At 46.5% G+C, this 71,523-nt stretch overlaps 4 protein-coding genes and 1 pseudogene across 4 annotated transcripts; 2 read left to right on the forward strand and 3 right to left on the reverse strand.

The window, feature by feature from the left end:
- The first annotated feature begins 3,299 nt into the window (after positions 1–3,299).
- On the forward strand, positions 3,300–7,115 carry LOC136537331 (uncharacterized; annotated as a pseudogene).
- A 20,702-nt stretch (positions 7,116–27,817) lies between these two features.
- Positions 27,818–28,930, reverse strand: LOC136540302 (ubiquitin-fold modifier-conjugating enzyme 1-like). The gene is made up of 2 exons (XM_066532303.1): positions 28,399–28,930; positions 27,818–28,293 (listed from the first exon to the last, which is right to left on the reverse strand). Exons 1-2 carry the CDS (start codon positions 28,729–28,731, stop codon positions 28,078–28,080), a joined length of 549 nt encoding a protein of 182 aa, XP_066388400.1. The 5' UTR covers positions 28,732–28,930; the 3' UTR covers positions 27,818–28,077.
- A 1,071-nt stretch (positions 28,931–30,001) lies between these two features.
- LOC136534600 (uncharacterized) lies at positions 30,002–32,595 on the reverse strand. Its single transcript, XM_066527012.1, has 2 exons — positions 31,211–32,595; positions 30,002–30,295 (listed from the first exon to the last, which is right to left on the reverse strand). The coding sequence occupies exon 1, from the start codon at positions 32,346–32,348 to the stop codon at positions 31,335–31,337; it is 1,014 nt and encodes a 337-aa protein (XP_066383109.1). The 5' UTR covers positions 32,349–32,595; the 3' UTR covers positions 30,002–30,295; positions 31,211–31,334.
- A 9,366-nt stretch (positions 32,596–41,961) lies between these two features.
- On the reverse strand, positions 41,962–50,128 carry LOC136534609 (probable mitochondrial import inner membrane translocase subunit TIM21). Its single transcript, XM_066527017.1, has 8 exons — positions 49,945–50,128; positions 49,471–49,489; positions 48,368–48,519; positions 45,978–46,156; positions 44,898–44,946; positions 44,703–44,822; positions 44,070–44,280; positions 41,962–42,340 (listed from the first exon to the last, which is right to left on the reverse strand). Exons 1-7 carry the CDS (start codon positions 50,053–50,055, stop codon positions 44,116–44,118), a joined length of 795 nt encoding a protein of 264 aa, XP_066383114.1. The 5' UTR covers positions 50,056–50,128; the 3' UTR covers positions 41,962–42,340; positions 44,070–44,115.
- A 364-nt stretch (positions 50,129–50,492) lies between these two features.
- On the forward strand, positions 50,493–51,298 carry LOC136537332 (uncharacterized). Its single transcript, XM_066529336.1, has one exon. The coding sequence runs from the start codon at positions 50,493–50,495 to the stop codon at positions 51,264–51,266; it is 774 nt and encodes a 257-aa protein (XP_066385433.1). The 3' UTR covers positions 51,267–51,298.
- Positions 51,299–71,523: the final 20,225 nt, after the last annotated feature.

Genomic DNA, 71,523 nt, shown 5'->3' on the forward strand with positions numbered 1-71,523 from the left:
TGGTCTTGTTGCCCATGCCATCGGATACAAGATGGTTTGTCGGCGCCCACAATACTATTGATGCCTAGGTGCTTGTGGTAGGCTCCATCGTGTTCTTCTGGTATGGCAAATGTCGGTGCCTACTATATTGTAGGACAAATGTCAGCGCCCACAACATTGTTTATGTTCTGACATGTCTGGAAGGTTATAAAGTACCCTTCTGACATGACCTGACAGTGTTGTCCTATAGGTGTGCAGGGTACAGTCCTTGGTATTGTGGTTGACTTGAGCACCTTACCTTATCTGCTCTGCCTGATTTCTTGGGTCCTCACCGAGCGGGTATCCCCGGCCGGTCGTTCCTAGTTGGCTCCGACCACACCGATTGGAGAAGAACCATAAGCAGAGGTTTAGTGAATTCTCGATCGAAGAAGCGGGTCAGAGTCGGAAGCGAGCGTCATCCCCACCTTGGCCAGGCCTTCCAATCGGAGAAGCGGGTCAGAGTTAGAAGTGAGTGTTGTCCCTTCCTTGGCCTGGCCTTCCGGTCGGAGAAGCAGGTTGGAGTCAGAAGCGAGTGTCATCCCCTCCTTGACCAGGCCTTCCGATCGGAAAAGCATATCGGAGTTGGAAGCAAGCGTCATCTCCTCCTTGGCTGGGCCTTCCAGTCAAAGATAGGATCGCTCTTCTGGTCTATCATTAGGTATCTGGGCCAGCCTAGGAGTTGCACGTCGTTTGTAATGTCGTCTGCTGGGTCAAGCTTTTGCTAGGAAGCGGGCCCATTAGGGACTGTGGGTTTATGAACCCGATAGAGAGTATATAATTCTTTTTTAGAAAACAAAGTAGAAAAAAGACAATACAATTTTATATACCTATATATCATTTCAATTCTGAATTAAGGGCATCCATGTTTGATATACCTTAATTATTTCAAAAAAATAATATGTTTGTCTTTTAGGTCTCGATGGATAGTTTAGATGCAAAGGTTTCGAAGGAAAATGGAGACACCTTCAAAGATAATATACAAACAAAAAATTCCAGTGAGCCTATGGATGATTCTGGATGGTTGCAAGAAAGCATGGTTGAAAGGTCCTTGTTTGGTTTTGATAATTGAGTGACAACTTAGGTGGACTAATTGTGTTTATGTGAGATACATAGGTGATTAGTCCACAGGTACATATGTGTGAGCAACATATGCCATGGGGTGAAAATGGCTTGGAGATGTTGCAAAGCTCACACATGTGATGATGAAGGAGCTTAAATGCACATGAGACATGACATTGAGTCATGTGATCAAGGTGGAGAAGATCAAGACAAGACTTGGCTTGATGGACCAGTTGCAAGCGTGAAGGGCAAGTCGAAGGCTTTGGAGTGATGGACCGTGTGGCGGTGAAGCTTGAGCAAGACTTGGCGCCGATGGACGATGGCAATGGTGAAGAGCAAGTAAAGTCAAGATCGATGAACCAATATGATCATGTGATGATATGGAGTGGTTCATATCATTGTTGATCATGTTGGTGCATGTGTTGCATCGACATTGGAGGAGATGGAATGGAATGCACAAGGCAAAGGTATAACCTAGGGCATTTCATTTCACCGGTCATAGGTGTGTAGAGAAGTTTATGACTAGGCTTAGGATAGATAGCCATACTATCAAGAGGAGCAAACTTGTTTGCATATCGGTCATCTAGTGCCACTCGAGTGATCTAACTTTGCATTGTCGCTAGGATCAAGTGGCGTGGCAAGTTGAGTGGCTAACATCCTTTGGGAAATGATTGTGAAAATGCTAAGACACATACACATGATGGTGTACACTTGGTGGTGTTGGCACATTTACAAGGAGGTGGTGTTTGCAGGGTTGAGATGCAAATTCTTATGGTTAGCACATTGGAGCAAGGGTGAAGAAGTTAGAAGTGAAAACGAGTTGGTCGTGAAGATGCTGGCGTTGGTCAACTGACCGGACGCTGGGTCTGAAAGCACCAGATGCTGGCAGGCTATGTCCGGTCAGGCTGATGTACGGTGACGTAGAAGTTGGAGTGTGACCGGACGCTAGGCTGCATCCGATCAAGTGTGACTGGACGCGTTCGATCGAGGTCGGTACCTTACTGGAAACGACCAGACGCTGGGGGTTCAGCGTCCGGTCAGTTGAAGCTGCTGCGTCCGGTCAGGTCAAGTGACTGTTGGAATCGGGACACGTGGCCGTCTGCGGGCGACCGGACACTGAGGTCCAGTGTCCGGGGACTTAGTGTCCATGCTTGTGAGTGCTTGGGAGCCCTCCATCACACATATACTTGATAGTGATTATTCGATTGTGTGAGTGAGAGATTCTAGTGTGATTGCATCGTGAGGTTGCATCGAGTGGCACTAGGTGATCGAGTTGTAAGCCGGTGGTGCTTGTTACTCTTGGAGGTTGCCACCTCCTAGATGGCTTGGTGGTGGTCTCCGTCGAAGCGCGCAAGAAGCTTGTGCGGTGCTCCGAAGAAGTGCTTGTGAGGGGCATTGTGCTTGCCCCACGGGAGCCACGAAGAGCAACTCTAGTAAAGCATGTCATTGAGCTACCCTCACTAAAGGGGTAGGTTCTTGCGGTGCCCGACGTGCGGGCTTAGCGGGTGATGCTAATTAGCCACCAAACCACCAAGTGAGCGGTCGACACAACGGGGACTAGCGTGTTGGCAAACACGTGAACCTCGGGAGAAAAATCATCGTGTCAACCTTGTTCTTCTCATTGGTTTGCATCCCCATTACACAAGCTTGCAATTACTTTTATACACATTGAGCTTGTGTTGTTGCTTTAATAATTAGTTAGCTTGTGTAGCTTGCTAATTATCTTCTTGCTTGTGTAGCATAGAAGTAGCTCTCTTGCGTGGCTAATTTGGTTTGTGTAACCTTGTTAGTCACTTTGCTTAGTTTGTGTAGCTAAGTAATTGCGCTCTCTAATTCGGCATTGGTTGCCTTGTTATTGAGCATTGCTAGTGAGCTTAGTTGGCTTTGTGCTTTTGCTTACTAGCATGTGTAGGGGCTCTCTTGTAGCTTAAAGTACTAGTGGCATAGGTTTGTGTGACCTTGCTCCTAGAATTGTTTAGGTGAGCTCTAACTAGCCCGGCACCTTTGTTGCATAATTGTTATCTTTGCAAGGTGCTAGTGAACATATATAGTGGGGTATAGTCTTGGCTAGACCGATAGTTTTAATTCCGCATTTGTATCGGTTAGCCGACGCGATTAAGTTTTAGAAAAGACTATTCACCCCCCCCTCTAGTCCGCCATCTCAACCCTTCAATGGTACAGAAGTTACCCACGGAGCTCTACTAGATGATCAGGGCTTTAGCATGGCCCATGGTGAAAAAGCCCTATCAACTTCTTGGGTAGATCCGATGGGAGAAAAAGGACTTCTAGAAATCATAATCGTACAAAACAAACCCAAAAAATCTATGTTGTCATCGGTTGCCCCAGAAGGTATTGATATTTTCTCTTTGATGGATTAAACTAGAAAAATTCCTAACTATTGTTGTATACTTTAATCCTCTTTTTTAGACTATGTTTGTACCAAAACTGATAGAGCCATAATTGAATCTATCCAAAAAATCCCATCTTCACCTGGGAAGGAGGAGCTTGTGCTCATTGATGATGTTCCGATGTCGAGAAACCACATGGAATGTCTTTTTCAGCCATATGAATACTTGTCTGACTAGGTAACATATGCAAGTCATAATACTCAATCAAACATTGGCAACTTCAATGTCCTTTCTCTCTAATGGTGAATTGTATGCAGGTCATAGATGCTTATATTAACCTGCTGAAGGCCCAGGAGGGTTTGAAAAAGAGGCCAAAAGGTATAGTCTATCTTGAAACAGCATGCTTAACTACAAGCATGGAGCGGGATGGAGAAAAGGTTGAGACCATTGAAGCCAATTACCCTAACTATGGCACTTCACAGCGTCCAGGTTTAGTTCAAAGGGTGCTAGCTTACTTGAACCATGACATGGTAGCAATTTTTTTAAACGATCTATTGGTCTTTCATTATCATTTTTTTATGCCTAACAAATTGTTTATTATTTGTTTTGATAGGTGTTCCTTCCAATAAATGTTACACATACACATTGGTACCTTGTTGTTATAAACGCTGACAAACATGAGGTCCACGTGCTAGACTCTTTGGGCAAGATGTTCGAACATGCTGACCTCAATAAAATTGTGGGTATTTTCTAGCATAGCTATTTGTACATATTTTATATTTTAGAAATGTTGATTGATTCATTCTTCTATGAACAAATAGCGAGGTGGATTGCAGAAATAGATAGATTTCATATTGGAGGAGACAGGCCCGAAAGAGCACAAGTGGCTAGATGTTGAGGTTGATACCTGGCTAGTTAGAGAGATTTTCTACAGCAAATTATTACAAAAAGATAGGTATGTCAGAAATAATGGAGTCATATAAGTTGAATTTTGTGTGTATTTGCCTTTTTGATCTAATGTGTGCCTGAACCTCTATTAATGTTGTATGTAGTTTTTCATGTGGTTTATTCTTAATAACCTTTATGGAGTATTGGACCAGAAATGATTTGTCAAACGAGTTCAATCAGATAAACTATGTGTCTTACCACAAGTCATGAGTGTGCACTAGCTGTGGGTTTTTAATTAATAATTAACTAAGTTCATACTATCGTGTAGGATGATATGAAAAAATTTAGATTGAAGCTTGCGGCGATCTTGCTATCGTCGGAGTTAAATAAACAAAAGGGTGCTCCATATCTTGATAGGGATGAAAATATTGGAAGCCCAAGCAACTGTGCCATAATAGAGAATCCAAAGATGGTTGATCAAGCGTCCACGAAAAAGAGAAAACATTCTGGGGAGGCTGAATGCTTAGTGGTTCAAATGGGCACCTCTCAACACATACAAACTCATAATAACTCCTCACAAGTCCATGCCAACTAAGACCCTAATGAGTTTTGGGCATTTGAGGTCATGAAAGACATGCCAATGAACAAGGAAGAGATGACTAACTTACTGTGTGATACGTCATGGCAATTCAGGATGAAGCGACGTTGAAGTAAGCTACATGCTTATTTTTAATTACTTTATTTACTAATAATAGTGTTAGGGACCAATACCAGGGTACCCAAAGAGGAGGAGCTAATAACCATCAACGTTGATTCATCCGAGCCGTCAAGAGTGCGACTACCCCTCTTGTTGGGCTCTGCCTCGTCTGTCCAACGAGGCCATGGCCTCATCCAACCCCTGAGGGTTGGCTCCGCCTCGGTGGACACTGAGGCCGCGGGCTTCGTCTCACTCGACCCTAAGGGTTGGCTCCACCTCGGCTATCTTCTAAGGGTTAGCTTTGTCACGTCCGACCCCCGAGGGTTGGCTTTGCCTCACCCGATGTCTGAGGGCTAGCTCTGCTTCGGCTGACTCCTGAGGGTAAGCTCTGCCTCGGCTGACTCCTAAGGGTAGGCTCCGCCTCGACTGACTCCCGAGGGTAGGCTCCGCCTCGCCCGACGTCTAAGGGCCAGCTTCACCTCGGCTGACTCCTGAGGTTAGGCTCCGCCTCAGCCTCGGCCGAAGTCTGAGGGATGGCTCTGCCTCTCCCGATCCCTCAAACATGGTTCCCAACGGAAGCTTACGTCGCCGCCAACCACTACGGGCCAGAAAGTACTACTCAAGGTCAAACTTCTGGCATCGTGCAGGAAGCGGTCACATCTTAGCGTGACCCGTCCCCACGACATGTTATTCCGGGGGACTCACATCTCCCACAGTGATGGACGCGTGGTCACTGTGCTGCCAACTCCCTGCCTGACCACCGTCCAACGTCAGTCAACCAGAGTCAGTTGACTAGCACTATACCGCTAGCTCCCCGTATGGCCCATGTCAGGGAACTCTTTGACCATTCCGTCCGTTCGGATGAGATAGAAGACAAGAACGACACACGACGCTTGCACGTATGCTGCAGCGGCCAACAGGACCCAGTACGACACCGCTGCTACCATGATCTATAAGGTCAGCAGGACCCACACGAAGAGGAGGATGGCATACCTCTGGGAGCCTTATTTTTCTTTCCTTTTTCTCTCTTCCCTTGGGTGGTAACCCCTGCTTTCCCTTAGCCTATAAAAGAAAAAGCAGGGCGTCCCACTAAGGGGGGACATCGAACAAGTGCATCACATAGCATCGGTTCACTACACCTCACCACGAACAATACATCACCAGAGACTTGGGACCAGTCCCTCTCTCGTCCGTTTGTAACCCCTACTATAAACTTTTCTGTGCTAGTAATACGAGCAGCAACAACGAACTGAACGTAGGGACATTCAGTCCGAACCAGTATAAATCTCGTGTCCTCTTGGCACACCATCCGAGACAGACGCGCAATAATATAAATTTACTCGTTGGTGCTTACTCAAAACACTGACAAATAGTGTGCTATCTTATATGACGAAAATCATCATTTGTGTCTAATGCTTTGCAGGAGGCCTTGGGTTAAAGGTTTTCATCCCTCCATGATTGCCCTAAATGTCAAGGACCTACAAGAGTTGTTAATGAACAATCAAGACATACCTGCGAACTGTTTCAACTTAGGTGTCAGTTTTCAGGCAGCCCGAGAGTACAGTACAATGAAAAAATATAATAGTATTACGAAGCATCACATGGACCTGAGATTCTGTGTAAGCACATTTTTAAAATTCTTATCGTGCTATATTATATTGTCTTATTTCTTGTTCTCCTAATTATATAAAGTAGGCCAAGTTATACTAATCCTGACTCTCGATATCCTTCTCTTTCAGAAAATATGTGCTTTAACAAAAATGCCAGAATTCTATAAAAAATACACTACGAAAGAAATGGCTGCTGCAATTGGTGTATGTGAGGATATGGAATACAACTTACCACAATAGAGATATGTAAGTCGCTTGCTCCTGCTTTTATTACTTGTTTCCTATATATTATTCTAAACGCTACCATGTTTGCAGTTTCTTTTGCCATGGCTACACGTTCGAAAATATATACTTTATGTTTTCGATCAGAAGGAGAAGATGCTTATCATGATTGATCCTAGACCTATTGAAGGGTGGTGTAAAGACACATCAACGCTGATATATGCCAAATATATTTTTGGATTTACCTTGCAGTACACGCTTCACAAGCACTAACTAGGTGTCTGGTTCAGATTAGAAGGCTGAACCGAACTAAACTTCAGGTTGGAGTGCTTTGCAGCCTACGCAGATCTACCTTTTTGGGCTGCACGCGAGCGACTCAGCGACGACGAGAGTCACGGGACACACGGAAACGTGATGATTTCTATCTTTTTGGGCTTGGTTCCTTCGTGGGCTGCCAGAATTGGTTGTTGTATTAGGCCTATAAACCATATTTGCACAATATAGTGTGTGTGTGTATATATATATATATATATATATATATATAACTACTATCCTGACTACAGAATAACTTATTCTGTAGCCACTTTGAGTTATGATAATTACTATGTTAATTTACAAGATTATAGTAACTCCTTACTAAGTGGTTTAATATAACGTTATGGTAAATATCCCCATATGTTATAATAACCCAACTATCGTAAATATATATTGACATTATGGTAAATTAGTATATAAAATTATAGTAAATGGAGTTGGCTACAGAATAACTTATTTTGTAGCCGGCTACTGAATAGTCTCTCCCTATATATATATATATATATATATATATATATATATATATATATATATATATATATATATATATATATATATATATATATAGCATATAAATTTATTTATGTACAAATACAAATATATATATATATAGCATATAATTAGGGTTTAATTAAATCAGCTAAATAATTATATCTATTTTTGTTTGGTTATTCAATTGAACAGAATAAATCTAAATGATTACATTATTAATGCATAGAAAACTAAACTGAGAGTATATATTACTTTTTTAGAAAACAAAGTAGAACAAAGACAATACAATTTTATATACCTATATATTATTTCAATTCTGAATTAATGACATCCATGTTTGATATACCTTAATTATTTTAAAAAATAACAATATGTTCGTCTTTTAGGCCTCGATGGATAGTTCTGATGCAAATGTTTCAATAGAAAACGGAGACCCCTTAGAAGATAATGTACAAACATAAAATTCCAGTGAGCCTATAGATGATTCTGGATGGTTGCAAGAAAGCATGAGTATAGAAGTTACCCACAGAGCTCTACCAGATGACCAGGGCTTTAGCACGACCCATGATGAAAAACCCCTATCAACTTCTCGGGTAGATCCGATAGGAGAAAAGGACTTCTGGAAATCATAATCGTACAAAATAAACCCAAAAAATCTATGTCATCATCGGTTGCCCCAGAAGGTATTGATATTTTCTCTTTGATGGATTAAACTAGAAAAACTCCTAACTATTGTTGTATACTTTAATTCGCTTTTTCAGATTATGTTTGTACTGAAACTGATAGAGCCATAATTGAATCTGTCAAAAAAATTCCATCTTCACCTGGGAAGGAGGAGCTTGTGCCATTGATGATGTTCCGATGTCAAGAAACCACATGGAATGTCTTTTACAGCAATATGAATACTTGTCTGACTAGGTAACAGATGCAAATCATAATACTCAATCAAACATTGGCAACTTCAATGTCCTTTCTCTCTAATGGCGAAATGTATGCACATCATAGATGCTTATATTAACCTGCTGAAGACCCAGGAGGGTTTGAAAAAGAGGCCAGGAGGTACAGTTTATCTTGAAACTGCATGCTTAGCTGCAATCATAGAGCGGGATGGAGAAAAGGATGAGACCATTGAAGCCAATTACCCTAACTGTGGCACTTCACAGTGTCCTAGTTTAGTTCAATGGGTACTAGCTTACTTGAACCATGATATGGTAGCTGCCAGTGTTTCGTACAAGCACCGGCAAGCAAATTTATAGTAATGCGCGTTAGGCTCGGATGGTGCGCTAAAGAACACAAGATTTATACTGGTTCGGGCTGAATGTCCCTACGTCCAGTTTGCTGCTGCTCGTGTTATTAGCACCGTGAATGGTCTGTAGTAAGGGGTACAAACGATCGAGAGAGGAACTGGTCCCAAGTCTCTGATGGAAGGGTTGAAAGGAGGTCAAGAGCTTCATAGCCGCTTGACTGTGTGAATGAGTGCGTGGTCTCGTTTCGGTCTTCTCAGTCGCCCTCCTGATGGAGAAAGCGCATCCCCCTTTTATAGAGAAAGGGGTGGCTTTTACAAGGGCGAGGATTAAGGATGTATATTCTACTTAGTCTTGTGGCTCACGTCTACCCAATCCTCCTCCTTCATTCTGGTGAGTGCGAAGGAAGATAGGCGCCCACAATACTATTGATGTCTCTATAGAATATCAGGTTGATTACAGAATGCTGCCCTACGCAGGGTGTGGGCTGTGGTACTGTGGTTTTGACTTATTGGCCTCTCCCAGCCTTGCTCCGCACGCCTTCTGGTTCCTGTGAGTCTTCATCGGAAGGACGAGGGGTCGGGGTTCGGAGCGACGACATGGTCAAGGCCTTTTGACTTGGCGGACCTGAGGGGTCGGGAAGCGGGTGCCGCTCCCTTGGGTCCATAGTATGATGATGGAATGTCCGTCGTGCGTGGAGATATTAAGTCCTTTTCTGGAGCGTAGCGGTTGTCGTATATCTTCGTCGGGTTGCGTGTCCTAGGGCTGAAGGCGGCACCTACAACTCTATAGGGCGAGGAGCACGCACCTGTACAACCTTTCAGGCTCTGCGGCGCCCGAAAGGGTCTAAAGCACCTGTCCTGTCGTCCCCTGGTGGTACTTTTCCTACCAGGGCGTAGGGTATGGTCCTTGGAGCCACGGTTGACCCAGATATCTTGTCTTGCCCTGTACTTATCATCTTGAGGGAATGGGGAGAAGTTGTCAGGGAGGATGAATCCAATCTTTAGATATGGAGCAGAGTGAGACTCATTCCTTGTCATCGGGCGGAACGGGACAAATTCCTATCTCTCGGGTGAGACCAACCTTGCCCCTCTGGGGTCGGGCGAGGTGGAACCTATCCCTCAGCCCTCGGGCGAGACCGAGCCCGCCTTCAAGGCGTCGGGCGAGACAGAGTTTATCCCTTGGCCCTCAGGCGAGACCGAGCCTGTCCCAATGGCATCGAGCGAGACGGAGATTAACCCTCGGCCCTCGGGTGAGATCGAGCCCATCCCAAAGGCATCGAGCGAGGTGGAACCAAGCTCCTATCATCCCAGTAAGGGGTGAAGCAACGCTCTTATGCGTCTAGAAGTTTTTAACGTTCGGTGGTTATTGGTTCCACCTTCTAGGGTACCCCAGTATTAGGTCCCCGATAGTAGCCCCCGAGCCTCTAGGTGATTCGAGTAGAACCGCCTAGAGGGTGTTTTTTGATTTCGTCGGAGTTTCTTTGCCAGAGGGTGCGCGCGAGCACACCCGATGGGTGTAGCCCCTGAGCCCCCAGGTGATTTAAGTAGAGTCGCACGGGGGGTTGTATCGGTCCTTTCATGGGTAAGGCTAAAGGACTTAATCTTTTCGTCAACTGGTCATTTTTTCGAGAGGGTCGTGGTATCCCATTCGCGTGGAGCTTATTTTAGGGCTGACCTAACTGGTGCTTGCGCCCTTGATTTCGGGTCATTCGCGGACCCTTCCTCAGTTGGGCCGGCCACTGAGCTTCGAGGCCCTAGGTGGGCCAAGGAGAGGGAAAAAAGGCCTTTGTGGCTTGCGTTTCCCAGGTGGGTAGAGAGTCCGAATTCGCCTGGGGAAGGTGAACTGTCCGCCGAGATTTTTGGGGTGAGAGGATAGGGACTACGGGTGCGTGTCCCGTGACATGATGCGGTGGTGCACGTGGTAGGCCCGGAGATCGAGGCAGACGGTTGCCCTTCTCGTGTTCGTCGCCCCCTATAAAACCGTGGGGTTCGCCCCTAGGGTTCCGTATTTCGCTCCCTGCCTTTGAGTCCTGAAACATTCGCCGCCAACCACCCCAGCTTCCTGTGCCCGTGTCGCCACCATCGTCCAGCTTGCGCTCGTGTTGCAGCCGTCGTCAAGCTCACGCCTGCCCTTCCCCCTATTGCTTTAATGGAGTTGTGGGGCAGATCTAACATCACCTCATGGTGTCTGGAGGGCCTCGTCCACCGTGGCCTTCTCCGCCCACTGTCCGCTGTCTAGGAGTGGCTGCTACCTAGCGACGAGGGCGAGCCGGTGCCGCCTGAAGGGTATGTCGTCTCTTTTGCCATCTTTCATGAGCAGGGATTTGGGGTACCTGTGCATAGATTCCTTTGGGGGCTGCTGGATTACTATGAGGTAGAGCTGCAGCATCTAACTCCTAATGGGATTCAACACATGGCAGCATTTGTGGCCCTATGCGAGGGTTTCCTGGGGATCGATCCCCATTTTAATCTGTGGCGGTATTTCTTTAACATTAGTCTGTCGAAGAGGAAGATTGGGGGGAAAGATGTGAATGCGCCGATGGGGTGTGCCAGCATTCATCTGCGCCATACCCGGTCGAAGGGTTATCCATACATGTGTCTGGCGACATCCAACAAGGGATGGCACTCGCAGTGGTTTTATGTTAGGGATGATGTGAGTGCCACCCTACCAAAGTACACTGGGCGCCTTATTGTGGATGCTCTAGAGTCGTGGGGCTGGGGCGTCCAGTCCAAAGATAAGAAACACATCTCCGACCTTCTCTCCGCCCTCCAAGCCCTGAAGGGTCGGGGTGTAAAGGGGACGGGGATTATCGGCGCCTACCACGCGAGGAGGGTGGTGCCACTGATGGCGCGTGTGCTTCCCCTGCATCGAATGATGCCTGGGATATCGTTCGAGGGGACGGTGCTCGTTGACGAGGCGCTCCCTTATTCAGAAGTGGCGCAGCGCATCAAGGAGGCGACGGAGTCGACGAAGGATTCTGCAGGCAGGGTCCTCGACATTGTGTATCCGGTGCTCGGACACCCCCAATGCGGCTGGAGCCTAGATTCTTTGAATTCGTAAGCCCTCCTCTCCCGTGCTCTTTTCTTTTTCCTAGATCTCCATTTTTTTAACACTTGCTTTTATGACATTGGGACCAGCCGAGGATGCTGGTCTTTAAGGACAGCCCGGTTCCACTGCTGAAAGACAAGGTCGTGGCGGCAGCAAATCGACTCATGACCAAGCGGGACAAGAAAGCAAGGGAAGAGATGAAGAAGGCGAAATGACTGAAGCAGGAGGCATGGGATCGGGGAGAGGACGTGAACAGTGAGGATGACGACAATGACGATGATGACGACGACGATGAGGTAGCCATCAGCGTGGATTGGGGCGTCCTAGAGGATGAGGACACGCTGACGAGTGGCCACCCATTCATGCAGGGGCCCTTCCCTTTCCATGCGGAGGGAAGTAGATCGATGAGGTTAGTGGAGGCCGGTGAGTTCGCCGCTTTGCACGGCATGCCGGCCGAGGACTGGTGGACGGGAGAGGGCGGGCTTGCCGTCGCCATCCCCGAGGCGACGATGGAGGGGAGCAGCTCCGGTGCTACACCCCATGAGACGATGGAGGGGGGCGGCTCCGGTGCCATGCCCGATGAAACAATGGAGAGGAGCGGCTCCGGTGTCGCGCCCCATGAGACGATGGAGGGGAGCGACTCTGGTGCCATGCCTGATGAGACGATAGAGGGGGCGACTCTAGTGCCGCGCTCGACGAGATGAACCCCCCTGCCCCGGAGCAGGGGGCAGGCATGAAACGGTCCTGCCCAGATGAGTCGGGGCAGGGATCTAGGGATCCATCCCCAAAATGCTTTCGCCGGTGGAGGACGTCAACGTAAGCTGCTGATTCCTCTGTTTTCATCCTTTTTCCATTTTTATTTTGACTTAATGGTTATTACCTTTGTGCAGGTTCTTGCGGACGGGTCACCCCCTAGGGCTGGCGCCCAAGAAGAGCCTCGCCATTCAAGCAGGACAGATGGCATTGCCTGCCATCACCCCTATTTTGGGCAGGAGTGATGCCGATGTCGGGGCCACGTTGGCCGACCCGACGGCGTCTGTGGTGGTGCCCACGCCCGTGGAGGTTACCGAGCAGGCGGCTTCCTTAATGGCGGACGTGGTACAGCCGGCCGAGGGCCATATACCACCGGTGGAGGCGGTCGTGACTGTGCCAAGCCTAGACCAGTCGGGTACGGCCATGGTAGCGCATGAGGACGTAGTGCAATCCGTGCCACCGGGGGCCCAGGTGGATCCGCCCGTGGCGCTCGAAGTGGCCTAGATGGAGGAAGATCCAGTCGGAGGATCCTCGAGTGTGGCAGTGGCACCGCATAGGGTCAGGAGGGAGCCGCCCCCGGCCCCTTTGTCAGGAGGAGACCGCTCCCCCACGCGGGGGGAGCCACCGCTCCAGTGGATGGCTGCTCAGGACCCGACATCGGCCCTTTTCTCGCTCAATGATCATTCCGAGAGCATGGAGCGGGAGGGTCTTGACATCGGGATCTCGACCATGCTGAACGCCCTAGGCCAGGCCAAAGGAGCCCTCCGTGAGATTGTTATTCCTACTACTCAGGTATTTGCTAGGCTTTCTTCTTTCTATGCATGTTTTTGTGTTTTTGCTTTTCTGATACCAGTCTTCTTCCTCTTCTGATTCTTATTGCTCGTAGCCAGAAAAAGTCCCAATTTCTCCATGAGCAGAAGGCGGAGAGGGATCGCCTTTTTGAGGAGGCCCAGCTGCGAGCAGACATGGCCACCCAGCTTGCTACCGCCCAGGAGCAGGAGGCCCAGGCACGTCAGGACGTGGAGGAGGCCCATGGGATGTTTGAGGATCTAGCAGCGAGGTCTAAGCTGTATGGGGAGGAGATTGCCAGGCTCCAGAAAGAGCGAGATGAGCTGCTATAGAGGAATGCCGCGGTCAACGAGAAGGCTGGCGAAGTCCTGAAGGAGCTGGAGATGGAGCGGGAACTCCGACGGGAGGCCAAGAGTAGGGCCATAGCCCTCCAGCAAAAGGTGGACGAGGACATCGCGGTGGTCCGCTCTCTCCGGGCAGAGCTCGGTGACGTGGTGAAAGGAAGGTTGAGTGCTGAGAACGTCTCCATCAAGCTGGAAAAAGAGGCTACCTATACACAAAGGGCCCTTCAGGTTGAGAGCGATGAGCACGATCTTCTACAAGCTGTGGTTGGGGTGGTCCTTAACGCCCTGAATGTGACGGAGCCGGTGGAGACTAGCCCACTCGCGGCTCGTGTCGCAGGTATCACGGCTTGGGTGGGCCAACTTGAGGAGAGTGCCTTTCACGCCGGGATTACCCAGGCCTTCACCGTTGCCCACGCCCATTACGAGAAGGAAATAAACCTAAAGGTGATGAGCGAAGGCTTTCCGTCCTCCTACGAGGATGAAGAGCTGGAGGAAATGGAGAAGATGGTTGCTCCCCTTGCGAAGAACCTAGCAGACAATCTGAAAGAGATGGTTCTCCCTCCGTGGGAGTAATTAGTCGAACAATTTTGAGAACAACTTATATGTAATATGTGGACAAGTGTCGGTATATTTTGAGTCTGGATGCTTTTCGTGATTTTGCGTCGTAATTTCGTTTTGTTTGATTTTTTATGATTTGATTTTTTATGATCTTACCAATATGTTCCCTGAATTATGCCGCTGGTTATAATGCGAGGAGATTGTTCTGAAGGAAAGAAAGGAGGTAGCCATACCTTAACAGCCCCTGAGTAAGGTCCGGCCCCCTACATTTGCTGGGGTCGGGGGTTACTGGAGATCGGAACTGTGGTTTTGGTGACAGGGTTGACAAAGTCCATGGATGTCATCGCAATATTCCCTGCCCTGTCTTCCAACAGAAATCCCAACTGGGGACTCTATGGGCTCGGCAAGGTGGGGCCTTCGAACCTGTGTCCCTGTATTGTTTGGCTCGAGCCCCCGAGCCTTGTTAGGGTCTGATAGGGGTCGGCCGTTATTTGCGTGTTACCCCATCCTCGGTTTTCGCAATCGGAGGGGCTGAGTGAATGACACTTGCCTCGATGGCTCGAGTATCGCGCTCAATGAGCTCATTGACGGGTACGTTCGTGTGGAATCCAGGTCCATCATTTGCTGATGGGGTCAGCAGAGCCCTCTGGTGGCACTCCACAACTTCTTAACCTACCTCCCGGCAGATGCCTGAGTTGTTCGATAAGCTCAGGGGGCCCGATGGCCTCTCCTCGATGGAGATTCTGTGGGTTTGGCTCGGGGTTAGAATCGAATGAGAGAAGGTCGAGACATCCCTGTCCGCTTCTGAGCGGGGTCAGGCAGGGCCGCTGGGGCTTGTCTTGGTTATCTCTCCCTAGCTCTGTTCGGCATGAGGTGGCCTCAAGCCCTTTTGCGGGCTGACCTTTGAACCTCGGCCTGTGGTCGCCTATATCGAATGAGGCGACGGCCGTTTTGTGATGTGACACGAAGCGTTGGGATGTCTTGTATACGTATAATATGATTGAAATGAAAGTGGGGTCAGTAACGTTACCTTGGTAGATATGAGTGATGAAAGGCTCCTGCCAAATGTGTTCGTGCAGGGTTCGGATCTTGATGTTCACGATGAGGTGGGAATAACCTGCACAAGAATTGCTATTCTTTGTTTTTTGTGTCTCGGTGGCGATCCAAGCCATTTAATTAATTTGGGGAACCTGACAGCTTCTCCTTTGGGAGAGACTCTATAGGCGGACCCCTTCAAACCCTTCTTGAGAAGGCAGACATTGAAGTCGAAGACGCGAGGGGTGTTCGAGCATGGTTTTTCTGGTGAACGAAAACACCATAGCCACCGAGGCGTAGGGTCTATCAGTTCGTCCAGTTTTACTCAAAGTTCTATGCCCATATTCCGTACTCCCAGTTTCAAGCGTACGAAGGGGTTGGGTGAGGAGGACATATAGACTGGTAGTCATCCTCGGCAGCCCCCGAGTGATGTTCGTGTCCCCGCCGCTTGACGGGGTCGGAAACTCGTGAATGAATTTTAACGCATAAAGTAAGTAAGCTGAGATGCTTATCTTTCTTTGGTCGGTCGTTCGTCGTGTCTTCTGGGCCGAACGGCCAACCCAGGAGATCCGAAAGGTCCTATCGTCGGATCGCCCGCGGTCCTGCATGGGGAGATGAAGGGCTATCCGCCTAGGTGGGTGCCTTAATTGCTACGTCCAGAGTGGGTCAGTAGCGGGCCATACCCAGGCAGTGCTTAGTTTGACCAAAGAGGGACGCCTCGTTGACCAGGGTGCGTCCCATCAGTTTTGGCGCGTCCCCTCAGATATCAATCAGCATTGATTCCGTATTTAAAGAGGGGAAGGGAGAGGGTTTTTCGTCCAACCTTTCGCCTTTCCTTAGCCACCACGCCTCCTCTTTAAATAGGGATGGGGAGAGGAGTTCTCATCCTACCTCCTCTTCTGCCTCCGAGCCACTATCTCTCCTTCTTCTTCCTTTTCGCCGAACGCATCCGTGCGTCGCGGCAATTCCTGAGTGAGGAAGAGTAATGCTAGAGAGAGAGAGAGAACTCACAAATTTGTTCATGAGTCTGGTGCGTGATGTCAAGCCAGAGGTCATCCAATGTAGATGAGATGGTGCGTACTGCCCTTACTGAGGAGTCGCTGCTGTCGAAGGAGAAGAGGCGCCGGTGGGCGTCGTACGTCGTCGACTGCGCCATCGTCCGCTGTGCTCCTCCTTTGGCAGGAGGCATTTTCTGCCCATACGCCGTTGTTAGGGTTATGGCTGGGGATGATGGCGTAGTCCCCAGACGCCCTGGTGGTGGTGTCATTGTCGAGGTTGTGGCTGACGACGATGGCGTAGTCCCTGGACGCTCCGGTAGAGACGTTGCAGATGGTGGCGCCTTCGAGGATCCAGTGAAGCGGCGAGATATCGGGATGCCGCCGATGGAGAGCATGGTGCGGCGACCGCAGTAGATGAGCTGGCCCGTGTACATGCCCTGGGTATCGCCGATGGAGAGCGTGGTACGGCGACCATAGTAGACGAGCTGGCCCGTGTACATGCCCTAGGCGTCGCCGATGGAGAGCGTGGCGCGGCGACCGCAGTAGTACTTGTAGTAGAGCTAAGTAGAGACTGTAATGAAATAACTTTGTGGGGAAGCCCCTGAGCAAATAATTCTCTGAATTTATAAGTATATTGTTCCTTTTTGTAATGAAATCGCTTTGTAAGTGACGAATTTGTGCAAAAAGGAACAAAATTACATCCTTTGCTTATGGCAAGCAATTTTTATCTTCCCTCCTTTCTGTAGGAAAGATTTTAGTGCTTTCCGACTCTTCTCATGGTCTAAGTTATAAGAAGCTAGGAATGTGGGCGAACTAATTCTGATTGAACTAGTGAGCAAAGAGGTTGCAGCTGCTGGGGCGTGGGTGTCTCGTAGTCCTACCAGTTGTATTCAAAATTGGTTCCCAAGATCTTAGCCCTTGGAACTTATTTATGAGGTGAATGGAAAACTTAGAGATTGTTTGTAAGTATAACACAGGAATTTTTTGCAAGCGTAATACTTGTATTACATATGTCATATGTTACGATCTCAAGCCAGCCCCCGAGTGAGATCTGACCCCTCACTATCTGCAGGGGTCAGAAGTCACTAAGGATCGGGGTATTATTATGACAAAAACTGATAAGGAAGAGTGTATGCTTATTTTAAGGATAAAAGCGACGTAGCTGCTCGATGTTCCAGGCGTTGGTGAAGACCTTGCCTTTGATGGTTTTCAATCGGTAGGCGCCTGGGCAAAGTATTTCTGCGACGACGTAGGGCCCTTCCCAGGGCAGGGAGAGTTTGTGGCGGTCCTTGTTGCTCTGCACAAGATGGAGGACGAGGTCTCCAACGTTGAAGGCTCGACCCCGCACCCGTTGGCTATGGTACCGTCGCAACGCTTGCTGGTACCTAGCTGAATGGAGGAGGGCGATGTCGCGGGCTTCATCTAGCTGGTCCATGGTGTCTTGGTGAGATGCCTCAGCTCCCTGTTCGTCATAGGCTCTGATTCTTGGTGCTTCGTACTCGAGGTCTATTAGGAGAATGGCCTCGGAACCGTAGACCATGAAGAAAGGTGTGTAGCCAATGGCCCGGCTAGGAGTTGTCCTTAGGCTCTAGAGCACAGCCGGGAGCTCAGCGAGCCAACGCACGCCGAACTTGTTCAACTGGTTGAAAATTCTAGGTTTGAGGCCTTGAAGAAGCATGCCGTTTGCGCGCTCGACCTGCCTGTTCGTCCGGGGGTGCGCGACGGCTGCCCAATCAATTTGGATGTGTTGTTCATCATAGAATCGAATGAATTTCCTACCAGTGAACTATGTGCCATTGTCTGTGATGATGGAGTTCGGTACTCCAAAGCGATGGATGATGTCGAGAAAGAATAGCATAGCTTGCTCAGATTTGATTGTGGATATTGGTCGGGCTTCAATCCATTTTGTAAACTTGTCTATGGTGACAAGCAGGTGGGTAAAGCCCCCGAGCGCCTTTTTGAGTGGCCCAACCAGGTTGAGCCCCCAGACCGCGAAGGGCCACGTGATGGGGATCATCTAGAGAGCCTAGGCCGGGAGGTGTGTTTGCCGAGCGTAGTATTGGCACCCTTCGCAGGTGCGTACAATTTGCTCGGCATCGGCTACTGTGGTGGGCCAGTAGAAACCTTATCGGAATGCATTCCCAACCAAGGTTCTTGGTGCGGCATGATGACCGCATGCTCCACCGTGGATGTCGCCCAGCAGAAGTTTTCCCTGTTCGCCAGGGATACAGAGTTGCAGAATTCCGATGTGACTTCGTTTGTAGAGTTCGCCCTCTACAAGAACAAAGGACTTGGCGCGTTGTGCGAGCCATCGGGCTTCCGTCTTGTCGGTCGGTAGTATGTCGTGGAGGAGATAGTCGAGGTAAAGCGTTCTCCAGTCATCAGGAGGATCGGACTCCACTGCTAGGTCCTCTTCAAGCTCCATGACCTCAGGGTCGGGCGGAGTGGTTGGCAGATCGGCCCCGGGGGTCGGACTAGAAGGGCCATCGTCAGCTTGTTCCGACCCCGCGTGGCGTACTGAGGGTTTGTGTTGATCACTGGCAAAGACGCCTGTTGGGACTAGCTCTCGGCTGGATGTTGCTTTTGCGAGCATGTTGGCCGCTTCATTGAGGCGCCTAGGGATGTGATTGAGTTCGAGGCCATCGAATTTGTCCTCCAGACATCGGACCTCTTGATAGTATGCCTCCATCTTGGTGTCATGGCAGCATGACTCTTTCATGACTTGGTTGACGACTAGCTAAGAGTCGCCCCTAACGTCGAGGCATCGGATGCCCAGCTCGATGGTGATTCGTAGGCCATTGATGAGCGCTTCGTATTCTGTAGTATTGTTTGATGAGGGGAAATGAAGCCGAACCATGTACCTCATGTGAACCCTGAGGGGGGATACAAAGACTAGTCCTGCTCTGACGCCCTTCTTCATCAGTGATCCGTCGAAGTACATTGTCCAGTACTCTTGATCGACGGCTGCTGGTGGCATCTGGACCTCGGTCCACTCTACGATGAAGTCAGCTAGTGCCTGAGATTTGATCGCCGTTCGGGGGGCATAAGAAATGCCCTAATCCATCAGCTTGAGTGCCCACTTTGCGGTTCTTCCCATAGCGTCATGGCTATGAACGACCTCACTGAGGGGGAATGACGTTACTACTGTCACGGGGTGCGACTCAAAGTAGTGGCGTAGCTTCCTTTTGGTGATGAGGACGGTGTAGAGGAGTTTCTAGATTTGGGAGTAGCGGGTTTTGGAGTCGGATAACACCTCGCTGATGAAATACACAGGGCGCTATACCCTAAAGGCGTGCCCCTCTTCCTCTCGCTCTACTATTAAGGCAGAGCTAACCACTTGGGTGGTAGCCAATATATACAGTAGGAGAGATTCTCCGTCACATGGAGGAACTAGGACCGGTGGTTTAGTCAAAAATCGTTTAACCATGTCAAGCGCCTCCTGAGCCTCGGCTGTCCACTCGAAGCGGACAATTTTCTTCAGGAGTCGATAAAGGGGGAGTCCTCGTTCGCCGAGGCGTGAAATGAATCGGCTGAGGGCGGCAAGGCACCCTGTGATCCGTTGAACCCCCTTTATGTTTTGGATTGGGCCCATCCTTGTGATGGCTGATATTTTCTCCGGGTTGGCTTCGATGCCGTGCTCGGAGACGATGAAGCCGAGCAGCATGCCCTTCGGGACCTCGAAAACACATTTTTCGGGATTGAGTTTGATGCCGTTTGCCCGGAGTTTCACAAAGGTTCGTTCAAGGTCGACGATAAGGTGGTCAGCTCGCTTGGATTTGACTACGATGTCGTCGACATAGGCCTCAACGGTTCGCCCGATGAGGTCTCTGAAGCAATTAAGCATACAGCATTGGTACGTTGCCCCAGCGTTCTTCAGACCGAATGGCATTGAAATGTAGCAAAACGATCCGAAGGGCGTGATAAAAGATGTTGCGAGCTGGTCGGACTCTTGCATCGCAATTTGATGGTAGCTGGAGTATGCGTCAAGGAAGCAGAGGGTTTCGCACCCCGAGGTGGAATCGACTATTTGGTCTATTCGTGGCAAAGGAAACGGATCCTTTGGACACGCTTTGTTGAGGCCGGTGTAATCGACACACATTCTCCATTTCCCGCTCTTTTTTCGGGCAAGAACAGGATTTGCTAACCACTCTGGGTGGTATACTTCCTTAATGAATCCTACGGCCAGTAGTTTGGCTATCTCCTCGCTGATGGCCCTGTGTTTCTCCTCGTCGAAGCGGCGTAGGTGTTGTTTCATCGGCTTGGAGCCCGGGAGAATTTGGAGAGTATGCTCGGTGACCTCCCTCGGGATGCCCGGCATATCCGAGGGTTTCCACGCAAAGATGTCTTTGTTGACGTGGAGGAAGTCGACGAGCGTGCTTTCCTATTCGAAGGAGAGCGCGGTCCCAATACGGACTTTTTTGCCGATTCGAATGATCCGGACGACTTCTTTGCGTCGGGTGTCCCTTCAATGACCTCCTCCCTGAGGGTGGTGAGCTCTTCGGATGCTATGACTGTGGATGCGTATCTGTAGCATTCGACCTCGCACTCGTAAGCGCGCTGGAAGGAGGTGCTGATGGTGATGACCCCATGGGGGCCCGGCATCTTTAGCTTCAGGTATGTGTAATTGGGTACAGCCATGAACTTCGCGTAGCATGGTCGCCCCAGGATGGCGTGGAAAGTCCCCGGGAACCCCACTACATCGAAGGTGAGGGTCTCAGTCCAGTAATTGGACCGATCCCCAAAAGTGACGAATAGGTTGATCTGCCCTAGTGGCACGGCTTGCCTTCCCGGCACGACGCCATGGAAGGGTGCTCGGATGGGACGGAGGTGCATTCGGTCGACGCCCATCTCGTCGAGCGTCTTGGCGTACATGATGTTGAGGCCGCTGCCCCCATCCATCAGTACCTTGGTGAGCTGCTTTGGACTGACGATCGGGTCAACGACAAGCGGATACCTTCCCGGGTGTGGGATGGCATCCAGATGGTCAGTCCGGTCAAAGGTTATGGCGGATTCCGACCACCAGAGAAAGGCTGGCGTAGCCGGTCCGGCGGTATAGACCTCACGACGTGCAACCTTCTGGCGGCGCCTGGAGTCGTAGGCCATTGATCCTCCGAAGATCATGAGGGCACCGGTCAGCGTTGGGAAGGTGTCGTCCTTCTCCTCCGTGTCGTCAGTGGTGGGAACAGCCACCTTCTCCTGCTCCCCTTTGTTAAGGCCCCCGGCCAAGTATTTGCGCATGAGGCCGCAATCCTTGTATAGGTGCTTGGCCGGGAAGGCGTGGTTTGGGCATGGCCCCTCGAGCATTTTCTCAAAGTGGTTCGGAGTGCCTTCCGTAGGCTTCCGGCCACCTTTGCGGTCGGCTGCGGACACGAGCGGGTTGTCACGCCATTGCTTCTTATTTTTTCCTTTGGTGGGACGGTTGGAGGTGCCTTCACCGGCGTCCTCGTTCTGCCTTGTCTTTTTGTCGGGGTGATCAAAGATGGCTCCAACCGCCTACTCTCCAGAGGCGTGACTGGTGGCGATATCTAGGAGTTCCTTGGTAGTCCGTGGGCCCCTGCGTCCTAGCTTGTGGACCAGGGATTCGCAGGTTGTCCTGGATAGAAAGGCTCCTATCACGTCGGCATCGGCGACGTTCGGGAGCTCGTTGCACTATCGAGAGAAACTCTAGATGTACCTGCGGAGGGTTTCATCGGCCTTCTAGCGGCAGTTCTTGAGGTCCCATGGGTTTCCGAAGCATTTGTACGTGCCCTGGAAGTTACCCACGAAGATCTCCATCAGATCCGCCCAACTTTGAATAGCATTGGACGGCAGGTGCTCCAGCCACACTCGAGCCGAATCGGCCAAGAACAGCGGGAGATTGTGAATGATGAAGTTGTCATCACTCACACCACCGGCCTGACATGCAAGCCGATAGTCTTCGAGCCAAAGCCCAGGATTTGTTTTGCCAGAATATTTAGGAATGTTGGTAGGTGGTCGATACCTTAGGGGGAACACAGCGTTGAGGATGTGGCGGCCGAAGGCCTGAGGGCCTGGTAGGCCGGGCTCGGGCTTCGGTCCTTGTTGCTGTCGTAGCATCCACCACGTCGGGGATGATAGCCGCGGTGTGCTGCTTCTCCATCATCGCCGTGGGCACGTCTCCGAGCGTCGATGATGCTGCGTACATCGTGGCCATGGCCGAGGCGTTGATGTACTAGGACAACGGAGGGCTGCCTGCCGGCTGGTGGTGTTTGGTGTACGGATGCGTCCTTGGTGGGACGCACTGAGGGCGCGCGCTGGCTGGTGTTGAGTTTGCGTCGTCGAGACAACAAACTTTCTGCCTGCTGCGCCGCTGCATGCTCGAGCAACGTGCGAATCTCCCGGCGAGCGCGGTGATCCTCGGACGTCGTGGCCTTCGAAAGGCCATGCAGCAAGGCGGTTGCTATGGCGATGTTCTGGCTAGCTTGGGCAAAGTGAGGAAGGGCCCCATCGTCGGTGAGGATCCTTTGTTGTACGGTGCGGGCCATGGCGCGCACGCGCCCCCCGTCTTTGCGGCGTTCAATCTCGTGATTGATGTCCGCGTATTCCCAGATGAGCCCTTGCCCGGCCTCATCGATCTCTTGCTGACGGGCCCTCAGCTGCTCCATCCTTAGGCGAGATGGGGCTGTCATCTCTTCTCCGGATCCGCTGTCAGGGTTGTTTGTAGGGGTGACCTCTCCCCTGGAGGCGCTTTCGATGTGACCTTCGGGGGTCTGCGTCATGAAGCACTCCCAGGAAGGGTGGTGGCTCCCCCTACTGGAATCCGAGCTAGAGAACGATCCCAGCTCCTGGTTGAGGAGCTCATAGAGGGTCTCCATATCCTGCTCAATCGCCCCCACGAACTCGATGTCCGTTGGTGATTGAACCATACGTGGCGCCAGATGGCGGCTAGCGGTCACCGCAGCGTTGCGGAGACCGAACGGAAACGCTATCAGGGCGCTCCGTACGGACCCTTCCGGACACAAGGTGGCATTGTGAGAGGCCTCCTTGGATGACGGGACTCCCCGGGAGTTGCCCGATGGGCCCTCAAGCCTAAGACGGCTGAGGTTGATGGAAGGGGGAGATGGGGCGGCTGAGTGAGTCAGCGCCAGCTCTCCTCCTAGTGTGATGATGAAATCTAGGTCGCCGAAATGCACGTGTGCGCCCGAGGCCCAGGTGATTGCGTGGGTGGCCATCCGAGGCCTGATTTGGAACGCGCAATTCCCCCTACCTGGCGCGCCAACTGTCGGTGTTTCGTACAAGCACCGACAAGCAAATTTATAGTAATGCGTGTTAGGCTTGGATGGTGCGCTAAAGGACACAAGATTTATACTGGTTCGGGCTGAATGTCCCTACGTCCAGTTTGCTGCTGCTCATGTTATTAGCACCGTAAACGGTCTATAGTAAGGGGTACAAACGATCGAGAGAGGGACTGGTCCCAAGTCTCTGATGGAAGGGTTAAAAGGAGGTCAAGAGCTTCGTAGCCGCTTGACTGTGTGAATGAGTGCGTGGTCTCGTTTCGGTCTTCTCAGTCGCCCTCCTGATGGAGGAAGTGCATCCCCCTTTTATAGAGAAAGGGGTGGCTTTTACAAGGGCGAGGATTAAGGATGTATATTCTACTTAGTCTTGTGGCTCACGTCTACCCAATCCTCCTCTTTCATTCTGGTGAGTGCGAAGGAAGATAGGCGCCCACAATACTATTGATGTCTCTGTAGAATGTCAGGTTGATTACAGAATGCTGCCCTGCGTAGGGTGTGGGCTGTGGTACTGTGGTTTTGACTTATTGGCCTCTCCTAGCCTTGCTCCGCATGCCTTCTGGTTCCTGTGAGTCTTCGTCGGAAGGACGAGGGGTCGGGGTCCGGAGCAACGACGTGGTCAAGGCCTTTTGACTTGGCGAACCTGAGGGGTCGGGAAGCGGGTGCCGCTCCCTTGGGTCCATAGTATGATGATGGAATGTCCGTCGTGCGTGGAGATATTAAGTCCTTTTCTGGAGCGTAGCGGTTGTCGTATATCTTCGTCGGGTTGCATGTCCCAGGGCTGAAGGCGGCGCCTACAACTCTATAGGGCGAGGAGCACGCACCTGTACAACCTTTCGGGCTCTACGGCGCCCGGAAGGGTCTAAAGCACATGTCCTGTCGTCCCCTGGCGGTACTTTTCCTGCCAGGGCGCAGGGTATGGTCCTTGGAGCCACGGTTGACCCGGATGTCTTGTCTTGCCCTGTACTTATCATCTCGAGGGAATGGGGAGAAGTTGTCAGGGAGGATGAATCCAATCTTTAGATATGGAGCAGGGTGAGACTCGTTCCTTGTCATCGGGCGGAACGGAGACAAATTCCTATCTCTCGGGTGAGACCGACCTCGCCCCTCCGGGGTCGGGCGAGGCGGAACCTATCCCTCAGCCCTCGGGCGAGACCGAGCCCGCCTTCAAGGCGTCGGGTGAGACGGAGTTTATCCCTTGGCCCTCGGGCGAGACCGAGCCTGTCCCAATGGCGTCGTGCGAGACGGAGATTAACCCTCGGCCCTCGGGCGAGACCGAGCCCATCCCAAAGGCATCGAGCGAGGTGGAACCAAGCTCCTGTCATCCCAGTAAGGGGTGAAGCAACGCTCTTATGCGTCCAGAAGTTTTTAATGTTCGGTGGTTATTGGTTCCACCTTCTGGGGTACCCTGGTATTAGGTCTCCGACAGTAGCAATTTTTTTAAACGATCTATTGGTCTTTCATTATCAATTTTTTATGCTTGATAAAATGTTTATTATTTATTTTGATAGGTGTTCCTACCAATAAATGTTACGCATACACATTGGTACCTTGATGTTATAAACGCTGATAAACGTGAGGTCCAGGTGCTAGACTCTTTGGGCGACATGTTCGGACGTGCTGGCCTCAATAAATTTGTGGGTATTTTCTAGCATAGCTATTTGTACACATTTTATATTTTAGAAATGCTGATTGATTCATTCTTCTATGAACAAATAGCGAGGTGGATTGCGGAAACAGATAGATTTCATATTGGAGGAGACAGGCCCAAAAGAGCACAAGTGGCCAGATGTTGAGGTTGATACCTGGCCGGTTAGGGAGATTTTCCGCAGCAAATTATTACAAAAAGATGGGTACGTCAGAAATAATGGTGTCATATAAGTTGAATTTTGTGTGTCTTTGCCTTTTTTTATCCAATGTGTGCCTGAACCTCTATTAATGTTGTATGTAGTTTTTCATGCGGTTTATTCTTAATAACCTTTATGGAGTACTGGACCGGGAACGATTTGTCAGACGAGTTCAATCTGATAAACTTTGCGTCTTACCACAAGTCATGAGTGTGCACTAGCTGTGGGTTTTTAATTAATAATTAACTACGTTCATACTATCGTGCAGGATGATATGAAAGAATTTAGATTGAAGCTTGTGGCGATCTTGCTATCGTCAGAGTTAAATAAACGAAAGGGTGCTCCATATCTGGATAGGGATGAAAATATTGGAAGCCCAAGCGATTGTGCCATAATAGAGAATCCAAAGATTGCTGATCAAGCGTCCACGAAAAAGAGGAAACATTCTGATGAGGCTGAATGCTTAGTGGTTCAAACGGGCACCCCTCAACACATACAAACTCAGAATAACTCCTCACAAGTCCATGCCAACCAAGACCCAGATGAGTTTTGGGCATTTGAGGTCATGAAAGACATGCCAATGAACAAGAAAGAGATAACTAAGTTACTGTGTGATTACGTCATGGCAATTCAGGATGAAGCGACGTTGAAGTAAGCTACATGCTTATTTTTAAGTACTTTATTTACTAATAATAGTGTGCTATCTTATATGACGAAAATCATCATCTGTGTCTAATGCTTTGCAGAAGGCCTTGGGTTAAAGGTTTTCACCCCTCCATGATTGCGCTAAATGCCAAAGACCTACAAGAGTTGTTAATGAAAAATATTAAAAGTTTAAGTTATAATTCATAGATTCTTTGACCTCATATTATTGCGTGCCTGATTACCGTTTTCTTCCCAAAATATATCGCCGTGTTCGTTTGGTTTATAAGCCGTACTTTTTCAGCCAACGAATAGTATTTTTCTTTCACCACAAATCAGCCAACAGTACTTTCAGCCATGACTTATCAGCCAAACGAACAGGATATATATATGCCCTAATTATTGTTGCCCATTTGTTACTGAGTGTTTATTCTCCACTGCGTGATTTGCATTGTTTGCGAAATTTACAACAGTTTTCTACGTTACCGCCTTACCGGTGCCTGCTCATGCTACTAGCCCGCGCAACTGCGCGGGGTTCCTGCTAGTATACTGTATATCCATATCTAGAGTTATCATGGAACGCTTGTCCAATAAGCTAGCAATTTAGGGCATGAGCCATCAACATGTATGCGTACAGCAAAACAAGCTTTTGCCCATTGTTCCTTTATTTGATGATTTATAACCAGCGAACTCAGACCATGCAGAACATTTGGCCTACTACAAAATATCCATGTTTGCCATAGGAAAACTGTATCGCTAAATGAACTGTATGATTCTTCGGGGAAAAAATCACTAAGCACAGATATCTATGATTTGATAGCAACTGCCCTGAACACCCAAGTCTATTCCCTGAACAAGGTGATGCATCGAAGCACCGTCAGGTCAATTAATTAATATTCTAAAAAGACAAAGCAATTTAGAACTTATGAGAAAGTAGAGCAAATAATGCCATAAGCTAGAGCTAGGTTCAAAATAGCACTCGTAGAAATATTCACCACAGACAGCTACACTCAAACTAAAAAAGTGTGCATTAATAAAAGGAGGCTGCACAAAACCTTCTTAAATTAAGAGACACCTGCGCTCAAACTTTAAAAGAATACAATAATACAACGAGATTGCCCAAAATCTTCTTAAATCAACAAACCACCTCAATTACACTTCAGGTATTATCCATGCATATAATAACTTAGTTTTGCAATGCAAAAGGTTGGGCACAAAAATAGTACATCAACGCGTACCAAATCATATTCATGTAACCAGCAGATATGGAAAACTTTAGACATTAAAGTATTGCTCTTGTTAGACCACAGCCAAAACCACAACTGATGATCTGAGGTGGATTTTTAATCCGTTAATTGACTGGGCAACAACCAAATCCCTTTGTAACTATAAAACATCAGCAGGGCCAGATATGATTGGGGCCACTTGGCCTCCTTGTGCTTCACTATTCCAACTCAGTCATATCCATATGACTTGAACAGCCTCAAACATCCAAAGTCACTTGCATGAACCAGAATTAGTCTTGAGAACAGTTCTTGTATAAAATTTCAGCATGATACAGTGCAAATCTCAAAGGCAACCAAGCATTGTGACAAACCAAAAACAGAATTTTCTATGCCAAAATGAATAAAAACTTGTAATTGATGAACACATTCGATAACCGACCAATCAGAATATCTGCACTAGTTTTATTAAGCAATTCTGTTTCCTCAGATGGTATCAGTCAGGTGTACCATAAAAACCTGCAACACAATTCAGAAAGTTGGATGGGAAACTAGTACACACAGTCAACAATCAGCAGGCATGGGACATGTTTCATATGATGTTTAGATTCGCAAGTATTTCTCTTTATTTGGCGGTTCACCAATTACCACCGAGTTGATTTCCGATATCCCCCTTAGCTGTTGTAAGTTGCAACTAGGAAGGAGGAGCAGCAGAGGCAGATGCCTCAGTCGGAGCCGCCTCGTCATCCTTGTGCTTCACCATGCCCGAGTCGACCAGAATCGGGACCTCCGCCGCGAGCCACGGCGCGAGGCCGAGGCACAGCGCGTGCGCGATACCGAACCTCGGGCAGTTCTTGGCCCACAGCGGCTTGAAGTGCACGGTGAGGCAGATCTTCCCACCCCGGTACATCTGCCAACCAGCCATCACAGCGCAAGTCAAGAACCCTCGGCCAATTCCAGCAAATTAAGCAAGCATACAGACAGTATCGCAGTAATCATTTAGTAAGTTAGGTACCTTGTGGGTCTTGCCGTCGAGGGTGGGGAGCTCGATCTCGGGGGCGACCTGGGGGTAGGCGACGGGGATGTCGAACTGGAGCGGGAACTCATAGCGGCGGAGGTTGTGGACGTACCAGCAGGTTCCCTCCCAGCGGGTGCCCTCCGGGTTGGCGGCGGCGATGCGGAACCAGTCGTTGTCCTTGGCCTTGTTCACCGACGTGTAGGCGATGAGCGCGCGGTACTCCTCCTTGAGCCGCTGCCGCCACGCCTCGCCGTCCCGCGGGCCCGCGCGCGTCGACAGCAGCGGGATCTCGCCCACCGTGCTCTTGGTCCCCTTGTCCCAGCCCTCCATCGATACGATGCTGCTGTTCGGGTTCGTCGGGGAAGAGAAGGTGCGCTGCGTGGGGACCGCTGCGTGTGTCTGACGCTGATGCGTGACGGCCGCGGGTTCTGAGGTCTACTAGTGTACTAGTGTCGGCAGGTACCTGGCCGGCATCTGAAGTGTGTTGTTTCAGGCTTCCTTTTTCTGGCGGACCGGCCCGCAGTAGATGAATGTGCGATCTGCTCTGGGCACAAAGTTATGTGCACGCAATCAGTAATAAAGGGTAGGATTACAACTTGGCCTAACTGCTACGGGCTACAGGCTATGGCGTTGGCGTGCACTCAAGTCAGAAAAGTTATTAATAAAAAAATAAGGACAGAATCAAAGTGATAGATAGGTGCTAACGATCTTTTTACCTCCTCTTGCTTTACGCCAATGAAGGTTAAGTGTCACCAAAAGCAAGTAATATACGTTCATCTGTGGCACCACACCGTAAAAACCTGAGTGGAGTACTGTCTAGCTTCATCGCAACTCCGTAAAAATGCTCGTAGCCATGAGAAGCTATCGATCATTATTTTCTGTACTGTACATCGCATCTGAACCCGCACCACGAGATCTTGATAGAATGAGCGTAGAGTCCCTAGTTCATAAACCATCAAAGTTCATGGAAAGGACACTGCACCAGCAACCGAAACAGTACTATCAAATTGTCACACCTCACTCACCATCAATGGAGCCCTTTTCCGGTGATTAAAACCAATCACCGAAAACCCCCTTTGGACACATGCAAAACCATGGAATCTTTTTTTTTTTCCTTTTTCTCCTTTGATTGACAGTGAGGATTAGGCGCCTTGAGTTACACTAAAACACACATCACTTTAGATGCACATGGCGCTACCGCTAGCTGATGAAATCCAGCGAGTGTTGGCAGGCAGACAAGGATGTAGCACACATGAGCCGTCCTACACGCTTGAACCTGATCTGAAAGTGACGAAATGCTGCTATTCAGTATCCAGTACTGTACCCAAGCTTTGCTTCGGCTGCACGAAGGCCGGGCTCGATGATTTGTGCAACAACTCTGACGAGCTGCCGGCCTCGCCAGCAGACCACCGAATCACTCGAGGCTCTCTTGGCAGGAAGGACTGGAGTCTGATTTCTGAAGGAGGGGAAAGGCTAGGTTTTTGCGACTGACTTTTTCCTTCAGACGTTGCAGATTTGCACGAGGAATGAGAGAAAATCTACTAGTCAACAAAGAAGCCTGGTCAGATATCATGCTCATGCTCATGCTCATGCTCATGCCCAAGCCAAGTCAAACACTTTTGCTTCTGAAAAAATAAATAAATAAATGACAATGTCAATGTGCCTAGTACATATATTATTATGAGTTTCTAGACTAATCGGATGAATTTTCACACATGCTGATGCTGCTCTTTCAAAAAAAAAAAACATGCTGATGCTGCTACTTCGCTTCCATATCTTCAGAGAAAGCAAAGAGTGGCTGCAGTGAGAACGCAGAGGTGCAGTCCGTATTCCGTGGTCCAATATACTCATCGGATGAGATGCCAGGTGAATGCTCCAATCGCTGCTCCACAAACTGACCGAGACATAGAATGCCAGAACAGAGAAACTGTCAGAGAGGAAGCTCCAAGAAACTGTCAGAGAGGAAGCTCCAAGAACAGAGAAACTGTCAGAGAGGTCATTGCTTGATCCTAACACATGTCCTGAACCACCACATTCCTGCTGCTGGTTTGTCCCATTCACTTTTTCTGAATTCCGATACCAACAATCTCCAGCTACCAACAGCAGATTCTCCTACCGTGGCTCCGTATAACCATGGTAATTAAGAAACTCAAACTAACTGTGGTACGGTTGTCTGATTTAAAGCCGAACATCACAACGTGTACATTGTCGTCGGCAGGATTAGGAAGGTGCCATTAAAAACATGTTAAAATTTTCAAAAGAAAACGGTAAAGAAGATGCTCTGAATTAAGTTTCATCAGAAAAAAAAAATTCTGAATGGCTTCAGAAAAATTGGGCTAGTTAAACATTGACCAAAAAAAAACTGCACCTTTTCACCATTATGTGTAGATTGCACAGCTAGAAAAAGAAGAACTAAGCAACAATTTCTTTCTTTCTTTCTTTCTTTTCACAGATTTTCTGCGAGAATTAATCCTGAACCACCACATCATTATTGCCGCTGGCTTGTCCCATCCACTTTTCCTAACTTTTGATACCAACCATCTCCAGCTACCAATCGCTGAAACTATTGCATAGTGCATAGCTTCATATAATCATGAGAATTAAGAAACTCGAGGTAACTATAGTACAGTTGTCTGATTCAGGATCAGAATGTGCACTCTGGTCAGCGGGATTAGGAACGACTCATCAAAATCATATTTCAAACGCCGAAAGAAAAGGGCAAGGAACAAGCTCTGAAGCTTCATCAACAAAAATCTGAATGGCTTTTCGTCAAAATAAGCTAAGTAACATGAACAAAAAAAATTCGCACCTTTTTTACCATCGTGTAGAACTGTAGATTGTACAGCAAGAAGAAGATGAACTAAGCAACGATTCCTTTCTTTTCTTTTTACACATTTTCTGCGAGAATTAGCTCTGACGAGTATCATCATCAATCAAACGGTGCTATGGCAGAGGCTGGATTTCCACTGCGATTGCCTCGCCTCCACCCACGCCAAGAACCGGTACACCTTGCCGAAGACGCTCAGGAACACCAGCCCGGCGACCAGGCTGTAGGCCGCCACACCGACGCCGCCGCCCTCCGCGGCGACCCAACAGACGAGGTACACCGCATCTGCGGCCACGAACACCCAGCCCACGGCTTCCAATGCGGACCGCGTCCACGCGCTGAGCCGCTCCTCGCCGTAGATGCGGCACACCATCCGCGAGCACAGCGCGAAGATGATCGCCAGCGCCGTCTTGGACAGGCCCCGGTACTGCACCGCCGTGCCGCCCACGACCAGGGGCTCCATCCGGCACAGGCACGACGCGCACTCCCCGGAGAAGCGGGACCACCGGAGCGCCTCCAGCCCCGTGTAGTACGGCAGCACGACGGCGTCCAGGTACAGGCTGGCGTGCAGCACGCCGGACACCGTGGACGCCTCCAGCACCGCGTACCGGATGTCGCCGTCGGCCTCGTTCCGGAACGCCAGCGCCGAGGCCTGGAGCAGCAGGAGCAATGCCGGGCCGAGCTGCGCGAGCGGGAACACGGCGTTGACCCGCTGCCCCCTGGCGAGCGCGAGCAGCACCAGGGGGAGCAGGAACGGGCCTGAGGGGAGCAGGTACTTCCTCTTGATGCCCCTGACGCCGGCCGCCGGCGAGCTACTACCGTTGCCCCGGACGAGGTCGAGGACGGTGAACGCGAGAGTAGAGAGGAAGCAGTACGCGGCGAAGGCCGCGACGAGCACGCCGACGGCGGCGGAGTAGTCCCCCGGGTAGGAGCTGTCGCAGTAGTAGTGGTAGGGGCAGGTGACGAAGTCGGTGGTCTCCTCGAGCTGCCACCTCGTGCACTTGAGTATCTGCCTCGTCACTGCGTCGCCGCCGCCGCCGCCGCCGCCGCCGTGCTGAGCCGCTCTCCACGCCGATCGCCGGGCACTGAAAAGCGGCGAGAGCATCTGATCATAGGACATGGTGGCAGCGCGCAACCGGTTTCTTGGTGTCCTTCAGCTCTGCTCCTACTTGTTCTTCTTCCTCCTCTGCTTCTGCTTCTTCTTGTCCTGTTCGCTATATGCATGCCTGCATTTGGTAGCCAGTGATGGCTTGCTTTCGGAGGCAACTCCTCACCTTCCTCCTCCTTGTTCCTCTTCTTGGAGGCTGGTGTGCTGCTGCTGTTGCTTGTAGCAGGAGGGAGGGGGTTGCAAAGTTTGGAACTGGATAGGGAAGGTTTAACTGGCAACATTGAAGGAACTTGCCAAGCATGCCCTTTAACGTGAAGTTTTCAAACATTGTGTACTAATCAAAGCAAAGGTACCCAGGAAAGATGTGCCTTGGATGACTGATGGCATTGGCAATGATTAACTGGGGGGGTAGGGGTGTTTTGGGCATATGGAGTTCATGGTTTGCTGTCATGGTGGTTGGGTTGAGGAGGGGATGGTTTGACTTTGTTTCTTTGTATCGTGCATTGGTACGCCAGCAAGGAAAACAAACAGAGGAGGAGGGAGAGCAGTAGTTTACATGTACCTAGGCGTTAGTTAAAGTTTGTTGGGGGGTTGCATTTTCTCAGAGAGGTTTGTTGGGGTATTTGGTGAGGATATAGAGACCAAATGGCCAATTCAGCACTTTGTTCACCAGTGCATGATTAGCATCTACTAGCTGATAAGCTAGTCTTGCATTTATGTATGTAACCTGTAGTTCTTCGGTTCCAAAACGGTTTAGACTGGCGGAGGCATGATGGTGCTATCATTTGGATTCCAATGCAACAAACAGGATACTCGATCTTTTATTCGGCATGAGGAATTGAGGATCCTGGAGCAAATTATACCCGGCAAATTATTCTGGTAGTTGGCGCAAAGCCAGGTAGGCCATGATCCTGGAGCAACAAGGAGTGAGTGCTGTGGCTGTGGGTGCCACGGTGATACGGTATATTGGTATCCCAGTCTGATGCTTGTGCACGGCATGTCTGTCTCTGAGATGGTGGCCGGATGTTTCTGCAGCACAACGCGCCCTCTGATCTTTTTATAATCCAAGCGGCTCTGGATCTTCTTTGGGGTGGGGAGGGGGTTCTTATGATATTCTCATCGCTTACATAGACGATCCAACTGCCACATTTGATATGTCATATACATGTCAAATGGATATGGGGGCATGCATCATCTGGTGAGGTAGCGTCACTTGTTTATTGTTGCCATGAACGAGCTTTGCTGTTTTGTTCTGTCATCTTCCTGTTCGTCTTCTTGTCAAACATGTGCGGATGTGCCACATGAGATTCGCTGGAAATCGGGAGCTGCAATTCCATGGCAGTTGTTTTTTTTTTCTCTAAATGACGAAATCCATGGCAGCTGTAGTGGATATCGAGAGATATTTATCCAGACATTCTGCAGGACATAACTCCCACTCCATTGCACGAACAAGATGATTTCAGCAAACTTGAAGCAACTGTAAATTTGAATGGTAGGGGCAGTGGTACGGTCTGTGCCAAGTCAAAAAAATTGGACCTTGTCTCTTTGGAAAATGACTGAAACAACTCACGTACATCGGACCACTAAACCAAAAAAAATTCGGAATCAAGCATCAGCCAGGGCATATAATATCAGCTGCTTCTAGTTCACGGCTTGTTGGTGGTCCAAGTCTGCTTGCATCATATATCAGTAACAGGCACTTATTCAAGTTAGTCGCGCACATCAACACGTCCATTTCCAAGATACGTACACCCTTCACAGGTCAAAGAGGTGGTATCAGAAAACACCGGCTTCGACAGTGAAATACAAGCAAAACTGGGAATTTGGAGTGATTCAGAGGGTATATATGGAGTCGCTCCCTCTGGTGTGTCGACTGTTGACCAGTAAATCAGATTGTGAATTGTATGATTGGACGAACGGGATCTTATCGTTTTGGTTCGAGCACCGAATAAAGTTGATCTGGCTATCCAGTTAATCCACTCTGACTTAGGTAATTGCCTTTGGGGCGATACAGGTAATCATTGGTATCATTTAGCTAATTAGGAAAGTGTAATAAATATGCTAAAAGAGTATGGAGGTCTTATGTATTCCAAATTTGAGAGATTTGAATATATGCTTTCTAGGATCCTGGATTAAAAGGTACCATCTGGATGGCTCTGAACTTTGGAAAGAGCTAGTTGATTATAAGTATAAATACATGTTGTCGTAACATTTTCTGTAGTTTCACTACTGGTGCCTCTCAATTCTTTAAGGGTATGATCTGGGCTGCTTCTGCAGCTAAACTAGGTCACAGATGGAAAATTGGTAATGGTCATAAGGTTAAATTCTAGGAGGATAACTGGCTTGGTCCTTCCATCCTAGCCATTCAATATTGGGATGTTTACATCCTAGTGAATGAGAAAGCTCAGAGTCGTGTAATGGCACCAACCTCAAATGCACTTTTAGAAGATAGATGCTAGGCTTACGAATTTATGCCTAGAGCCTAGAGGTCGCCTAGTTAGCTTGAACTATATGTTTTCCTGAAGAGGAAGATGCCCTTATTTGGCAATTTAGTTCTAGCAGTTTGTATTCTTCTCAATATCAGTATAGAATCATAAATTTAGGGGATGACTCCTATACACGTTCCTGCTCTTTGGAAAGAGAAAGTACCTCGTAGAATCTATTTTTTTCATGTGGTTATTCTCTGAAAATAATCTTTTAACTAGAGATAATTTAAGGCCCCGTTCGCCTCGCTGAAAAAACAAGCCGAAATACTATTCCGGCTGATTTGTTGTGAGAGAAAAATATTGTTTTGGCTGAAAAAAACAAGCTGAAAAGTATGGATTATAAGAGAAGCGAACAGGGCCGGTTCATAAGAGAAGCTGAAAAGTACGAATTATAAGAGAAGCTGAAAATTACGGAAGGAGAAAGTATAAGAAGAAAAGTAGAGGACGTGTCTGGTTTGTTTTCTCGTGAAAAGGAGCCGATTCATCATTTGTTTTCCTATTGTGTTGTATCTAGACACCTGTGGAACTTAACTCTATTACTTTTTTTTTAGTTAAATGCACCGTAGGTTCATTAATTTTTGGTGGTGTATCATCTAGGTTTATCAACTTTTAAACTGTATTTTTTGGTCTATTAACTTTTGGTGGTGTATCATCCAGGTCCATCAACTTTCAAACTGTATTTTTAAGTCCATTAATTTTTGGTGGTGTGTCATCCAGGTCCATCAACTTTTAAATTGTATTTTTTGGTCCATAAACTTTTTAACTAGTTCACCGTAGGTCCATACCTCTTCGTTTAGCGAATAGATCTGACATGGCACGCTAAAAAAGCAGCCACCGTGGAGTACATGACGAGATCACCATCCGGAGATAATCTTCGATACGAAGAACCTGATGGGATCACCATCTAGGGTTTCTCGAGCGGCGGCTTGACGCAGAGTAAACTCCACAATAGAATCCAGTCTAATCTACTTAGTACAAGGCCGAAGGCCACAAGTATAGGCACACAAGCCACCTGACCCAAACAAAACTCGGACTCCACCAACCCAACTAGGACCGATTGACCTTGAGTCCCTGATTCGGCTAGCATGCATGACACGTCCAAACGCAGCCACCAATTTGATTCATGTACACAGGTGCACGCAGGCACTAAAAGCTAGATGCTAGATAAAAGATTGTGTATCACAACTAGATAGGAAACTAATGCATGGAAATAATAAAATACTACGGCAAAGATGCTAATCATGTTGGAAAAATTCCATTGATGATCTCCACCTCTTTAGAATTAGTACTGATGTATTTTGTTGGCTTCATTTTCTTCTCCTTTTCACGCAATAATAAGGTACCTCTATAAAATATCTTTGACGACAGTCTAGCAGTTATAAATTTCTCCATGTCCACAATATGTCTATCCTTAAAAATAATAATTCCAAATTTAAGACCAGAGGATATTAACGAATTACCAGCTGCTACTGTCGGTGTTTCGAGTTATCACCGACTAGTAAATTCCTAATATTGCGCGTCTGGCTCGGATGGTGTGCTAAGAGGACACGAGGTTTATACTGGTTCGGACATAATGTCCCTACGTCCAATTCGTTGCTGCTGCTCGTGTTACTAGCACTGAAAGTTCATAGTAGGGGTTACAAACGGTCGAGAGAGGGACATGTCCCAAGTCTCTAGTGATAGAAGCGAACGGATGCCGAGAGCTCGGTCGCTTTCCGGCTATGTGCTTGTGTGTTCTGATTGGTTCGGGAATCGATGGGTTCGAGCCCCTTTCATGGGACATCCAGCTTTTCCTTTTATAGGCCAAGGGAAAGCACGGGTTACAGTAGAGGGAAAAGAGGAGAATGAGAAGGAGAAGAAGTCATCCAGGATCGTCGGGTCCTTTTTTTCCTTCACGCGGGTCCCGCAGACCCTGTAGACGTCGACAGTAACAGCTCCACGTCGTGGCCCTATCCGTCATTGGCGCCATGCGCAGACGTCGTCTTCCGGTTGTGGCGCTCCACTCCGTCCTGGCACTCGCAGTGGTTCTACCTCAAGAACGACGCCGCCACCCCTCTGCCGGAGTTCACCAGGCGCCTGATCGAAGAGGCCCCGGAGTCATGGAGGAAGTGGGGTGTCCCGGAGAAGGACAAGAAGAAGATCTAGGACCACATCGCTGCCATCCACATCCTCAAGGACAATGGCTTGAAGGGGTCGGGCATCATCGGGTCCTACCATGCAAGGAGGGTGGTGTCGTTGATGACGCGGGCGCTCCCGCTATACGCAATGGCGCCCGAGGCGTCGTTCGATGGAACAGCTCTCGCCGAGGGGGCGCTCCCCAAGTCTGAGATCACGCAACGCATCAAGGAGGCAATGGAGCTCTCACGGGACGACGCGGGTGCCCCCTCGATTTCGTCTATCCGGTGCTACGACATCCTCCGATGCAGCTGAAATCAGGCCGCGTCGTCTTTGTAAGTTTACCCTTCTCATGCCTTCTCTTCAATAGATTTCCCAACCTCTTGATACTAACTTTGAGAGGGGCGGGACCAGCCGAGGGACCTCATCTTCACGGATCACCCAGCGTCGTTGCCGAGGGATTCGTCCGTGATGGCGGCGAATCATGCCGAGGGCGAGCGGCTAAGGAAGGCGAAGGAGGACAAGAAGAGGAAGAGGCAGTGAAAGTTGCAGGCGTGGGAATAGGGGGAGGACACCGACAGCGACGACGATGATGATGATGGTGACAACAACGAGGTAGCCGACGATGTCGAGTGGGACATCCTAGAGAACGAGGATGTGCTGACAGATATTGGTTCATCCTTGTAGGAGTCAAGACCCTTCCCGTTCCATGGAGGGGAGGGTACGTCCGAGGAGCTAGCGGAGGCGGGACATACCGTCGACCTCCCTTAGGAGTCAACGGGGCGGGCGGCTCTGCTGTCGTGCCTGAGATGTCGGCTGAGGCGGGTGGCTCCGCCATCGCACCCCAAGAGTCAAGGGGAGCGAGCCCCTCTGCCCAGGAGCAGGGGGTAGGCTCGAAACGGCCTCGTTCCGATGAGGCAGAGCAAAGGTCGGGGGGTTTGCCCCCCAAACGTATCCACCACCCGATGGCGTCGAGGTGAGTTGTCAGTTCTTCTATTTTCCTTATTTTAGTCAGATTTCGTCGTGACTTATACTTATCGTCCCTTGCAGCGTCGACAGGCAGCGCAATCCTTTGGCGCTGGCGCCGAAGAAGAGTGTCATCCTCCAATTGAGGCGGCAACCGCCGACTGGTCTCACGCCTGTTTCGGGCGGGAGCGGCACTAACGTGACCACGTCGTCGGCCGGTCGGACGCTGCCCATGGTGGCGCCCGTGCCCTCAGCGGGACGGGCACGAAGCAGCCGGTGATCACGTCGAGGCCGGTGAAGTGGAGAGGTCAGACGGCGGCGAGAGCCATCGCCAACTCTCCCTTCGTCGTGACGATGAAGTACAGGTCCCCGAAGTGCACGTGCGCGCCCAGGACTCAGCTGAGGTTGTGACTAGCCATCCGAGGCCTGGTGTGGATGTCGAGACGCGCAAAAGGCCCCTACCTAGCACACCAACTGTTGGTGTTTTGAGTTGCCACCGACTAGTAAATTTCTAATATTGCGCGTCTAGCTCGGATGGTGTGCTAAGAGAACACGAGGTTTATACTAGTTTGGGCAGAATATCCCTACGTCCAGTTCATTGCTGCTGCTCGTGTTACTAGCACTGAAAGTTCATAGTAGGGGTTACAAATAGTCGAGAGAGAGACAGGTCCCAAGTCTCTAGTGATAGGAGCGAACAAGCGCCAAGAGCTCGGTCGCTTCCTGGCTATGTGCTTGTGTGTTCTGATCGGTTCGGGATTCGATGGGTTCGAGTCCCCTTCATGGGACATTCTGCTTTCCCTTTTATAAGCAAGGGAAAGCACGGGTTACAGTGGAGAAAAAAGAGGAGAATGATAAGGAGAAGAAGTCCTCCAAGATCGTCAGGTCCTTCTTTTCCTTCACGCGGGTCCCACCGACCCTGTAGACGTCAACAGGGACAGCTCCACGTTGCGGCCCTGTCCATCATTGGCGCCATGTGCAGGCGTCGTCTCTCGATCGTGGCGCTCCACTCCGTCCTGGCGGACGTCGTGGTGAACTGTCGCGTCTGTCAGTGCTCGTACGAGGGTTAGGCAGAACAGCACTGGTACGCCCGACGCTGATCCTGATGTGAATCCCTAGGTATGGCCCGTCATGGCCATGGGTTATATCGGGCGTGTCGGTCACTTTCCTGGTGTCAGAGCTTTGACCCAGACCCATTCGCTTGGACTTGGAGTGGTTGGCGGTGGTATGGGTCTCCGTTAGGCGAGGCGGAGCCCGCCCTTAGAGGTCGGGTGAGGCGGAGCCAGACCTTAGAGGTCGGGCGAGGCGGAGCCCGCCCTCAGAGGCCGGGCGAGGTGGAGCCAGCCCTGGCGGAGCCCGTGGCCTCGGTGTCGGGCGAGGCGGAGCGCAAACCCAAGGGTCGGGCGAGGCGGAGCCCGCCCTTAGAGGCCGGGCGAGGCGGAGCCAGCCCTCAGAGGTCGGGCGAGGCAGAGCACAAACCCAAGGGTCAGGTGAGGCGAAGCCCGCCCCCAGAGGTCGGGCGAGGCGGAGCCCGCCCTCAAAGGCCGGGCGAGATGGAGCCGGCCCTCTAAGGTCGGGCGAGGCGGAGCCTGTCCCTAGAGGCCGGGCGAGGCATAGCCCGCCCTCAGAGGCCGGGCGAGGCGAAGCCGGCCCTCAGAAGTCAGGCGAGGCGGAGCCCGCCCCCAGAGGCCAGGCGAGGCGGAGCTTGCGCACCTGGAGGTCGATTGGAGCTGTAGTCGCGCCCTTGACTGCTCGGATGAATTAATGTTGATGGTTATTAGCTCCTCCTCTTTGGATACCCTAGTATTGGTCCCCGACAGCTACATTTAAATTATTGCTAGACAAGTCTCCATGAACATCTTGAGAAGCTATGGACTCATCACCTACTCCACAATGGCTGCTTATTTGGCGTGACATGTCAGATCTATTCGCTAAACGAAGGGGTATGGACCTACGGTGAACCAGTTAAAAAGTTTAGGGACAAAAAATGCAATTTAAAAGTTGATGGACCTAGATGACATATCACCAAAAGTTAATGGACCAAAAAATGCAGTTTGAAAGTTGATGGACCTGGATGACACACCACCAAAAATTAATGGACCAAAAAATACAGTTTGAAAGTTAATGGACCTAGATAACACATCACCAAAAGTTAATGGACCTACGGTGCATTTAACTCTATTTTTTATAGAACCCGTGGAACTGAAGTAAAATGAAGTTCATACTAGTTTGCAATGTTTTTTTTTGCTGCTGCCCTATGGAGCCTCTGGGAACTGAGAAATAGTTTATGCTTCCCGGAGGCTTCTTGGAAGGATATGAAATCCCTGTTGCTGAAGGTTGCTGCTATGATCCAAAGTTGGTCGATCCTATGTCCACCAAGCCAGTTCAGGAGTTCAACTCCAGGCTTTTGGATTTGACGAAGCTAGCAACGACCTATGAGAATCATGTGATGATATCCAAGAACAAGTGTTTGTACATGAATGCAATAAACTGGAGGTCCAATACTTTACCGCATGAAGCCAAGGCTCTGCCGTCAGGAAGCTCGTTTTTGGAAGGGACTCGACTCTCTGGCAAATGGCGTGATATAACTAAGCTAGGTTTATCTTGTGAGATGTAAGTGGTTTTGGTTCTGGCTCCTTCATTGCTATTTCCAGTTTGCTTTAAACGGGATTGATGGATGTAACCCATCCGAATGCTATAATAACGTTCTGATCTTGATAGTGTAAGACAGGGGCTTGGCCCTATTAACTCTAAAAAAAAAAGTTGACCATTTATTATGCTAACAGGTCCTGTATATACTAAACTTAAAACAAACGGGCATTCCCAAGATAGCAATCCTTTCTCCAGGTCATGGATTTGAAATGAAATGTTTGGAGCAAAGCGAAGCCGGGAACTGACGACACGACACGGCCGCAGGCAACGAGTAGGCAAAGAATTGAGCACTGAAAGATGCATCCACCACTCGACCAATCTGTTGTGGGAGCAGGTAAGCCTACTCATAATAGTTATAGCTTTGCTCCAATCAGGCAAGCTGATGCCGCAGACGAAGTCGGCAAAGGAAAGGCTGGAGGAGCCCGGAGCAGATACGTAGAGGCGTGACAGCGAAAGGCGTTGATCGGTAGGAGGGAATAGGGATATGGAGACAAGGGAGTATGGATGGAAGGATATTTCACTTGGTTGATGACTTGTGGAATGTGTGCAGCCATAGAATAGTTTCCGGTTGATGACTCGTGGAACGTGTCTTAAAAAATGTGTGCAGCCATAGAACAGTAGCCGGACGTCGGCCTGTTCGGGAGGCCGTATCGTATCGTGGATTATTTACTGCTGGCTGGTTTGGTGTGAGAGAAAAACACTGTTCCCGGCTGGAAATTTACGATCGTTTACGAGCAAGCAAACAGACGACACGCTGAAAAGGGTGAAATGACTGAGCCTATGGATCCTCAATAAAAAGTCTGAAGGGAGAATCTGCAGATGGATTCGTGTTCACAGTGGATGATTGATGCGATAAAAGAAACAGAAAGTGTGAATTTTAGGTCCTATATCTAGACATCCCTCCGCCGAGAATAAATCAACTTCAAGAGTTATCCTAATTCAATTATTTTTAAGTTTAACCAAATTCGAAAAGGACTAATATTTGACATAAAATTAGTATAGTTAGATACAGCATAAAATATATTTTCATACTATACCTTTTGGGGTCTTAGATCATAGTACTCTTATTTAAAATTAATCAAACTCAAAGCTTGACTTAGGACAACTCAAGTTGATTTATTCAACAATGGAGGGATTACTAGATATCCAGAAACATCAAAACGACCTATATAATTTAAGAAATTTTGGACGGAGTATCAACCTGGTAAAAAAGTGGACTGATCGTTGGGGCAGAACGATAGATGTGATCATCCAAAGGTTGACGGGCATCCAGAAAGTCTCCCTGGGGTAGGGTACCTTTTGCTCAGTAAAGTTACAACAGCACATTAGAGGCCAATGGTAGGGCAGTTAAAGAAACTGTTCTCCAGAAAGAGAGATGTTCCTAACAGCCAAGATTAGCCCTTAAGACGAGCATTTCAAAATGAATTAATTCAAAACCAAATCCAGTTACAATAAGAGTTGCTATGATTTTACAAAGATGACTTACTGGATTAGGAAACGTATTTGGATGATACAAGGTACTCATGAGAACTAATAAAAAATACCCTCATCCAGGCATGCAGGGCTTTTCCCCATTACTAAAAGAAACATCGAAACATTTCCAGACATGAACTGTCTGAAACCACTTCGCCTTCTAGCAATGTAAGAACCGTTTATTACTCCACAAAACTGGTTTGATGGCAGTACATTATGAAAATCCTGTTCCTAAATTTCCCAATCTTGCATAGACTTAGTTTATAAATCCCCAGTTTAGCCACTTCTATCGGATCTTCCCTTTTGTGCCAAAATCTAAACAAACAAACAAAAATCAAGTAAAGATTGACAATAAATCTAATGGTTGTATGTAAATAATGGTAAAAACAACAATCATCAGAAGTCAACTAGAACCTCACGGAGTTGAAGTGCACCGGCAGTCCTTAAACTTTCCATGTGGTTCATCTAGGCCCTAAACTTGCTAAGTGTGCCACTTGAGGTCCAGAGTTCCCTAATTAGCATAAAGTTGACTATGTGGTATGGCAACATGGCATGAATGGACATGATCCTAAGCACGTAGTAGAGCATGGGAAGCTGAGGACATGATGGTGTCATGTTTGGTAGCAAGAGCAAAGGTAGTTTGTGGCTTGGGGTGCAAATGCACCCCCCCCCCCCCCCCCCCCCCCACCCCCCACCCCCCAAAAAAAAAGTTTAATTAAAATTTCACCATATATGCACCCCCCATGAGACATGTCCATGCACTCACAAGACATGTGCACACCCACTAATTTGCTCAAGGTTCGCCACTGTTTGGTAGAGCTCCACTCCCTGATTCTCTAATGGAGTGATTCTGGTCGGTGAGAAGGGTAAGGAACAGGTGAGAAGTGATTCTGGAGTGTTTTGGTGGGGTTTGAATAGAGAGTAATGATGAGCAGGTTTTTTAGCTCCTAGCTAAATGGAGAAGTGATTCTCACAAAAAAAAAAAAAACTGCTCCAAGGAGCGCTGCTAAACAGCCCCGGCTCCACTTAGTGTACCACATACATGATTGCTCGCTTATTAGGGTGATTTGGACCTCCAATGGCACACTCGACAAGTTGGGATCCACACGTGCATTTTAAGAGTTTATGGACCTAGATGGTCCTGCATACAATTTTCAAGACCACCAATGTAATTAACTCAACTTCACATGTATGGCTAGGAACTTTCGACTTGAAAGAAATGTAGCAAGGTTCAAAAGCAACAAACTTGTGACTTAAAAAAAATGTAGGAACATTCAAAGCTAATCAAAATACAAACTACTGACATTCAGAAGAAAATCCTTTATAGAATGCAAACAGACTTACTCCTATCATCAGACTACTGAACAAATATCCATATCCATACAAACTGACAAATATTTAAAGGAAATTGGACTGACATATCCATATGTGAGGATTTGAACAAACTACTATAAAGAAAAATGCTTCAATGCATGGATTGATATGGCCTTCAGCTAAACAAGGTAGGTAACATCTCTAGTACGGGGAGAGTACCACTAAACCTATAAAAAAGTGTACAAAAAAATTGTATTACTCGACCTGCGGGGGGTTATAACGGCCCCCGGGTTTTCCCTTTAAGAAGAAGATCTTCTCACACAGATCGAGAAAACCCCCAAACCCCCGCCCCCATCCTGACGCAGAAAAAAAAATTGTAACCACACCGGTAATAAGCATGGATGATAACAACCTTACTTGCTAATTTGAAATTAGCAATCAAAAGATTCCATGTAACCACACCGGTAACTTTGAGGTTGCTGGCTTGCTGCTGTTCAAGTTAGCATGCTAGGTAGATCTTCTGTACAACTTTTTGTAGGTGTAGCATTACTAGTTCCAGAAATCACTAGAAGCATATTTCATCCTACTGTTTGATGTCTATTATTTCAAGAAAGATCAAAATTCAAAACTTTAATGACCAAATGACAATACAAAACACAAAATAAAGTAAACATCAAGGATGGTACAAATGTGAAGTAAAATAGATATAATATATATGTGGGAGATGAACCTTGGAGATGCTATGGCACTGCTAACTGCTTTTGTTTCTTGCATTCTTATGCTGGTAAGTAAGATTCTAACATCAGTTGTGTTTTTGCATGTGGTGGTGACACGATATCAACAACGAGGTATGTGAACTTCCATGTCCGATCAGAATTATCTTTGAACATCTCTGAATACACTTTTCCAGCTCCATGTGGCCCACGGATGAGAAAGTTCACCTGAAAAAATGCATGTGAGCAGCGTAAAATAGCTATATGAACAATATGACTTAACATCAATGCAACCTTAGTGCCTCCTTTCCAATTTAGCAAAAACAATATCTACGAGCATAACAAAAAATGTAAACAGGATCTTCTCTGGTGTTGATACTGCTCTCAGGATTGATATTAGCAATGAAGGCAAATAATTCTCATCTTAGTACCTCCCCTTATGTTATGATTCACAATTAAGCTCTTCCCATGCTGCTAAGGGACTAATGAACTCTCAGAGAGCAGTTTCCCAACAAGTGTTGCAGAAGGAGAGCATAACTGTAACAGGTAAAGTTGCCACTTTCTTATTGACTAGGCTACAGTAGACCTGAGGTGCAAGAAAACAGAAGAATGGAAGAAGACACGACAAAAGAGACAAGAATGTGTTCTACCTCCACATGTTCAACACCGTCCTCATCTGTCCAAATCTTATTTGGAATTCTTTGCCGAGCTGCACGATTTCTAGTTTCCTGGCCATATCCAGTAATAGGATGGCCAATCCTTGACGTGACCTGACAAAATATATAAAACTAGTAAGAGAGGGAAAGTACAACTATCTACAGGAAAATAACATGATCAACGAAAACCTGGCTATCACTCTGAATTCTTGCTAGAGCTTTCCCAAATATCTTGTACCTGTTGGGTGGTTATACAATGCACAAGCATTAGCTAATCTCCCTTCAGCTTCAAAATTATATATATATTTATAAAACAGGCATACGGGCAATCAATATGCCAGACAAAAGCACCAAACACCAAATTATTATGTTGGGTTTCAACTTTAGCCTACCCCCAACTTGCTTGGAGTAAAGGGTTTTGTTGTTGTTGTTCACCTTTAACATAATGCAATGCATAGTACTTTCGGTAGTGAATCAACACTCTTACAGGTTATAGGATTAAAATGCAGTATGCACCAGAATGGGGCTTGTGACAACGGAACAAAAACAGAAAGATCTATGGTATTTGGTTTCATCTTCATTTTTCAATATAGTAAAAGTTTGTTCATATCAGGTAGCACACTAACCTATAAGTGACACAAAGTTGCAGATAATAAAGCTTCCTATTCCTATACTGCACAAAATGCCAATCTATAAAGGGGCGTACCCAGTGCAGAGAGCTCCCGCTCTGTGCGGGGTCTGGGGAAGGGTGTCAGTGGCAAGCCTTACCCTCGCCTGTGTAATGCGAGGAGACCGCGACTCGAACCCGGGACCTTCTGGTCACAGGCGGTAAGACTCTACCGCTTGCACCAGGCCCGCCCTTCACAAAATGCCAATCTATGAACCAAGGAAATGAAAAGCATAGACCATGTGCCTTAGATAGACAATGATGCATCCAGATTAAGAAGATGTATATATAAACTAGTAAAAAGGGCAAAAAGAAGTTCCATATTACACATCATATTGACTGTTAATTTGTACAGTGCACATAAAGATGGGATTAGTGTTACGATCTGAAGAATGACCACTACGAAATGCTTTTTTTCTCAAATACACAGGAGATGTGTAAATTCTGACAAGGAAATTTTGTAGAACTTAAAAGAATATGGTAATAATTACTATTTATTTATTAACACATTTGTAATATCAAAATACAATTAGTCATAGTTGTATCACTTATCATTCTGCAAAATTCAAACAGAAGCCAAATAACAAATGCAAGGGACTTACTCTTTTGGCTCAAATATAAGCTCTTTGAACACAGCATATCCAGCCACCCCTGCAATTCCGAGTCCGGCAAGAATTACAAGACTATAAGAAGCACCTTCAGTAAATGTCACTGGCTTCTCAGGTATATTGTAGGTAATATCATCAAAGGGATGTTCTACAGTTGACAAGTCTTTCCCTTCCTGCGAACAAAGAGGACAGTTCCTTACAAGTAACAAAAAAACCATAAAAATGTGCAACAGCATTATAGCTATACGACGTATTCTGCTTGCAATATAATTAACAAACATTTGTTTGACTAATGAAAACAGTAATATCAGTTAGCTACGGTATACAAGTTCTATCAAGAACTAAATGACTAAGAGACCCCAAATATCTGACTGTTGGTGTCTTAGGTGATTAAAACTGTCAAGCAGTATAACAATAAACAAAACTCAAAGTCTTCTCCAGCAGAATGCTGTGAATGGAAAACTGGAACACAGTACACACACGCTGAAACTTTGAGTGTGAACGCTTTCTCACATTTGACAGAGATGCCTTGCAGAAAATAGCACTGTCACTGCAACACTACAAGTGCTGCTGGCTTTGGCTAAATGATTAGCATAATTGGGTTTCCTCATATAGGACCACTGAGATTATGGATCCATAAGACAAAATCTTTGAAGCAGACCATTACAAAACAGTGTCTAGCAACTACCTCTACATCTGCAGTAATGTAACTGGTGAAACAGAAACCTTTCAACATATGCAGGATCACAAATTTGGAATAGCTCTTAATAATCATTTTTTATGAAATTTTGGTTGTCCAAAACCACATTACAGGGGCTAATGCATATAAATAAGCCGGTATATGCGGCCAAGCTGTTGCCATTCAAGGTTTTAGGCATAGTAATCCAATGTAGTAAGCACGTTCAAGCTAATTTATGTATAATCCACAGGTGTTCAGTAATTCAGATGGTGCATGATCACAAGTACATGTGGGGTTGGATTTGGGAAATCCAAAGTCCAATTTAACCCTGCCTGCTTTGGATGTACATGAACATGATCTGTTTGGACTTGGATATCCAACACCATGTGATAAAATAAAGCACAATATCCATTGGGTTGCAACACAAAAAGTCCAATGTCCATTGGACCTAGCTGGACTTGGTTTTACAGTGGTGGTAACCCTCTCTTCAAATGCTACGCGGGGAGAGAATCGAGAAAGGAAGGGTGGATGAGAGAGACGGACTAGACTTCTCATCCGAACCATCAAGTGACCTCCATAGACCACTGACATCAGAGATGAGACGAGAGAATGGTCACTTCAGTACTTCACTTGTCTCTACGACCACGGCATGGCCTGGCACGGCGTTCCATTGAATAGGTCATTGGAGTGGAGTGGGTGACATACCAAGCACAAAGCAAAGGCATATGCAGGGTGACGGTGATGCTGTAGTGATTGGCCTTGAGGTAGAGCACAAAAGCAGTAACGTAGCAGACTGCAACAAGCAGTAGCTAGACAGCATAGGCATTAGTCATGTAGAGGTTAATGCAGACACCAACAGCTCCGGGCCAGGACCATGCTGTGAATCTCAAGATGGCCATGGCTTGGAGTCCTGCAGTGAGGATCATGTGGAGTGTCGGATGCCTGATGAAAGGAGGCTAACATTGGTGTTTCACGGCGAGTAGTTTTGCGGAGAGATCTGGCTGGAGATCTGACATGACAGATGAGATGAGAGAGTCAGTTTGGCTTGGTTTTCAAGTTGCCTGTGATGGGGAAGGGGAAGGGGAAGAGGAAGACGCCTTGCTGTGATGGTTGGATCATGATGGATGGATTCTAACTTGAGGGGCATGGATTGGATTAGACTCTAAGCACTTATATGTTTGGACTGGATGATGGACTTTCTGTAGTAGGATTCTAATTGGATTCCTTTGTTAGGATTTGAATTTTGGTCCAATCCCAGTCAACAAGGTAACACAATAACTAAAAGCTTATATACTGCTTTACAACCACCATAGCAGCATATCACAAGATGGATAATATTAATTCAAATTTATGAAGCAAAGGATCAGAGACAAGTAGGAAGATACTCCATCCGTCCCAAAATAAATCAACTTGTAGAATTGTACTAAGTCAAAACTATTTAAGTTTGACTAACTTTATAGAAAACAATACCAACATTTATGATGCCAAATAAGTACACTATGAAAATATATTTCATTTTGCATCTAATAATACTAATTTGGCATCATAAATATTGGTGTTCTTTTCTATGAATTCAGTGAATCTTAAGAAAGTTCAACTTAGGAGTTAGGACAATTCTAGAAGTTGATCCATTTTGGGACGGAGAGAGTATATAAACGCATTACATTGAACAATTTAAATCAGCAAGCAGAACTGAAATACAAACCTGTTTTGCCTTCTGGTCTGAAGCTTGTGTAGAGTAAGATGCACATGGCCTTACAGAACAAGGAAATACTTTGCGGCACTCATAACGAGTAGTCAAAGGACCTGAAGTGTTTGACCTAGTCACGTACCACCTTGAATTTTTCAAAGACGAAGCTGGATGTTTTCCCAAAGAAAACTATGTCAAGATTAACAAATCCTAACGTGGAAAAAGTAGTGCGCAAGAATATCGGTCCAGATTGAGCAAAAATGCACACAAAAGTTGGATAGTTTTCGAGTGCTTGGAAATCAATGAAATTATGATTAGACTAGATAGCTGAGAAACCATTCTTTGTAATCATGGCCATGCATGCTCATAACATGGAACACAAGTAGAACAACCTTAAAGAGAGATTGGAATCAATTTTATGAATTGAAAAAACTGAGCAGTTTGCATCGACTGGATCATAATGAGGAGGGTTACACACAGAATTATCATAATCATGTATTCAAATTATCACTAGTTCACTACTGAAAGGTTTTATCAACACCTTTCGACTCTCCAGTTCTGGATAATTCAACGTAGAGATTTGTTTTACCTTTGGCAAGTTCATTCAAATGCATCCAATGTATGCAAAGTATCACATACAGTCATAATAGATGCAGTGTTGCAATGGTAGTACATTATCATGGAAGGTTTACTAAATCAGTATGGCAGTACAGAAGGGCTTTGAAGTATCTGTTGTGGTAAGAGTGGGAAATAGTTCATGAATATTATGACAACAGGTACAGATTTGCCAGCTTTATCCTGATTATACAGGCTAAAAGATGCTAAGTTGACCTAGGTGCTCATATGGAAGCCACCGAACACTTTACTCTGATTTGCAATGTCAATATATACTTAACTTTACTCTGATTTGCAATGTCAACATATACTTAAAGCAGCTAAACTAAAAACTAGATAAGCATACATAATGTTTAAATTGTTATGCAGTATCCAACCAGCACTGCAAAACAAGCCCAGTTTCACCAATGCAACAATAACAGGAATAATAACAAAACAAAATATTTAATAGCAGCAACTTGGCCAATCAAACACAGAGCCTTAATTCAGAGGTGGGAGTTGACCTTCAGCCTTAGCAACATCCTGCAGTTAAGAGACAGGGAAGCGTTAAGGAAAAACAGACTTCCAAGTATATATTTTCAAATAAGAAGAAAAATACGGAAATTACAATGTGAAGAACTTCCGAAAGCCCAAAAAGAATCTATGCAATCACAGATCAGAAACACGATTGCATTGTGTTTCATACAGATAGAGCACCAGCACATGCATTGCTTATGACATGACTAGCAGAAAAGGGGGCTGGCATTACGGGATAATAGAAGTTCAATAGCTAGTAAGCACCACCCTGCACAACAATTGTTGCTTCAGTTGAATCTAGCACAGAGCACCAGTTCAGTCCCTTCAGGAACCTAACCAGACACCACAGGCAGCAACGCCGGAAGAGGCAACGCAGAGATCGGCACGGGCATTCTGTCGAACACCCTGAGGGGAGGTTTAGAGGGGTTTAGGGTTTTCCTCCATCGCTGCTGCTGGATTACCTTGGAGACAGCGGCGCCGGCGCAGGGAGCCCGCGGCGCGCGGCGAGCGGAGGCCTCCGCTGCGGTGGCGAGGCAGCGGTGCAGGAGCAGCCTCGTGACCCGGGAGGCCATGGGCGTGTCTCGTATACTTGGGGAGGGGTTGGGGAGGAAGCGGAGAGGAGAAAGAGAGAACGGTTTGGATGGCTTCTCGGCTTTATTCTGATGCTCCGCGGCGACGGGGCGGGTTGGAGTTTTTGCTTTGGGAAAATTGGTTCTTTAGCATTGAAAAATCCCGAGAATCAAAAAATATTATCAAAAGAGTTTTGTTATGTAAAATATCATTCAAAGATGCAAACGTTAACTGAAAGTAGCATTTCATCATGTTCCATCACATTTGGAGTTAACGGCATCCATCTCGAGCTAGGCACGTACGCTCCTTCTTCCTCCTCCATCCATCTACTACTCGTCGGCCGGAGAGGACGGTGGCAGAGGTGTCGTTGCTAGCAACGCTCACGCGGAGCTTGTGGGACTGGTCGCCCGACACCCCATGGTGTCCCTCATCGCCGATGATGGTGTCGGCGGCACGGGTGAGCCTGAGCTGGCAGAACTCGGCGGCGAACAGCAACGTCTCCCGCACCCTGAGCATCGGGCACAGCAGGTCGTCCTGCATCGCGTACGCGGAGAAGTCACGCTGGCGGCGGCCCTGCAGCGGCTCCCCGTTGAGTGTGACCTCGCCGTCGTGGAGGCTATCGCGCGCGATCCGCCCCTCCATCGCGTCCATGAGCCTCGGCGAGCAGCAGATGGATGGAGGAGGAAGAAGAAGGAGCCTCGGCGGAGCCACGAGCCACTCCTCAGTACTCACCATGAAGCCGGTGGCGCGGCGGCCGCTGCGGCTGCTGTGCGCGCTGGCGGCGGCGGCAGCTCTCTCCATCCTGCTCATCGCGTCGCCGCCGCTCGCCGCGCACCTCTCCTCCCTTCTCCTTGCATTCCCGGCCTCGCCCTACGCGAGCAGCCCCAAGCTGGTGATCCTCCTGGCCGGCCAGTCCAACATGGCCGGGCGCGGCCTGGCGCTGTACCCGCTCCCGCCTCCGTTCCGCCCGCACCCGCGGGTGCTCCGCCTCGCCGCGTCCCGGCGTTGGGTCGTCGCCGCGCCGCCGCTCCACGCCGACATCGACACCCACAAGGCCTGTGGCCTCGGCCCCGCCATGCCCTTCGCGCACCGCCTCCTCCTCCACGCCTTCGCCGCCACCGACTTCGACTCTGACCTCGTCCTGGGCCTCGTGCCCTGCGCTGTGGGGGAGCACCAGGATCTAGATGTGGGCCAAAGGGGAGCCGCTCTATGAGGCCGCCATCGCCCAGGCGCGCGCTGCCGTTACCGCCGACGGCGGGACCCTCGGCGCCGTGCTCTGGTTCTAGGGGGAGAGCGATACCATCGAGCTCGACGACGCCACGGCCTACGTGAAAGGTCCTAATGGCTAGAGGGGGTGAATAGCCTAATAAAAATTTCTACAACAACACTTAACAAAAGGTTAGACAATTATGAGGCGAAGCAAGTGTTGCGCTAGCCTACTCAAAATGCAAGCCACTTACCACAATTCTAGTTTAAATAGTGTCGATTCACACAAGACGTATGACACTACCCTATGTTAGTGTGCTCTCAAAGGCTAACTAAAGAGCCACACCAACCAACCAAGCAAACTCTCACAACTAGTTACACTAAAGAGCTTGTCAACTAGTTTGCGATAATATAGAGAGAGCGATCAAGATAGTTATACCGCCGTGTAGAGGAGTGAACAAATCAATCACTAGGAGGAATAACAATGAAGACCAATCACCTCGGAATCAAAGGATGAACACAATGATTTTTACCGAGGTTCACTTGCTTGCCGGCAAGCTACTCCTCGTTGTGGCGATTCACTCACTTAGAGGTTCACGCGCTAATTGGCTTCACACACCAAACCCTCAATAGGGTGCCGCACAACCAACACAAGATGAGGATCACACAAGCCACGAGCAATTCACTAGAATACCTTTTGGCGCTCCACCGGGGAAAGGTCAAGAACCCCTCACAATCACCACGATCGGAGCCGGAGACAATCACCACTCTCCGCTCAACGATCCTCGCTGCTCCAAGCCGTCTAGGTGGCGGCAACCACCAAGAGTAACAAGCGAAATCCGCAGCGAAACACGAACACCAAATGCCTCTAGATGCAATCACTCAAGCAATGCACTTGGATCACTCCCAATCTCACTATGATGATGAATCAATGATGGAGATGAGTGGGAGGACTTTGGCTAGGCTCACAAGGTTGCCATGTCAATGAAAATGGCCAAAGATGTGAGCCACAGCCGGCCATGGAGCTTAAATAGAAGCTCCCACGAAATAGAGCCGTTGTACCCCTTCACTGGGTACACTGCGCTCTGACCAGACCCTGGACCCAGCGTCTGGTCCACAGATGAATGCCACGCGTCATCAGCTTCAAACGTTGTTCATTAGATTCCAACAGCTACGAAGTTGACCGGACACTCCGGTAAAACTGACCGGACGCTGGAGCCTCAGCGTCCGGTCGAGTACAGTAAGGGTCAAAAACTGGTTTTCCTCGACCGAACGCGTTCGGTCCACCTCGACCGGACACAGCCCAGCGTCCGGTGGTAAACCCTAGCCTCTGTACCGCCAGTCAACGCGACTGGACGCAGGCAGTCAGCGTTCGGTGCTTTTGAATCCAGCGTCCGGTCACTTGACCGACGCTGGCATCACCTCTGTTTTTACTTCTAACTTCTCCACCCTTGCTCTAATATGCCAACCACTAAGTGTATCACCTTGTGCACATTTGTTAGCATATTTTTACAAATATTATCAAGGGTGTTAGCACTCCACTAGATCCTAAATGCATATGCAATGAGTTAGAGCATCTAGTGGCACTTTGATAACCGTATTCCGATACGAGTTTCACCCCTCTTAATAGTACGACTATCAAACCTAAATGTGATCACACTCTCTAAGTGTCTTGATCACCAAAACAAAATAGCTCCTACAAGTTATACCTTTGCCTTGAGCTTTTTGTTTTTCTCTTTCTTCTTTTCAAGTTCAAGCCCTTGATCATCGCCATGCCATCACCATTGTCATGCTATGATCTTCATTAGCTTCTCTACTTGAAGTGTGCTACCTAGCTCATGATCACTTGATAAACTAGGTTAGCACTTAGGGTTTCATCAATTCACCAAAACTAAACTAGAGCTTTCAATCTCCCCTTTTTGGTAATTGATGACAACCCTTATACAAATATATGAATTGAAATTCAATTGAATCCATGTTGCTTGCCCAAGCATTTTTTACCATGTGTAAAAGGATATGGACAAGTTTCATGAACCCTAAGTGGTCGCAATTGCTCCCCCTACATATGTGCTAAGAATTTGAATTGAAGCTTGCACATATGCTTAGATAGGAAATGTAGGAGTTAATGTCTACCATATGATGCTAAGGTATAAAATATGGACCTTTGAAGCATGATACCAATCGGAGTGCACCAATATACCATCCTTAGCACCATGGTTAGTTCTATATCACTTGGAAACATACTTTGAAAAGATATCACTTGTAAAGACTTACTTGGGAATGAAAGTTATCTAGTGATTTCATTTCACCATTCAATCTTACAACTAACATTTATCACACAAGCATGGTTGTGTAAATTTAATACTTATGCCATGCAAGTAAACATATGAAATGCACATTCAAATGCACCAAACAAGTTCATGAGCTTGCTCCCCCTACTTGTGTGCTCAAAATTTTAGTTGATCCCTTTTCTTTTTCATATATCTCCCTTATCTTTGTTTCTCTCTCCCTTGTTTCTCTTTGTTTCACTCTCCCTTTTTTCTCTTTCCCCCTTATCTTTGTTTCTCTCCCCCTTTGTCATCAATGACCACAAATGATCTAAATGTAGATAGAATTACTTGTAGGGTTGAGATTATCAATGTCAATCAATGGGGTGAGGATCATTTTCCCAAATTTGGTTCAAACTAGAATATATGCCAAAGATATTTAACTCGGTTTGATCCAAGGACAAGCTTCTTCACACCTCCAAATAAGGGTTATCTTGTACCATGTTGAGTTAAACACTTATAGTTCATTTTCTAGATTAAACACTAGGTTTACAAGCCCATAAACATGTCATATGCCATCACTAGATCAAGTCAAACATAGAAGCAATAGTGATACCATATAGACATCAAAATCATTTGATTTTTATGAATGAGCCTAATAAGATAGAACCACTTGCAAGGTCCTAATAAGATTGAAAATATGACTAAATGTACTAATCATGTCCTTAGCAAGGATGTATGTCATGCCAATCAATTTTTACCTTAGATTGCTCGAGGGAGAGGCATGTCATATGAGTGAGGGGTGCATCAACACATATTTGAGAAATCCAATATGTTCAACTCATTCTTTAGCTTGCAAAACCTTTTCTCATCCAATGGCTTGGTGAATATATCGACAAGTTGATCTTCGGTGCCTATACTCTCAATGCAAATGTCCCCTTTTTGTTGGTGATCTCTTATGAAATGGTGGTGGACATCAATGTGCTTTGTTCTTGCATGTTGCACCAGATTGTTGGTTAGCTTGATTGCACTCTCGTTGTCATATAACAATGGCACTTTCTTGAACTTGATTCCAAAGTCACTCAAAGTGGCCTTCATCCAAAGTACTTGTGCACAATAACTACCAGTGGATATGTATTCGGCTTCGGCGGTTGATAATGCAATACTATTTTGCTTCTTTGATGACCATGAAACAAGTGATCTTCCCAACAATTGACATGTGCCCGAGGTGCTCTTCCTTTCAACCTTGCATCTCACATAATCCGAGTCAGAGTAACCAACTAGCTCAAACTTTGCTCCTTTGGGATACCACAAACCAACATTTGGTGTATGCTTCAAGTACCTCAATATTCTCTTTGTAGCCTTCAAATGACTTTCTCTTGGTGAGGCTTGAAATCTTGCACACATGCATACACTAAACATGACATCTGGCCTTGATGCGGTCACATAGAGTAGGCTTCCAATCATAGACCGGTATAACTTTTGATCTACCATATTTCCACTTACATCACTATCCAAGTTGCCATTGGTTCCTATTGGTGTGCTAATGACTTTGCTATCAATCATACCAAACTTCTTGATCATGTCCTTGATGTACTTGCCTTGACTCACAAATGTACCATTTTTCAATTGCTTGATTTGAAGACCAAAGAAGTAACTCAATTCTCCAATCATGGACATTTCAAACTCATTAGCCATCATATTTCCAAACTCATCACAAAATTCTTGATTAGTTGATCCAAATATGATATCATCAATATAGATTTGCAATATAAATAGATCTTTTCCAATCTTTTTGATGAAAAGAGTGGTGTCAACCTTGCCCATGGTGAACCCTTTAGAGAGTAGGAAGTCTCTCAATCTCTCATACCATGCTCTAGGTGCTTGCTTCAAGCCATACAACGCCTTCTTCAACTTGTACACATGGTTAGGCTTCTTATCATCTTCAAAACTGGGAGGTTGCTCTACATATACTTCTTTATTGATGTAGCCATTGAGAAATGCACTCTTAACATCTATTTAATAGAGCTTGATGTTGTGAGCACAAGCATAGGCTAGCAAGATTCTAATTGCCTCCAATCTAGCAACCGGGGCATATGTTTCTCCAAAGTCAAGACCTTCAACTTGTGTATATCCTTGTGCTATCAATCTTGCTTTGTTCCTTACTACTATCCCATCTTGATCTTGCTTGTTTCTAAAGACCCATTTAGTTCCAATCACATTGTGTCCCTTTGGTCTTTCTACCATTTTCCATACTTGATTTCTTGTGAAGTTATTTAGCTCTTCATGCATAGCATTGACCCAATCAACATCCTTCAAGGCTTCATCTATCTTCTTTGGTTCAATGGATGACACAAATAAGAAGTGTTCATAAAATGATGCCAATCTTGATCTTGTTAGTACACCTCTTGAAATATCTTCAATTATAGTGTCCAAAGGATGATCTCTTGCAATACTTGTTGGTTGAAGCAATGGAACTTGATTGCTTGCACTTGCTTGATCATTGGGTTGAGATAATGTACTAGCCACTTGATCTTGTTTATTATCATGAGAGTCACTTGCACTAACTTGATGTAAATCATCTTGCACATTTGAGTTAGAGAGCACTTGCACTTGATCATCTTCATCATCATCCACTTGCCTAGGCCTCAATTCACCAATATTCATGTTCTTCATGGCATTTGAAAGTTGAATGCCTCTAACATCTTCCAAATTCTCATTCTCTACTTGTGAACCCTTGGTTTCATCAAATTCAATATCATGTACTTCCTCAAGAGTATCACTATCTAAATTCCAAACTCTATATGCTTTGCTTGTAGTGGAATAACCAAGTAGGAATCCTTCATCACATTTCTTGTCAAACTTGCCCAATCTAGTGCCTTTCTTCAAGATATAGCATTTGCAACCAAAAACCCAAAAATATGCAATGTTGGGCTTTCTACCATTCAAGAGCTCATATGGTGTCTTCTCTTTCAATCGGTGACAATAGAGGCGGTTGCTACAATAGCAGGCCATGTTGATAGCTTCGGCCCAAAAAGATTGACTCACATTGTACTCACTAAGCATAGACCTTGCCATATCAATGAGTGTTCTATTCTTTCTCTCAACAAAGCCATTTGATTGAGGTGTGTACTTGGCCGAGAATTGATGTCTAATTCCAAATTCATCACACAACTCATCAATTCTAGTGTTTTTGAACTCACTACCATTGTCACTTCTAACTCTCTTGATGATTGTTTCAAACTCATTGTGAATGCCTTTGACAAATGATTTAAATGTTGCAAATACATCACTTTTGTCCACTAGAAAGAATACCCATGTATATCTAGTGTAGTCATCCACTATCACAAATCCATATTTGTTTCTACCGATACTAGTGTATTGTGTTGGCCCAAACAAGTCCATGTGCAATAGCTCAAATGCTTTACTAGTGCTCATCATGCTTTTCTTAAGATGGGTGTTTCCAACTTGTTTGCCGGCTTGACAAGAGCTACAAAGCTTATCCTTTTCAAACACAACATCTTTCAAGCCTCTAACCAAGTCATGCTTAACCAATCTATTCAATTGTTTCATTCCAACATGACCAAGCCTTCTATACCATAACCAACCCATGCTAGACTTAGTGAACAAGCATATAGATAATCTAGCTTCACTAGCATTGAAATCAACCAAGTATAGATTCTCATATCTAAAACCTTTGAAGATCAAATTAGAGCCATCTACACTTATGATTTCTACATCATCTACCCCAAATATGCATTTGAATCCAAGATCACACAATTGTGCCATGGATAGCAAGTTGAAGTTCAAGCTCTCTACTAGCAATACATTGGAAATGCTCATGTCATTGGATATTGCAATCTTACCAAGCCCTTTGACCTTGCCTTTGCCATTGTCACCAAATGTGATACTATCATAACCATCATTGCCATTGGTGTTGATTGAGTTGAACATTCTTGCATCACCGGTCATGTGTCGAGTGCACCCACTATCAAGAACCCAATGCCTTTCTCTGGCTTTGTAATTGACCTACAAAAGAAGATCAATTCTTTTTAGGTACCCAAACTTGCTTGGGTCCTTAAAGGTTAGTAACTAAGCTCTTTGGCACCCAAATGGCTTTCTTCTTTGAACCCATCCATGGTTTGCCAATGAACTTAGCCTTTACACCATTTGTACCCTTAGTAAGCATATAGCATGAATCAAGCTTAATAAAGGATACATTAGCATTTTTATTCTTATTTTTATATTCTTGCTCTTTGTGACCCACTTACTTGCAACTAGTGCAAAACCGACCATTGTTCTTCACAAAACTAGTCTTGTGAGGAGCAAAGGCCGCTTTGCCTTTCTTGGGGGTATAGCCATGAACTTGCCAAATCTCTTGACAAATAGAGCCATCTTCTCATCATCATCATCATCATCCCATGATTCATCTTCTTCACTTGATGTTTCTTGCTTAGCTTTGCCCTTGGATGATGTGGCTTTGAATGCCAAGCTCTTCTTCTTCTCATCTTTCTTCTCATCTTTCTTCTCCTTCTTTTCTTCCTTCTCATCATCATCTCTATAGGTATCATTGGTCATTATATCTCCCAATACTTGGTTTGGTGTCATGGTGTCTAAACCGCTTCTCACTAGAATGGTGACCAATGTACCAAATCTTGAAGGCAAGCATCTCAAGAACTTGTGGGAGAAGTCCTTGTCCTTCACCTCTTCTCTAAGTGCTTTGAGATCATTGATAAACACTTGAAGCCTATGAAACATCTCCGACACACTTTCATCCTCCTTCATCTTGAAGCTTATAAACTTCTCTTTGAGAATGTAAGCCTTTGCACCCTTCATGACTTGAGTGCCCTCAAATGATTCTTCCAACTTCTTCCAAGCTTCATGAGCCATCTCAATATTCTTGATTTGCTCAAATGTTCTCTCATCAATTGCATCATGAATAGCACTAAGAGCAATGTCATTGTTTTGGAGAAGTAATTCTTTGGCCACGGTGGAATTCTCTGGATCACTAATCTCAATTTTGGTTTCTACCACCTTCCACACCTTTCTATTGATTGACTTGATATGTGTGGTCATCTTTGACTTCCAATAAGGATAATTTGTGCCATCAAATTGGGGTGGCTTCTTGGTGTTGTTGATTTGAGCCATTTTAACACCGAAGGTTGTTAAGCCTCAAATAACGGTGACCTCGGCTCTGATACCACTTGAAAGGTCCTAATGGCTAGAGGGGGGGTGAATAGCCTAATAAAAATTTCTACAATAACACTTAACAAAAGGTTAGATAATTATGAGGTGAAGCAAGTGTTGTGCTAGCCTACTCAAAATGCAAGCCACCTATCACAATTCTAGTTTAAATAGTGTTGATTCACACAAGAGATATGACACTACCCTATGTTAGTGTGCTCTCAAAGGCTAACTAAAGAGCCACACCAACCAAGTAAGCAAACTCTTACAACTAGTTACACTAAAGAGCTTATCAACTAGTTTGCGATAATGTAGAGAGAGCGATCAAGATAGTTATACCGCCGTGTAGAGGAGTGAACTAATCAATCACTAGGATGAATAACAATGAAGACTAATCACCTCAGAATCAAAGGATGAACACAATGATTTTTACCGAGGTTCACTTGCTTGTCGGCAAGCTACTCCTCGTTGTAGCGATTCACTCACTTGGAGGTTCACGCGCTAATTGGCTTCACACGCCAAACCCTCAATAGGGTGCCGCATAACCAACACAAGATGAGGATCACACAAGCCATGAGCAATTCACTAGAGTACCTTTTGGCGCTCCACCGGGGAAAGGTCAAGAACCCCTCACAATCACCACTCTCCGCTCAACGATCCTCGCTGCTCTAAGCCGTCTAGGTGGCAGCAACCACCAAGAGTAACAAGCGAAATCCGTAGCGAAACACGAACACCAAGTGTCTCTAGATGCAATCACTCAAGCAATGCACTTGGATCACTCCCAATCTCACTATGATGATGAATCAATGATGGAGATGAGTGGGAGGACTTTGGCTAGGCTCACAAGGTTGCTATGTTAATGAAAATGGCCAAAGATGTGAGCCATAGCCGGCCATAGGGCTTAAATAGAAGCCCCCACAAAATAGAGCTGTTGTACCCCTTCACTGGGTACACTACGCTCTGACCGGACGCTCCGGTCTTACTAACCGGACCCTGGACCTAGTGTCCGGTCCATAAATGAATGCCACACGTCATTAGCTTCAAACATTGTTTGTCAGATTCCAATGGCTACGAAGTTGACCAGACACTCTGGTAAAACTAACCGGACGCTGGAGCCTCAACGTCCGGTCGAGTACAGTAAGGGTCGAAAACTGGTTTTCCTCGACCGGACGCGTCCGGTCCACCTCGACCGGACATAGCCCATCGTCCGATGGTAAACCCTAGCCTCTGTACCGCCAGTCAACGCGACCGGACACAGGCAGTCAGCGTCTGGTGCTTTTGAATCCAGCATCCGGTCACTTGACCGACGCTGGCATCACCTCTGTTTTCACTTCTAACTTCTCTACCCTTGCTCCAATGTGCCAACCACCAAGTGTATCTCCTTATGCACATTTGTTAGCATATTTTTCACAAATATTATCAAGGATGTTAGCACTCCACTAGATCCTAAATGCATATGCAATGAGTTAGAGCATCTAGTGGCACTTTGATAACCATATTCCGATACGAGTTTCACCCCTCTTAATAGTACGGCTATCAAACCTAAATGTGATCACACTCTCTAAGTGTCTTGATCACCAAAACAAAATAGCTCCTATAAGTTATACCTTTGCCTTGAGCTTTTTATTTTTCTCTTTCTTCTTTTCAAGTTCAAGCCCTTGATCATCGCCATGCCGTCACCATTGTCATGCTATGATCTTCATTAGCTTCTCTACTTGAAGTGTGCTACCTATCTCATGATCACTTGATAAACTAGGTTAGCACTTAGGGTTTCATCAATTCACCAAAACCAAACTAGAGCTTTCACTACGGCGGCAGGATGGAGCGCCTCGTCAATGATCTTAGGGCCGATCTCTACGTCCTTGGCTCTCAGTGGATGGAGATGGATGTCGTTAGCTCCAAACATGACGGAACATGATGGAATGCTACTTTCGGTTAACGTTTGCATCTTTGAATGGTATTTTATGTGACATAGCTCTTTTAATGGTATTTTCCGATTCTCGTGATCTTTCAATGCCATAGAACCAATTTTCCCTTTTGCTTTTTGCACCTCCAAAACTCGTCTCAGTCGGCTACGCCAGACTTGAGGGGGACGATAAGCACGGATTTAAGTTGTTAGCGAGGCCTTAAAAACTTACACTCTATCCTATTAAATATTTAGACACATATATAAAATATTAAATATAGACTAAAAATAACTAATTACACATATTGCGACTACTTTACGAGACGAATCTTTTAAACCTAATCAATCCATGATTCAACAATAAAGTGCTACAGTAATACGCGCGCTAATGATGGATTAATTAGGCTTAATAAATTCGTCTCGCGGTTTACTGACGGATTCTGTAATTTATTTTTTATTAGTATCCGAACACCACATGCGACACCCATATATGACACCCGATGTGACACCCTAAAATTTTACACCATGAACTAAACAAGGGCTGAAAGGATTTCGATTGGCGGCCACTAGCTGGGAGTATCCATTACACGAATTTTTGGCTATTGATGATGAGCCCTAAAAAGAAAAAAGAATAAAGATGGAGTAGTAGATTATATGTGTGTTTTAATAATTGGTTCGTAATAAGGGAAGGTGATTCTCATTTTGAATGAATTTATGAGGTGAAGTACTAATTCAGAAAATTAGAAAAAATGTTGAACTGGGCGCTGGTTCTCAAATTACACTCAGAAGATATATGGTTGGGGAGACGGTCTCTAAAAATTGTAACAACCACTATGCAATTCTTTTTATAGCCAATTTAATGTTTAAATTAAATTTTGAGTTAGACACCTTTATTTTTATTTAAATTTAATATAATAAGTAGTTTGATTCTCTTGTTCATAAGGTATGAAATCAGATATTTATTCCTTTATTTAAAAAATAAGCGCTTTGCTATTAAAAAATTGAATGTGATTTTTGTAATATTCTTTTTGTACCCAGTCCTCACTATTACTTGAGTGTTAATGAAGCGTGGACAATTAGTACATAAATGCATGGTTCAAGTTTTGATAGGGAATTAAAACAACCAAGTTTTGACCATGATAATTTTTTAATGCCTCCATACTTTAAGTACAAGTTATAGTATCTAAACTTACGTACAAATTCACACCGCACGCCACACTCACGTACACACACATGTTGAACACAAGCTAAGCCTACTACTTCTATACCTAAAGACACACGTGTGGTTGAGAGGTGCTTGAAGATCGTTAGACTCCACGCGTGACGGGCATGGCACCTTGAACATTGTGGAATATCTGTGCTTCAGGCTGCAAAGAAAACGGGAAAAACCCTGGTGCGAACCAGCGTCGAGCGGGGCTCAAACCCAGACCGTGGGGGCTCCACTGAGCAATTCCCACCACTGCCTGACTTTTTATTCTACTGTGTCTAGCCTATGAGGAATAGTTTAGATTTTATGTACCTTATGTTGGTAGTTAGATTTAGATTTGAGGGATATTTTAAGTTATTTTTTACGATAGTAAATAATAGAATTTATATATTTTATATCATCTTTCACGAACGAAAAATATGGGTAATTTTAAAAACAAACACAATGATTGATTTGTATTATCTTTAACAATCGTGTAATTTAGATGCAAATTTAGGGATTATTTCAATTTTTTTACAGGTGTGTATATTTATGCAAGTTGAGAGGTTAATTTATGCATTTTCGTATTTTTTGAATATTTAAAAAAAAATAAATCATGGCTATTTTGATGATGATAATTAGACTTCTTGTAAAAATGTTCACATTCGCCATTAGGAAATTAAATAGAATTTTAAGGATTTTATCTTTTTTCTAAGGCGTCTCATGAGAATTAATATGAAGTCTCTATTTAAAGCCTTAAAGTATATAGGTGGTATATAGGGCCATTTTGCATTAGCGTATGAATATTAGCCCCATGCATATTTGGATCCTAGACTAAAAGGTGCATATATGTTTAGTAATGAACTATTGGTCTTTGTTAGCTAGTTGTTGGCTAATGAACTACTCTTCGCTTCAAATTATAAGCCAGTTGTTGGCTAATGAACTACTCTCTGTTTCAAATTATAAGTGTCGGTGTTTTGTAAACCGGACTAGTAAACTTATATGATTGTCGCGCTGCTCTAGGAAGACGATGGTAGTATCCAAAACACATGAGAATTTATACTGGTTCAGGCCAAAGCCCTACGTCCAGTCTTAGAGATTATCGAGTGCGTGTTCCTTTCTTGAATGCTCTGAAGTTCTTACAATAGGAGTGCAAGAATTGTAGAAGAGGAAGAAGAGCTACAGCTAGGAGACGGGCAGTCCGAAGGGAAGCTTCAGGAGCCCTGCTACGATGGAGAGTCAGTGAATGAGCAGAGGGACTTAGAATATCTGGAGAGGGTGCCCTGGCTGCCCTTATATAGAGTTAAGGCTAGGGCACATATAAAGGAGGAGGTTCTTCTGACCGAAGAGTCGTGAGCCTGAGGAAGGGCCTAACTAACTTGGCTTGCAAGCTACGCTGTCTTGTGGAGTACGCCCGGGTGTGGTTGTCGTCATCTTCTTGTGGCCATGTCGTGGCATGGTGTGGCGTGATGCTTCTATGCCGATCATGGTGGCACTGTAGGCACAGTGGTGATGCACCAGCTGTCCTGTACGACGTGGTCTCCGCCGTGGTCTTCATCATCATCTCCTAGTTTCCTAGGACGTCGTAAAAGAGTTGGTAGCCGTCCCTAGGTCATCGATCGCCTGGTTGTCTTAAGGAGCTGAGGGCCACGATCCCGATCACTGAGGTCATGGTTCCCCACCGGTCTAGATGGCCTTCAAGTAAATGCCTTCGTCATGGATCCCATCCCGTAGTGGGTAGGGTTGTACATGCGTCTTGTCGGGCCATATCTAGCCAGTGGTCATCGTGCCCGTCGTCACCGCCCTAGGGCAGTATTGTCTTATCTGAGCTGTGTGGTGCAGGGTTGGTGTCTGATCGGACCAATGTGACTATTGTTCCCTCGGCCCTTACAAGGTTAGTGCAGCGTACCTGTCCTTCTTAGAATAGGCATACTTGGTGGGGCTCGAGGCTCGACCTCTCCCCATCCCTTCTAGGGGTCATGACAGGGGTGAGGTCATGTGCCTCTCGAGCATCGTTCGGCTAAGACAGGAGGAAGAGGTCGTGGCCAACCCTGGTCTTAGCGTCCAGCCTGGTTTGCTTAGCCCAGCTAGGCCTCAATTGTTGGCGCCTTCGCTAGCTGATGTATTGCAGGCCGCGTGGCCTATTGACTAATCGATGCCTTGAGAGACCCTAGGGTTTTGACCTCGGTAGTAGCCCTGAGCATTTTTGCGATCATGAAGTGATCGTGAAAGCGCTAAGATGCGTGCGCATTGAGCGAGGGTTCATTGACGTGGTGAAAGGATCTAACAATGCCTACATGGGGGGTGAATAGGCATATATAAAAATTAACTATAAATGCTAAGTTCAAATTAGTCAATCAATGTCAGAAATTCTGACAATTTGGGTCAGAACTCCCGATGTCGTCAGAAGTTCCGGCGTAAACGTTAGAAGTCCCGACGCCTACGTGAACTACAAAAGCAGTGCCAAATTTAACTTTGTGGATAAATAATCTTACAACCCCACTTCCTAGTGATTTGGTGAAGATGTTGGGCCACTCCCTTGATGCCGAAATGTCTCCAAATCGTAGATCGAGTCCAAACCCTAAAATGAAGTTTGGGAGAGAGAAACAAGCAAATACAAGTAATCTTAAGCAAACACAACAACAAGCACACAGGACACAAAGATTTATCCTGAGGTTTGGCATCCCCACAAAGGAGCTCCTACGTCCTCGTTGTTGAGGTGACCACAAAGGTCAGAGTCTCTTTCACCTCCTTACCTCTCTCAAAGCAACCACAAAGGTCACTTGAGCTTTCCACTAAGAAATCAAGAGTAATACAAACTTTCCAAGGCTCTTCCACAAGATAGAAGCTCTTGGGCAATGCCTAGCTAGCTAGGGGCAAAGCCCCAAGAGTAATAGATGCAAATCCAACTGGCTTGACGAAGAAATTAAGTGCTCAAGCTTGCCAAAGTAATTCTCTCACTTAATCCACTCTCCTTTCACTCAAGACCCTAGGGGAATCGAAGATTGGAGCAAAGGAGGGAGGAGAGGGGTGCCTTTGTTGCTTGGGAGCTGTTGAACATGAGGGTTAGTGAGCTGTGAATGAGTCCGTAACGGTTAGAAGTGAAGAGAGGGCTATTTATACTCATAGTAGAAATCTAACCGTTCAGATCTACGTCAGAAGTTTTGACGCAGATCTCAGGACTTCTGACCTTAACAGGAAACACTATTCACACAGGGGCAGAAGTCCACATGAGCAAGTCAATGTCGGAACTCCTGACAAATGTTGGGACTTCCGACAGTCGGGACTCCTGACGTACATCGAGACTTTTGATGTGCGCAGTCCACTGGCTAGCAAAACCCCAGGTGTCAGGACTCCTGACTTGGGCCGGGACTTCCGACTATTAGGAGTTCTGACTCATGTTGGGACTTTCGACGGCCATGGTCACCATGCAGGCTAAGTGACTGGGCGTCAGGACTTCCGATATAAGTTGTGACTTCCGACGATCGGGAGTTTTGGCTTATGTCGGGACTTTTGACGGCTATGGTCACCGCGCAGGCTAAGTGACTGGGTGTCAGGACTTCCGACATAAGTCATGACTTCTGATGATCGGGAGTTCTAGCTTACATCGGGACTTCCGACACCAATAGTCACCGAAAAATATTCTATGTGCTCATGGAGTGCTAGTGTCTCTCTTTTAGATTTTATTTTAATGCTTGAGCACTCTATCTTCCTTAGACCAACTAAGTTTGCATCCCTCTTTATAGTGCGGCAGATCCTAAACTCAAAAACAAAAATAAAACCTTTGGAGAGCGCTTTGAGTTTATCCGCCTTTACAACTTCAAGAATTGAGGGATACCATTTCATCTTTATCAATTCTTTGAATCTTTCATGGGACTAATAGCTACGACATATCTCATTAAGATCACATTAGTCCCTAATTTGGATGTCATCACTATGCCAAAACCCACATAGGGGGTAAATGCACTTTCAATCTCCCCCTTTTTGGTAATTGATAACAACCAACTTAGGCTTTTATAAGAATGAAAGAATTTAAAGCTTTTGAAACCCAAATTTATGAAGAGCTCCCCCTTGATGTATGCATGAATTTGAATTTCAATTAGAATCATCTATACATGATTTGCATACATTAAGACAAAAGCCCCCCCTAAAATTTGCAATCCATGGGGTGCAAAAAGTGTGTCTGAACAAATATATATCCATGAAAAGAGATGCAATATGACATATTATTTCACACAAGTAAAAGAGAATATGATGGCCAAGATTTCAAAGTAGAAACTCGAAGCAACACATGGCCATCCAAAATACATCCACCATCACAAGTAGAGACAAGCACAAGCTAATAAGGTAGATAGATAACCATTACTTGTCCTACAATCATGCATCACAAACACATATATATAGTTGTCCATCACATGTTAGCCACACACGACATAGTTCACACAAGCTAAAGGTTTTAAAGTCTCAAAACTAAGTGACCAACTAACTTATTACAAGATAGATCAAAGCCTAACACTCCCTCTTTATCAACAAGTGCCAAAAGGGGTAGGCCACGTGAAGAACCAACTACTCGTCCTCGTAGTCCTCATCATCATCTTGGTCACCATGATCACCACCATCGTCGTCGTCATCATCATCCTCCATGTAGTCCTCATCTTCTTCAGTAGCCTTGCTCTTGCCATGAGGGCGAGAAGCAGCATCATCCTCATATGCCACACAAGCACTGCTATTCCAAACAATAGAGCCTCTCTTGCATATCATGCTCATGTTGAGCACTAGCACAACATTGTCCAAACATGTAGGTCATGAGGAACTTGAACTTGTTGGGCTTCTTACCAGAGGAGGAAGAAGAGAGTGGCTCAGCACTAGAAGAGCGAGCAGTAGCAGCAGGTGGTGAACCACCACGATGAGAGCAAGAACCTGAAGCACCTTTGCCTTTGGCTGGGGCTACAGCAGCTTTCTTCCTCAGTTCTTTTACAGCTGTGATAGATGTCTTGTTGGAGATCTTGAGGAGATTGTGCTGAGTGTCCGTGGGGAACTGGATGCCGGACACTTGCTCAATCACATGCATGATGTAGGGGGCATAGGGAAGATGCCTCACAGGATCCTCAATAGCATCATGTATCTTGTTCCAAATGTATTGGTTGATGGAAAATAGCTTAAAATAATCACCAAAGCACTGAAGCACCTTCTAAGAATCATCATGAAGGAAAGTGGAGTCACCTCACTTTAGATACAAGATCTATCATAGAATATTATTAAGGACATAGTAGTAGGGCTTTAGATACATATACTGTCCATCAGCTGGATGTCTATCAAGATACATATGCTGGTACTCCTCTAAAGCCACATCCTCATGCTCAGTGAGTTCAGGTGCAGTGCTGTCAGCATGACTTAAACCAAGAAGGTGAGAGAAAGTAATAAAATCCACCTTATAGTGCTTGCCTTCAGTGGTCCAATGGAGAATATCAATGGCACCGATTGAGTCTCTCTCATGGTGATAGGAAGCATAAAAATAATAGATAATCTCATTGTTCCAATGCTTCCTAAATTCATGCAAGTAGGATAGCCTCATTGAGCGTATATCATGAACCATCTACTCCAGCTCAGGCTCCTTGAACAAACCAAGAGAATAGGCATCAATGCATTTCATCTAAAGAACCGGTGGCTCCCTCTTCTTCAAAAAATTCCGATAGATGATGAAATCATAAATATCAAAGTGAAACGAATGCCAGAAGTGATACTCAAGCTAGAGATCCTTCTCTTCCTCAGCATAAAGATTTTTGCCTCTCATGGACCTAATGTCCCTAACCCGGTGACGGTAGTCAACTGATAGAGGAGGTGTCCAGCCACTAGTAGGATTAGGAGCCATGGTGGGCTCCCACATGATTGGCAAAACTCTCAGGAAAGGAACAAGCTCATTGATGAAACCTAGGCCATGAGTCGAGGTGCGAATAGGTGGAGCAGCAATGGTGTGGCCAGCACGCTCAAGAGCTTCTTCTTCTACATCAATAATAGGAACATCCCCAATAGAGACATGAGTAGGAGGAGGAGGGGCAGTAGAAGATCCTTGATCGTCATGGTGATGGGCAGCACGGGAACCACCAGCACCAACACATGGACATGCCACTTTGGTGTGGCTAGATGGCCTGGGGACAGCAGCATGGTCTTGATTCTTCTTGGACCTCTTCTCCTTGCAACGCAAGGGACTGCCACCATCCATGACTATGAAAAACACGAAGGGGAACTAAGAAACAAGACAACAAGAAGCGAACAAATATCGAGAAGTGAAGAAACATGAATGGAGTGGTCACCATTGGGTCTGGAGTCTTGATCAGAGTCAGAAGTTTCGACAGTCGGGAGTTCCGATGGTCGGGACCTCCGACGCACATGGTGACTACGCCATTCACGGGGCTTCAAATCTCGACACACATTCACACAAGGAGGATAGAGGAGTAGAGAGGGAACAAGAATAGAGGCAAATCATAAGGTACATTGACATTAGGGTTAGGGCACCATGGTAGTACCTTGAACGAGGAAAGGAGATGAATGAAAACAAAATCCATAGGCCATGAACAAATCGACGAGCATGAGCACCTCCATGAATAGAATCTCCACCACCGAGTCAAGAAAGAAGAGTAGATCATAGGTGATGGAAGGGGGCGGAGAGATCGGGACCCTCGGTGGCACAACCGGAAGGGATGAGGGCCGGAGCTCCCGGTGGCCCAGAGTAGGCCAGAACCGTGGGCGGGGCGCGATGCAGTGGTGCGAGGAGGAGCGAGGGTGGCGTGAGGAGGCACGAGGGTGGAGCGAGGAGAGGGCTGCGGGGTGATAGGAGTGCGGAGAGAGAGAATAGCCATAGTAAAATGAGCCAAGCCGAGTATAAATGAGAGTTAACCCGAGATCAAATGACGTGACATGATCAAAACGGACGACCCAGATCTACATCGGGACTCCCGGCATTGGGCCGGGACTTCCAGCGGTTAGGAGTCCTGACACGAGCCATGACTTCTAGTCGTCGGGAGTTTTGACCTACGTCTAGACTTCTGACGTAGGGAAACTGAAAAACACCTAAACTTGAACTCACTATACCATATGGGGCAAAAATATGATGGACACTAACATTTTCACAAGTGACTAGATTTTATTCAACCAACAGCAATAGTCACTCATGAAAATTATAAAATAGATGTTGAAAGTGTCACACAATATTTTCTTAATTCTTTTCTCCTAACTAGATCAAACAAAGTGTGTGCAAGACATCAAGCCATGTTACAAGAATCAATGATATTTAGTTCACTCCTCAAAGCACAAAATCTTGACTCATCTAGGGGCTTTGTGAAGATATCGGCTAGTTGCTTTTTGGTGCTCACATGGTGAATGACGATATCTCCTTTGGCTTAGTGGTCTCTCAAAAGTGATGCCAGATGTCTATGGGCTTTGTTCGAGAGTGGTTTACAGGGTTGTTTGCTAACTTAATGGCACTCTCATTGTCACACAAAAGTGGAATCTTGGTTAACTCACATCCAAAGTTCTTGAGGGTTTGCTTCATCCAAAGTAGTTAGGCACAGCATGCACCAGCCGCCACATACTCGGCTTCGGCGGTGGACAAAGCAATGGAGTTTTGCTTCTTAGAGCTCCAAGACACCAAAGATCGGCCAATAAATTGGCAAGTCCTGGTAGTACTCTTTTGGGTTACCTTGCAACCGGCATAATTCGAATCAGAATAGCCAAGTAACTCAAAAGTGGAGCCCTTAGGATACCACAAGTCAAGATTAGGAGTGTGCACTAAATACCAAAAAATTCTCTTAACAGCCATCAAATGACATTCTTTCAGATTAGCTTGAAATCTTGCACACATGCACACGCTAAGCATAATATTGGGCCTAGATGCACAAAGGTAAAGAAGGGATCCAATCATGGAGCGATATACCTTTTGATCGATGTTCTTTCCTCCTTGATCAAGGTCAAGATGTCCATTAGTTAGCATGGGTGTCTTGATGGGCTTGGCCTTGTCCATGTTAAACTTCTTCAACATGTCATTGGTGTACTTGGTTTGACTTATGAACGTGCCATCATTGAGTTGCTTGATTTGAAATCCAAGGAAGAACTTCAACTCTCCCATCATGGACATCTTGAACCTATTTATCATAATCCTACTAAATTCCTCACAAAAAGCCACATTAGTACTACCAAATATTATGTCGTCGACATATATTTGGAAAACAAAGATATCATTATTGACTTTGCGAGTAAACAAAGTAGCATCGGCCTTTCCTATCTCAAAACCTTATTTGAGTAGGAAATCCTTCAAGCAATCATACCAAGCTCTAGGGGCTTGTTTAAGCCCAGAGAGCGCCTTGTCGAGCTTGTAGAAGTGGTTTGGATACTTGGGATCTTCAAAGCCCGATGGTTGCTCTACATACACCAACTCAGATAGGGGGTCGTTGAGAAATGCACTCTTCATGTCCATTTGATATAGCTTGAAATCATGATGAGCGGCATAGGCAAGTAGAATACGAATTGATTCTAGCCTAGCCACTGGTGCATAGGTCTCCCCAAAATCCAAGCCTTCAATTTGAGTGAATCCTTGAGCCACCAACCTTGCCTTGTTTCTTGTTATCACGCCATGCTCATCTTGCTTGTTGCGGAAGACCCACTTGGTTTCAAACACATTTTGCTTGGGCCTTTCCACCAAGGATCAGACTTCATTCCGAGTGAAGTTGTTCAACTCCTCTTGCATGGCTATCATCCAATCTAGATCATCGAGTGTCTCTTCCACCCTATGAGGTTCCAAAGGAGAAACAAACAAGTAATGTTCACAAAACTTGCTAAACGGGAACATGTAGTTATCCCTCATCGAATGCTCCCCAATATGTTATCTACGGGATGGTCCCATTGAATGGATTGATGCACTCTAGGAGCTGGCACTTGAGTTGTTCTTTGGCTAGGGCCATCATCATCATCATCATGGTCATGATCGATTGGAGGATCACCACCATGAGCTTGTGGAGGGTTGACTTCACTTCTTTGTTCATTGTTGAGTTGAGGTTGAGCTTGCTCATTGTTGACACCATCTTCATGAGAATGACCTTGTGCTTCATTTGATCTCCCATCTTGATTACTTCTTGTTGTGGAAGTTTCACCATGTTCATTGGATGAAACATGATGAATGGTTGGATCAAGATCAACATGCACAACATGGTCTTCATTTTCGTCTTCGATGGAGTTTACTTCACCAATGGCAAGCTTTTTTATTGCTTTGTGTGGAGCTTCTTCATTACCTACAAACTAAACATTGACTTGCTCATTTTGAGAGCTATCGGTTTCATCAAAAGTCACGTCTACCATGATTTCAATCAAATCAGTGGTTTTATTGAAAACACGATATCCATGTTTGTTAGTACCATAACCAAGCATGAAGCCTTCATCAACCTTTGGTGCAAACTTAGAGCTTTTGGATTTCTTGTTAAGTATGAAAGACTTGGATCCAAAAACTCTAAAGTAGTGCACCTTAGGCTTTTTACCGGTTAGAAGTTCGTAGGCGGTCTTTTCTCTTTTCTTATGAAGATATAAGCGGTTGATGGCATGGCATGCTGTGTTGACCTCTTCCGCCCAATAGTTGGTTGGAGTTTTGTACTCATCCAATATTGCTCTTGCGGCTTCTATGAGCATTTGGTTCTTCCTCTCCACAATACCATTTTATTGTGGAGTGTATGGA

The sequence above is a fragment of the Miscanthus floridulus genome, chromosome 2, assembly GCF_019320115.1.
Source record: "Miscanthus floridulus cultivar M001 chromosome 2, ASM1932011v1, whole genome shotgun sequence".
Classification (NCBI taxonomy): domain Eukaryota; kingdom Viridiplantae; phylum Streptophyta; class Magnoliopsida; order Poales; family Poaceae; genus Miscanthus; species Miscanthus floridulus.

Bases quoted from the DNA above. Each gene is read 5' to 3' on its own strand.
- LOC136540302 (XM_066532303.1), bottom strand. From the start codon at position 28,731: ATGGAGGGCTGGGACAAGGGGACCAAGAGCACGGTGGGCGAGATCCCG. The intron at 28,294-28,398 runs GTACCTAACTTA...GCTGGTTGGCAG, and splicing joins TCGACGGCAAGACCCACAAG to ATGTACCGGGGTGGGAAGAT.
- LOC136534600 (XM_066527012.1), bottom strand. From the start codon at position 32,348: ATGTCCTATGATCAGATGCTCTCGCCGCTTTTCAGTGCCCGGCGATCG.
- LOC136534609 (XM_066527017.1), bottom strand. From the start codon at position 50,055: ATGGCCTCCCGGGTCACGAGGCTGCTCCTGCACCGCTGCCTCGCCACC. The intron at 44,947-45,977 runs GTAAGTCCCTTG...ACCACCCAACAG, and splicing joins CTTATATTTGAGCCAAAAGA to GTACAAGATATTTGGGAAAG. The intron at 44,823-44,897 runs GTTTTCGTTGAT...ATATTTTGTCAG, and splicing joins GAATTCAGAGTGATAGCCAG to GTCACGTCAAGGATTGGCCA.
- LOC136537332 (XM_066529336.1), top strand. From the start codon at position 50,493: ATGGTGTCGGCGGCACGGGTGAGCCTGAGCTGGCAGAACTCGGCGGCG.